We start from the raw sequence: 57,605 nt of genomic DNA, 5'->3' as shown, positions 1-57,605 counted from the left end.
GTGTGAGCGTAGGAACTGTCTCAATAGACAAGGCTGAGTCATGTTGGATGAAAAGTTGTAGAATGTACAATTGGTAAGGGCTGAAACTGTTAGCTATTTATTTTTTAGCTCTAAATTTTTAGGAGGGTTTAGATATGCATGACTTCAGCAGATGGAAGGAAGAGGGAAAGGAGAGAAATCTAGTTTGTGTTGTAAAACAAGCAGAGGAATAGAGGCAGCTATGAATAAAGAGGATACAAAGAGGAGAAACAAAATTACTTCTTTTTTTTTTGCCTGAGGTCAAAAGATCATTGATGATTTCCTTATGTTCCAGTGTCCTGCTGAAGGAGCTCAGAGAGGCTGCTCCCAGTGGTTGTGATCACTGAATAGTCCTTTGCATTTTTTTCTTCCAGAGACTCACATGTGACAGAAGAGAAATGCATCCTGACTTAGGATATGCATAAGAAGTCTGTTTTTGCTGACTGAAACCTCAGCTCAATGGTCTGAAAAAGAAGGGGTTAATATATTTCAAGCTTGCCTTTATAAGCTTGAACTTACACTGCAATAATTGGAAAATACTACCACCTTGTCCAGTGTGTCTTTTCCAACAGGAAGCAGTTCCTAATTCTTTAGATGTTTCACAGTTGTAAGGGAACCAAGAAGTTGAGAAGTGGAAAACATGCTGACTTTGAAAGAGAAATACTCAATTTCTTTGGATTTTCTTCTCACAGATTTTTTTTTTTTTCTCATGTTGCTTTTAATGCTTCAGACTAGCCTTGTCCTAGCTACTCTGTTCACCTGGTGTTCCCTTCCCACAGATGTACTTTGGAATCTGCTCATGATGCCTGCTCCTGTGTAGGATGCAGTGCTTCTGAGTCAAATGTTTGAAAAAGGCCAAGTAGTATTTTTTGAGGATTTTCAATTCCTAGGTGAAAATTGTAGGTCACTTGGGTAAATTTTCCACACTCTATAGAAGTGTACAATTCAATCAGCTCTCCAAATTATTTGGTGTCTGTGTCAGCTTTCTGCCTCAAGCTAAGGCTTGTATTTCCCTAGGTAGCCATTGGAGCTGCAAGTGTTTTGAAGGCTCTGCAGGACTATGTTCTTCCAGTCCCCTGTGAGAGGTATGTTAAAAGTCCATTTATTGATCCCCGGAGAACGGGTTACAGTTTTTCTTTAACTTTCTACTGGAGATAGTGGTCACAATTCCCTTGAGAGTTTTTTGGCACTTTTGTATTTCTTCAAATTTCCTTTTTGAAATGCAAAAGCACTGCAGCCTTAGCTGGCTCCCCAGCTTCTCTTGCATCCAGCTGTGGGGCTATCAGCTCTCTGCTGCCTGGTTTTCAATGGCTAGGTCTCAATTAGGCAGTTAGGAAAATGTAAATACAAATAAAGTGAAAGCACAGGCATTCACAGACATGTTTTGATTGCATGTAGAGCTGGACATCAGGGGTGCTTGGGAGACAGCTGGTAATTTTTCTGTTAGAACTGCAGGTCTTCAAATATATCTGTAGATCCTGTAAATTCTGTTGATTAAATCTTCATTTGCCTGTGAACTGTCTAAACATTTGCATAGCTATTACTTCTGTCAAATGAAGTAAATCAGATTCCTATTAAAATACTTTTTCTAATGTTACTTTACTTGCTGTTGTCCAAGTGTTTCTGTCTGTCATCAATTTCTTTAGGGGAATGGAAGTATTAAAAGTCATATTGCTGAACTGGAATAGTTACATATTTGGTCCACTGGGCTTACACTGCTGGAAATGTCCTTGACATGGATGCTTTCCCTTCGAGTAAGGAATGGAGTATCCCTATTCAATCCCTGCTGTAACAACCTGTAGAGAGTGGCACTGTTGACACTTATTCTGCTAAAGGTCAGGGAAGAAGATTACTGTAGGTTGCCCATGCTCCTTCTCTTCTAGAAGTGAAGCCTTTGCGTTATGTCCATAAATGCACCAGTTCCTCTTGGTTTAATTTATAATTTGCATGGTAGTCTGTGGTTCTGTGAGAAGGGATTCCCCATGAGTGCTACAATTTATACCCTGCAGTGGGTACCCTCAGCTTTTGAGAGTGGAAGGTTTGGGCTTGGAACTGAGATATTGACTTCTTATATATGATAAATGGGGATTTCTGTGTAGCGGTCAATTGAGTGCTGCTGCAGGCTTTCCTATTTATTTGATCTTCCTTTTATATCCAGTGTGGTGGTTAAGGTGTTCTCCTACTTTGTGAGAGATGTGGGGTGTTATAAGGCAATTGAAGAAGCCAGCAGAATTAGGGTGCTCCTTTAAGTATTATTTGAAGTATTAAATCCAGGTCACATATTAGTAACTTTTATTTTAAAATTAAGCACATGGCAATTCTGTGTATTATGGCCCCCACATCTTACTAAGTTAATGGGATTGTCTTGAGTGGTCTGGGTAAGTAGGCAAATATACTGGGGCTGTGTCAGTTTTCATGCTATTTTCCACACCCAAACTTGTCTATTACTTCGTAATTGCAATTTGTGACCAGAATCTTATTTTTTTGTGCCAAGTATTTGCATTTGTATGTGGTGCCAAGAGGGGGCAGCAGCTTCCTTCCAATTTTCAGCATTCACAAACCTTTGAGAAACAGAACCTATTGTTTCATGGGTTGGTTTTTTGTGGTTTGGTTGGTTGACTGTGGTTTTAAATTAAAAAAAAAATAGAAAAACTTTATTCATTAGAACTATTTGTAGAAACATGTAATCTTAAAATAATTAACATCCAGTCTAATTGACATCCTCTAGCAAATAGTTTGTAGATGGCACATAATACAGTTAAAAACTGTCCTCTCTACATATCAGCGAAGCATATGTCCAAACACACATAAACACAGACATGTATAATTGCATACAGCTCTGCATTCACAGCTTGCTAAAAACCACTTGATTGTGCCCATCAATTACTTTTAAAAAACGAGTGTTCTGCTCTCTTATAAGCTCAGAGACAAGCAATGAAATGTTTTCTCTTGTTTGTGGTTGGGTTAAGGCTTTCCAGTAGAAGGGGCAGAGTGCACCGATAAAACGTGAAGTGAGATGCCAGGTAGGTTCATAAATACTCCTGCCTTTCAACCATGATACGGAGCCAGCCTTGTCACATTCCTGGAATCTTTGCTGGAACAGAGACTGTCCATGGTCATGTCAGGTGAAGAGAAGTGGGAGAAAAAGGAGATGACAATTGTGTTTTGCTCTAGTCCAGGTTCATACAGAAACTTCTTGACTGGAGAAGGAGGAAGGTCAGTTCATGTTGACCCACCATTGTCTTTTCGCTACTGATGCTCCTTTCCAGAGGCCACCAAATAATAGTCCAGTCTACAGACCTTGTTTGTTGTCATTAACCAGGTGATCAATAGACCTGTCAGCAGAGACATATTTATGTCCTTGGTGCTGGTCCTTGTACAGTGATGCAGTTGTATTATAAAGGGGGGAGGATGGACCATGACTTAATATGTTAAAAAATCACCTATGTACATGAATACTTAGCTTAAAGGAGTGTGAATGTCATCTGCAAGGTCTTTGTAAGATAGTAGAAAACTTACTGCAGCATTGTTATCAAAAACATGACTCTCTTTGTGTTGTGGCATGTCAGAAAAGGCTTGTGTGGCCTTTTATGATGAAATGCTGAAAGCGCTTGATGTGTGAACCATCTACAACCTTTCCACATCCACGTATGACACTGGCATTTCCATGTAGCAGGCATGCTTTATCCAGGTCACCTTATTCAAATTTTATAAAACTGTCTGTCAGAACAGATGGTGTCACTTAAGGATAAAAAGCTTAGCCATACATGTGAAGAAAAGCTGCCTCTTCAAGTGAGGTCTGATAGCTTGTCTTAGTTTTTATTGCCCCTGTTTTCCCTGCTTGACAGAGGACTTTTCACAGGTTTGTAGTTGGTGTTTTCAGAGCCCTTTGCATTTTTGGATAGGTTTGGTTTGTTGCTACAGCTCTGGACAGGTGGCAGCATATCTGTCTATCTCAGTTCACCCATCTGTGAAATGGTGTTTGCTTGGGCCAGAGAAATTAAGATGCACAAAACACATTTGTAAAGACTGGTTTCTAGTATATGTTCAGGGGTGTTCAGACCAAGGGTGGTGGACATATTGCTATCTTTCTGGGTCTTTTCTCCCCCTATTTTATGACAAGCATCACCATCTTCTCTGCTATCTGCCACTCCTCACGAAGGAGGACTTCTGATAAGCTCCCTGTCATGGCTCAGACATCACCCATTGCTGTGTGTTTCTATGTTGTTTGTTTTAAATTTGTCTTGGTGTTTCTTTTAAGCCTAGAATTTTAGCTTACTTAATTTTAGCTTACTTACCTTTTTGCCTGCCTTCTAGTAGGCAGCATACATGTGTTTTCAAAGTCTATTATTTTCTGTTGTCATCTGATTTGGCTGAGAGAATGTTACAAACTTTGAGTAATTTGTTGTTTGCACAAATGTTTTCTCATTCTTTTTGGTAAATCAGATTTAGTAGGAGGAAATTCTGGGTATTCAGGGTATTGTTCCTCTTTGGGTTAGCCAATAATGAAGATTATTAATACATTAAGGGAGCTTTTCAAGTAAAGTCTGTTAAAAATTTTGTCTAGTCAAAATTATGGATTCCTGAGGTCTGTTCAAGGTGATTGTCCAGGACACAAATGCCTTAGTAACACTACTATGTCATATTTGTTGACTTTTATTTTTTTATTATGGTAAAAATTTATGTTGTACTTTAACTTGATGAAGTTGTCTCCTTCCTGGATTTGTCTTTTTTATACTTGTGATTATACAAAAAGAAACAAGATGATAATCTCTTGGATGTCACATGGCAGAGCAGTAGCTGTGTTGTGAGTGTCTAAATAATGAATTAACTCAGCCCAGGACAAGAGGTTACTGAATAACCTTTGCCTACTGTAGGTGGCAAAGGCTTTTCAGGACTTACAGCCACTTAATGCAAGGCAAAGCCTAAACAAATTGGTGACGTTTGAATGAAAAAGTCTCCAAATCCTCATGTCCAGACTATACAATGAGATAGCACAGAAAGTCAGATGAGAGGCATCCTCCTTATCACGGGTAGCATGAATTTTCTCCAACTAAGGATGTCTTCCCTCTTGTCTTTATCTAGTTCAGAAATACTTTATCTGACTCCTTGTCATGTGTCCTTAATGGATTGTAGGACTGTACCGGGGGGAGGAAGGGGGCTTCAAAAAAAGGAAACCCTCAGGAGAGACTTCTATTTTAAGTTTGAAACTGATTGTGCAGAAATGGCACCTTCCTTTTAAATAAGTGTGTTCTGTGAAACTCATTCTTTCTTCAATAATTCATAGGCATTGCAATGGTAGTCTTGTTAACCCCACACAGCTATGGCAGGGTAATTTTCAGTGTAGATATCAACAACACTGATGAATTTCAAATGAAATGGTAAATTCTGCTCTCACACTGTACTGATCACAGTGAAGGCTGGAGGTCAGTGCAAACTTGCATCATAGCTGGAAAGAAAAGGGCAGTACACAATTTTTTATTATGGAAAATAATAAGGAAAAAGGAATGCAACAACATAACCTTGTCATTCCTTTGGTCTGGCCTGATTACAGGCTGGGGGGCCCTTAAAAGGCTCACTTGCTGAGCAAAGCTGTCCTGATCTTGGAGAGAAACTGGACAGAAGAATACAGATGGCTTTCTGCAATGTTACTTTTCAGTGGGCATCTGATCCTGCAGGACTGCTGTGAGACCACAGACTCCCTTCTTAGAATGTATAATTTTTTCACTTTTTGTTTCAATGATAGTGATCTATCAAAGAGGTAAGCACAGTTTACCTGTGTTTATCTGTGCCTGTGAAGGGACCTATAGCCTGATATTTCCAAACTGTGTAGGGAATATTTTGTGCTTCAGACAGGGTTCCACTAAAATCTGCCCATGGAGTGAGGGACTGTCTGTTCTCTGGCAGTCAGTGGGAAAAATCTGAAGGAAGTCTGTATTAAACTCTTAATCTTCCCAGGTTTTAGCCATGCCAGTAATGCAGACCAGCCATTGGGTTCACAAGCTGCTTCTAGTGACTGGAATCCAACCTCCTATGTTTTTTCAAAACAAGGAGGTAGGGATCTGTCATTTACACACAGGTGCTAGAGATACTGATGTGACTGCTGCCATTTTAGCTCAGTGCTCACAATACTCCTGAGATGCCAGGGGTGCAGATGGGCCTCAGGGCTTTCCCTGCCTGCCCCCATCTCTGCAGACTGCTGTAATGAGAAGGCTACTGAGCTGGTTGAACCCATCTTGTGCATAGTGTCTGGAGAGGGAGGTGAGGCTGGGCTGTTGATCCAAAGATCATAAGAAGAGAGCAGGTGATGTTCTAACCAGGACATATCCTGAGTCAGGAAATCCTAATTCCAGTCTAGGGCTAATTTTGATCTATTGCCTGTTGGTTGTAAAGTTCATTATAGGTACTGAAGTAAGGTTTAATATCTGATGTTTAAGAACTAAAAGTAATAGAAAAATACTCTTTAGAATTACACTTCATAGGAAAAAGTGTTTTTGCATTGAGCATCGGAAAGGTACTTGATAGAAGAAATAAGAATTTGATCTATTTGCCAGTCTAAGGAGGTCAGGGCAAGGAAAATTTGTGGTTTTGCTGTGGTATTTTCCGAACTTTTGTTGCAATTGGGTTTTTTTGGGTTTTTTTTGGGTTTTTTTTGGGTTTTTTTTGGTTTTTTTTTAATTTTTTTTGTGTTTTAAATATAAGGCACCAGCTGGAAATGCATGCTGTCATTTTTTGGTTTGAGTTGTATGTAGCTGACACCATTTTTTACACTTTTGTACCTCAGGAGCCACCACCTTCGGCTCCTTTGGTCAGACATGCAGTTACAGAGCTGTTCCCCTGTTCCCAGGAAAGTCAGCAACTTGTTGTCAACAGCAATGGGACAGGCAGGTCCTAAGTGCCAGGAGCAGTTAATATTTAACCTTCTTGTGGACTCTGACTTGTCTTTACTGTTCCAACCCACTGGGAGTGCCTGCTGGGGGAAGAAGTTTGGTACCAAAACACCACTGAAAGTCTTTGTTGACCAGAGGACCAGACTCTGCTCTCACACAATCTCTGGAGATGCTGGAGAGACATCTAGAACTAACGAGCCTTCTGAGTGTGGAAATACCCAAAAATGGTGCATACTCTAACCTTCACTGTGGAACAAAGGTTTTTTAAACCTGTGATATTTTATAAGGCTGCCTATGTCATAGCTACATCTGGCTTTGGCAGTGAGGCCAGGCTGATGTAGACAAGCTAGAGTATGATGTATCAGGACGTAAAAAGCCATTCAGAGGATGGACATGAGGATAGTCATTGGCACTGGTAAGGTTCAGGCAATCCTCTTTCATTCCTAAACCAGGATTTTGTGTCTCTTCCACCATTAGGGTACAGAGATGTAGGGTAGGAAGTTCCTTGTGTATCTGTTGCTAGGGTTGCTAAAAACTTCCTAGGCCAAGGTGGAGAGGCTCGAGGCTTTTAGTGTTAACCATGCTCAGCAGTCACTCAGAAGTGAACTGTGAAGCACCATGGCAGTGACCCGGAGATGTGCTGCTTCTGTCCCTGTCAGCACTAAGCTGCTGTGAAGGGAGGCTGAAGATGTTCAAGGAACTATTTTAAACCACATTTGCAGGTTTGCTGGGTTTCTTTTGAGGGGGGTGGGGATGAAGGCGAGGTACAAATTCAGACCAAACTTTCCATTAGGCTAAATTAACTGTGTTAAGATGAGTTTGAATGACAGCAGAAATGGGCAGATGCTGCCAAGAATGTGGCAGAAATATGCAAAAAGTTCATTATAATACAAGTAGTGTCATCTGCTGCCTGGTCCTCTTGCATTGCTGTATTAGTTAGCTGCCTCATTATGTGGGGAGTAGGCCTGATTACTGACTTGTTTGTCAAGTGACAAGTCAGGCTAATTAGTTGTGTGGGCAGAGGATTGGTTTCAAGCTCATCAGGAGGGCATCCTCATCCTTGCCCCAATCATATGCATCCAGCAGCGGCGTTTGGCGCAGGAGGCTGTTTGTGGGTTCTTCTCTAGAGCTTATGGACAGAAAATGTGGGCTAAATGGGGCACTGAGAGAATCTTTTTTTAGCCTGTCACACTGGGGCCATGAATTGCAGCAGCGCAGCTGGCACTTTTGCAGGGCGTGAGGAACACTTCCTTCTCACCCTGCAGGGTATGTGGCAGGAGTGGGCGTGCAGCGATGATCGAGTCACCAAGTGAAGTGGCAGGCCTCTGTGGCTGATTTACAAATACCAGTGCTCTTTATTTACACAGACATGTAAACAACAGAAGGTAAACAACACCGCCCTGCTCGGTCTAACAAACAGGCTGCTGCTGTTTCACTTCAGGACCTGAGGTGTTTTAGACATTTCACAGAAACTGTATTGACAGAAAACACAGGAAGGCTACGAGGTTACCTTGACTCTTTCTTCTTTGCACGGGAATCACAAGCACGGTGCGGCAGCGCGGGGGAATGGCACTACCTGAGGCTACAAAACAAGGGTATGCAAAGAACCCACTCAGAGCTCGCCTTAAGTTCGGGTCTGGCTGGAGTCAGCAGTATTTGTGAGCAGTACCACTGCAACCAGTCTGTCTTCTGACAGCACTTTCCACCCAGAAAGCTGAAAGCACTCTGACCAATCTTCATTGCATCCTTTGCAAATCATCCCGTTTATATACAAGGAAATAAAGGGAGGGCCTTCAAAGGGTGACTTTCCCAGAGCTCAGGTTTTACTGGTCTCGTTTCCCAACCTTGTGCTTTGAGTATAGCACCATTCTTTCTTCACAGAAGTATATAGCTTCTTGACATTTTAGGGCAAGCTTTTGACCTCAAATAAATGCCCCAAGCACTGGAGGTAGAAGGGCAGTGGACGGTCCCAGTCATGGCCAGAAGCTGTTCTGCTCCAAAGCTGCCCCTGCTGAACGAGGAGCCAGCTACTGTGCGATACATTGCACGCAATCCCAAGCTTTTTCAAGTTTGTCTGAAAACGGAACTGAGGGAGATATTAGCTGAAAAATAAAAACTGCTGGAAAACAATAGTGCTCATCTGTTGTCTTGCAAATTTAACTGCAACAGTAACCCATACACACACTGTGTTTTAGTTAGTTGAAATACTTCTAACAGAAATGTTACACTAAATTTCTAAGACAGAAAAATACTTAGTGGAGAAATGAGAAGTTCAGGAAGTTTGCTGCTTTGTGCCAAGGAACAAATTTCCTTATAGTTTAGCAGCAAAAGAATCAGCTAGGGCTTGAACAGCATTGAATTCTCAGCTGTAAATTCACATTTTCGTTGCACGCATTTCCTATATAAAAAAATTAAAATAACTTCCCCAGATTAACTGGTTTTGGATATGTTATTTGGTTTGGGGTTTTTTTTGTGGGCTTTTTTTTGTTTTGGTTTGGGGTTTTGTTGTTTTTTTTTTTCCTGTTGTGGAGTGATAACCATGGCTTGAACCCCAAACCAGTTTCAGCCTTTCTACCTGTTTTCTAACATGAATTTCGAGTTAGATGGGCTCAGCTTGCATGATAGATCATATTCAAGCATGTGAGAATTGCTGCTAAAAAAGCAGCTGGGAAGTTGTGTTTGAGCACAGTATTTAAATACTCAGCTGCCTTCTCTCATGTACATTATGCAGAAAGTAATTTAACTTCTATCCTCCCAGTTAAAACTACAGCTCTGTCTTCAGTTATCATTGGAAAGGAGATGAATCAACACAACCATAAGTACACCATTTACAGCTGCCAGTACGGCAGCAGGTAAGATAAAGACAGAAAAAGAGGACTGTTTTTCTTAAATAGACATTCCTGCAATCCTTTCAAAACCCCAGGTGAAAAGGAAACCTAAGAAATTCTCCTTAAATAAAAGCTATGTACAAATTGCACACATTGCAAATGGAGCACTGAGATCAGTTACAGAAAATAAGATGTACAGTCTTCACTGATAACATCTCTCTTGCTATAAACAGTGATAAACAGCATATGCTTTCTTCAGATGTCAGAACCCAGCAAGACAGCAATATTATGTACACAGGGCTTGTTTGCCTTCTGCCTCCCACAGCAGAGTCCCTCCAAACTCTGTTTTCACTTCAGAAAGCTGTGCAGCGACGTTCCTGCGCACCGTGCCACTCCTGCTCGGCAGATCACAAGAGAGCTGTCATTGCTGTCTGGCTTATGGGCTTTAGGCAGTCCCTGGGCGTGGAGTAACCCTCGCCCCCCAGAGCAGTTTGCTGGGGTTTCTGGTAGTCTGTGCTGTAGCTCACGGAGGTCAGAACACCATTAACTTTGGGTTTGTCGTAGTTTATGACACTCTGGGGTGTCTGATAGTCTCCGTTCCTGGTGTTGGTTTTACATGAACTGGAGAAGCTGCCAGCAGTAAGGGAATGTATCTGAGATGAGGCGACAGGAACGTTGTAGCCGTTCTCAGAGGGGAAATTATTTTCTCTTGCTATGTGCCGCTCTATGATGGGGGTGGCATACTCGGGCTCTTGGCTGGTCAGGGGCAGAGCATATTCGTGCCTGTTAGCTCTGTGAGGGCAGTGATAGTGATTTTCAAACTCAGAGCTGCCCCTTCTTCCGTCCTCTTTGGTGTCCATGGGGCGAAAAGTAGATCCTTTACGTGTTACCGTCCCAGTTCCAATCATGAGAGGCTGCTGATAATCTAAAAGGAAGCATGAAATGTTCAATAAGCCATAGATTGGTTATCTTATGTATATAATACTTATGCATAGATAGGTATTTTATGTTGAAAAACTGTTCTGTTATTGTATCAAATGTGTGGTTATTGGGAATGTGAAGAAACCTTTACCCAACACTGATCCTGTAACCTTCAGCGAGCAAGAGTTGCAGAACATGGCGGCTCTTCCACAGAGAAGCTTCAATCTGCCACCTCTTTTTCTGCTCCCTCCCTCCCTTTCCCTACCTACCCTCCCAAATAAATTAACATTTCTGGAGAATACTTGAAAGCCCCAAAAATGACCGAGGTCAACAAAATATTAGGAACGAACTGGACAAAGGACATTGCATGAAGATCCACAAGTGAGTTCTCCAAAATGAGTGTTCCAGTTTTGGAATAATTAAAATGCCCAGAGGATTCTTAACGAGCCAGCTTGATTTAAAAGGCATCTCACAGTAGCTGACTGACAAGAAGGATGAAGTTAGGCAAAACGACAGCCAAGAGAGTCAATGGAAGTGTGAAATGTGCTAAGCCAGCTCAGCAGGGCTGCAGGCTTGCCAGGGGGAATGAGCTTGGGGGAAGAAGAGGGAATGGTGCTGCTGGAGGCAGTGGGCAGCCACCCGGTCAAGGGGGATGGCAGGGATAGAGCTGGCCTAAGGCAAATGGCCTGAGCAGGAGCAAGGAGTGAGATGGGAGAAGCAGGACCTCAAAAAGTGTGTGTTTGCACCTCTAGTTAAGGTAGGTGCCAGGCTGCCGTGTAAGGAGATCTGAACAAGAAGGTTTTCTGAAAAAACCAGTCACACTATTATGAGAAAAGTGAACGCTCTGACTTTCTCGCTTTGGTGCTGGTGACAATCTCTTACAGATACATACGGTGGCCTGAACAGCTCTAGTAAATGACACTGCTAAAGTATCGTGTTTTCATGCAGGCGTGAAGAAGTTAGCTCAGTTTCTGTTCTGGCATCACGGTTCATCTGACACGAGCGTCGAATTCGATCCCATATGTCCTGTGAATCTTTCTGGCAGTTTCTGGCTGTGTCCCAAACTTCGGCATGTAGGGTGAAGGTGTTATGATATTTCACTAAGTAAGTAGTGCAGCTCTCCCCAGCACTGCTGCTGCCTTCCCCAGAAATCTCTCTCGCCCGGGATGAAGCATCTCGACTTCCTCCTGGCTGCCTTTAGGAACCAGCAGGCAGCTGGGAGTCTGAAGTGAGGGAATTCCATGTAGCATGATAACCTATATGCAAATCGTGTGATCCCTGCAATTAAATTATAAATTGGAACATTTCTAGGTTGCATTCATGTTCTTATTTCATGGTTTTTGCTCCTAAGGAGTCTGCAGGTGAAATGCTAACGCTGGGAATATGCCTGAGCCAGGCTGAGAGTTCAGACTTCCCACAAACACAGCACAAGGGGATGGTGGAAAGAGAAAAGACTTCCCAGACATGGCCAGGGAACCAAATAGCCAACCATACTTTGTGAACAACCTGTATTCATTCTCTTTCCTTAAAACTGCTTTATAGGTCTCTGCGTATTTATATTAAAAGTTTCTATAAAGGATTGAAACTGTCTTTGAAAGATATTGCGAACAGCACCATATGGAATTACAGTAACCATCCATTTGTTTTTTAAATGTATTTCTCTGCCAAACACAAAGAAGAAATTCTAAGGAATTTCTAAGATATGGAAGCTGGAAACAGCAAACTAATCTTTCTTCAAGAGTTCTGATACCACTGATCCCATGAAATGGCTGGTCTCACTAGTCTTACCAGACAGAATAAACTAGGTGGGGATAAGATGTGCTAAGAGGATGAATTAAAAAATCATCCTTATGGGATGCAAATAGTACTGATGCTCTTTCATTGTTATTTTCTCTATCCAAACAGTGACCTGGAGCCAAAGTAGCACAGGAGAGAAGTGCTGTGGTTAGCTTTCCTCTTCTCTCTCATCTACCTGCCTCCTTCCTCTTCAGGAGGCCTTATCTCCCAGACAGTTCAAGAAGGCTGCACAGGGATTTCAGCACAACTTCCAGCTAGGCATGAAATCCCACCATAAACCAACTTTATCTATTTGATCAAATATTCAAATTTTTCTATTTGATCAGCAGCAAGGGACATGGCATCATATTTTGTTTCATTTCCAGAGCCACTTAAGATAAATAGAAACACAAAAATTAGTCAGCAAAGGGAACCAATCCTATCCTAGGCACATTCTTGCATTTCATCCATGCCTGAGTCCCTTCCATCATTACCTTCAGCTGTTGCTATTTCAGAGTCAGAAAATTTTTCCAACAACTCCAAGAAAACAAAATTCCAAAAAGGTGTGTCTTTCTTTCTCTAATATATTAAGCTTCTTCACTATACATTTGGGATGAACATGAATAAATCTATTCCTGGTCCTCAGTTTGCATAAAAGCTGAAGCTTGTAACATTGTTGGACCACCCCTCTCCCTGGTACTGGCTCTGCACACAGAGCAAAAGGGATGCATCTGAGGGGGAGCAGCTGTTACCTGCCATGTCACTGGTGACCAGATCCAGCTTTTGTGGTGTCTCCTTCTCGTTGTTATAACTGATGGTAAATTCAGTTGACTGATGTCTGGTAAAGGGCTGCTTGATTTGTTTCCAACAACCTATGAAAAAGAAAAAAACGAAGGCTTATCAGCAAGTTAAATGCTTAGAATCATAAGACTTACCAGAGAGTTTTATTTTTGGTATACTCATTGCTGTCAATATATTAAAATAGTTAAAAAACCATGACTAAAATGGGCTGTTTGTTTAAAAAAAGCCCCCTAAATATGGAGGGTGATGGAAGAAATGAATCATCAACTGGGATTTCCAAGTTTATATAAGATTTTTTGGCAAGAAGGGCTCAAGCTCTGTAGGTGACTACAGAGATGCCTTAACAAAGTATATACATAAAATACCAACTTTAAGTCAGTTATGTTTTGGCATTGAATATATGGCAAAAATGCTTAAAATTTCTCCTTTTCTCAGTAGATTAATGTGGCTTCCATTTCACTGGTATCTGAGCACCTGTACTCATGAATTGACTTGTTCTCAAAACATCCTTGTAAGACAGAAAGAAAGAAATGCACAGTGTTAGGGACTTGCTGGAACCTGTGCCAGGAGGTCTGTGGAGAGGTGAGTTTGACTCACAGCATTCTAAGCCCCAAGCCTGGTTCACAAGGACTTAGGAACTTGTTTTATGAAGCAGACATACAACAAATGAACTGACTGGGTAAGAGGCTATCTCCAGTTTCTTGGGATTTGCCCTCATTAACAAGTGAGAAAGGATTATGACGTGACCTTGAAAAATCATATTAGCAAATATGATGTTAAGTACAAATTAATTTTCTAATGAGGACAAGCTGCAGTGGGTAGCAGCATTCCTTTCACTGACGTCAGCACCTGCTGAGGGATGAAATTTTGGAGCTGAGCTATTGCAAGAGACTTGTCAAGAGACATATGAAGTGCTTAGTGGTTTGGGTTTTTTATGGAAAGAGGAGTTTCAGAAGGATATTCCTCTACAGAATTGGTTGGCCAGGAAAAACACCCCAACTGCCAAGCTGATGGGAACCCCACTCTAGAAAATGTTATTGAGCAAGACAAAGAAAATACTTCATCGAGATTTCGCAGTCATCTCCTAAAGCAGTGTGCTCAAGCCAATCCCTCATTCAGTACAGTTCACTGTTGTTAGGTTTTATAAATACAGTTTCAACCAGGGAGGGCAGTGAGAAAAAAATATTAAAGCCATAAAAAATGATTATCCCTTGCTCTCTTAGAGAAAAGCAATCCCCTCTGCTGTAGGGAAAAGAAAAGCAAAGCAGCAATTTTCTGCAAAATAGGTATTTTGGAAGTGGGAAGGAGAAGGAGGGCACCTGGGAGCACTCTTACATGCTAATTTATGCACTCTGTATAATAGATCTTTTGTTAATTGCCTTTCTGTCATAGAAACCAAATTATATTGTTTCTCAGGGCACTATGCTAAGATGACACAAGTGGGACTATCATTTGCTGTTTCCCTTGTATGAAGAGGTGAATTTGAATGAGAAAACGTGGATGCTATTTCACAAGCATTAAATGCTTAGTTGCACAAACTCCTTCCTGCTGGCCCAGCGGACAGGACAGGACAAAGTGCATGATTCTCCACTAACCTGATTTCTGAGTACTGGATAATCCATAGGAAAGTCCTTTGGCTTCTCGCCTACAAGGAGAGGAAAGGATTTATAAACATCAGTACTTACAACATTTCAGCTTCATGCCTTAGCTCCAGCAGAGCCTTTTTACTTAGGGGCTGAGGATAAGGCTTCACTTCGAGTTCCTGAAAGTTGCTGTTTACTGGAACATCAGGCATGCAAAACAGCACTTGGACATTTTCTTTTTGTCCATCTATGTGCAAGCTGTGAGTGCTGGTGTTCAAATTTCTGGAGCTGGCACACATCAGTTTGATGTGTCTGTGTGCCTCTCTGGGCTATGTTTGGGTCTGCTCTTCTGAATTCTTTGGATATTTTACAGATTTACTGGGAATCCAGGGCAGAGCTGAGCATCACTGGTGATGAAACAGCATCACCAGAGCATTATTTACACTCCCAAATCCCCATCTGCTGACAGAAGCATTTCCTGGCTCAACATGCAAGTGCAGGTTCTTAGGAATGGGCATCTTGCAGGAAGCACAGTTAGCAGTGCTTCTTCCAGTTCTCAGTCTTGTGAGCTGAAATCACTTTGTTTTAGCTGCTTACACCAATGTATGTGTGTGACTCCACAGAGCCAAGCTCTGCTTTCAGCCTGCTAGATTAAGTGCTCTAACTTAAGGGACTGGGAAACAGAAACACAACAGGAGGGAAATAAAAGAAAATTATCCAGATAGATGGCTCAAATCTTCCCTTCACTGAATAAATATTTGGCTTTGGTGTAGAAAGTATCCTGTCTTTGACTGCTTTACACCTCAATGCTTGTGGGTATGTGTAGGGTGAAGAGAACAGCTATTTATGCATAGTTCTGACCTGCTTTACCTTTATTTTTCTTTGACTAGGGGAGGCATACAGTAAGAAATAAAATTTACAGGGACAGGTGAGTTCTACTTAAAAGAAAGACTGACAAACAGGATCAATTCCCAGCTCCCTAGTAAGGAGGCTCAGAGGAAAGAGGGCACAGAGTTGGACATTCTAACTAGGTGTTGGAACCCAGAAGTTTTGAGCTTTCTGTGCTTTCTGACACTCACCCCCAGGATAACACTGCTTTTGACTAGAGGCCTTGGAGAAGACTTCCAAATTTGAGTGATGGAGTTAAGAGTCATGGGTATGTAGTTAAAACAGAAGTGTGTGATTTCACATGGTGAAGGGTTTAGAATTTGGGGTTTTTAGAATATGGTAATGAGTATGGGACAAGATGGAGGTTCTTGGGCATTGTCTCTTGCTGACTTCTTCTTCCTCCTTCTTCATGATTTCAGGTAGTAGTTTTTGGTTGGATAGTTGGTGCTGCACTGCAGGTCATGGAGGTTTGGTTATTGGGTCAAAAGTATAAATAATATAGGTGTTAGCTCTTTATTGGACTGTTTAGCTTTAAAAGACCTTGTAACTAGCTAGATTCACTCTCCATTTCACTCGCTTTTAGCTGGTAGCTAGAAGCGTTGCAGAACTCTCTGTACTAGATAAGATTCAATAAAAAAACCATTTCTGAACATGAGAAATTCATCTCCTCCATGTTGTTAATCCTGACTCTGAGTGAAGGCAGAAGAAAATGAAGAAAAGCCACTAATTAGGTAGTGCAGCTAACCCATTTACACTTAATACCCACAAATACCTCCTCTGACAAAACCCAGTATCTTACCTTCGTAGGGCTGTGCAGATACAAATTCCAGAGAACACGAACAGAAACAGCACGATGAGGATGGGGACAATTATAGCTGTAAGCTTTAAACCTGCATGAGAAAAAAAAAAGGGACAAAATTTAAAAGGTAAGTTACTATAAAGTTGGTAATTTTTACTACAGCAAAAGGTAGATAATGTTGCAGGAATGCTTCTTGAAGAGAGCATGAAAATACACAACTGTAAAACTAAAAGACCACCCCTCAGCCATGGTTGGATGGCATGCACCTGTGTGGAACAATGTTGAAACAAAACAGTTGAATAGACTGTCTCAAAGATTACACTTGGCATCTATATGCATCCTTACAAAGAACAGTTCTTTCTTAATACACACCAGATGACTTTAAAAAGCCACTCATACACACTGTTTGCAGTTGCTTATAAATCTACCAAAGGAGACTGCAATTTTACACGCCAAGTATCTTGCTCATGCTGAACTGGCTGAAACATTTCAGTCAAAATAGTTCAAAGATTTCCATGAGGGAAACTAGGAAAAAACCTGTTCAGCCACAGTTAAATTCTAAACACAACATGCTTTAGAGTGGGGATTTGAAAATTAGCAGTGGGGTGGCTCTTGTGTCAGGAGTGTGCTGTTCCCTGTTTCCACAGATACTTGCCAGCTGTGAAAATGAGGCAGTAGAAGTGTCGACAGGGTATTTTCAATTTAGCAGATGAAATCTCTGTAGATTTCATTTTCATTGAACCTGGACATGGTTTACTCATACCACTGCACAGATGAACTGCTCTAGGCAAGTAGATTCAGGATTTTTTTCTTTCACTGATTGCTTCTTACAACCAATTTTTTCACAGAGGCATTTCTACAACTATCAGCTACCTAATGGGTAGTAGCATTTGATACAGTGGGGCTGGCAATTCCTACCTGGCTATGAGCCCACCAAACAGCATAAGCACCAAATTTTGTTTGTTTGCTTTTTAAGAAGTTAGGTCTACAACATTAAAGAATGAAGACTGCAAATTCAGGGAGAATTACACAAATTAAGGTTGTCTGAGCCCCCATGAACACAGGCATTATGGAAGACTGTTTAATTACACAATCAGGCACTAGTGTATGCTGCTTTCAGCTGGGAACTTGCTCTGGAAGGAGTCATGGTTGTGTGGAGAGAAGATAACACTTTTGTGAGACGACTACTTCACATACTAAAAAATTCTAAAATACAGGATAATAGTGAGGAAGAACTCTCCCAAAAATTGCTGCTGAGTGCTCACTGTATTCCCTTGAGCCACCCACCAAGCATGGCAAATCATCCAGTATGACAGAGAAACCAAAGCCCAAAATTTAACACATCAAGGAAAATTAAGGCTTTCAATCTCTTTCTGTGCCTTAAGACAAAAACACTCCTATTGCTCCTCCCTTTTCTCTCTGTCATAAATAAAGTCTGAAAGGAAAATAAAAGTTCTGATTTGTGAGAAAATTTAAAGTTCACTCAGGCTGAGCTAAAGACATGGTGCATCCTAGAGAAAATGCAGCACTAGGTAGTGTTACCCAGGTTAGTTTCTTCAGAGGGGATGGGCTCTGTAACAGTCCTGTCTTCTTTTCCAAGGGATGTTTCTGTGCTCTGGCTGGGTTTCTGCCACATTGAATGTGTAAACGAGCTGTTAGCTGCAAGAGAGAAGTGGCATCAGTGGCACTGGGGCAGCACAGTGGGCTTTAGTGGCACCGTGCACAGCTTACCCCATACCTGGCATTATTCGACAGCCCATCAACTCCAGCTTTAGTGCTATTCTTTGGTTCCAAGTCTGAGGGATAATCCGCACGTACCGGGCCACTATTGGAGGGATGAAGTTATTGCGCACTATGTCAGCAGAGTTGGAGTTGCCTTGGAATACCTGCAATGAAAGGAGCACACGTTATTTGCCCCATTCTAAAAGTCTCTTTCTTCAAAGTGCTCCTGACATCCAACTTCAAAGACTTTCATCCTAAGACTGACACACTGATAACCTGGGATTCAGCGGCAAGATCTTAGGATTTGAGAGTTCTGGAAAGAGATAATCATTTTAGTTGTGCCAGATGATCACATTTTCCTCTTATCTTGAAGGAGAAATAATATCACTGTTTCAAAACTGTGTAATTTCCAGTTAAAGTATGCTGGTATAACACTCTAATTTTTGTTTAAGAGCACGGTAGCACCCTTTCTTGCAAATAGGGTATAGAAAAATAAAAAGGAAAAAACTGAGGTGAATAATTTCTAGACATTTTAGTAAAATGGTCAGTTTTCTATGTCAAGCTTGAAGAATGACTATTAACTACACAGTTGTTACTGCACTTACATAGAATTTCCCAGAATCAGCTCAGCCCCTTGTGCACAACTGTTGTCCTTGCAATATTAACTCTTGGAGATGCTTCAGCATGATCTGGGAAATCTTAAAAGCTTGATGAGATAGAGAAGTGAGTTCCACATATCTTAGATAAAATGCCAGGCTACATGGGGTTCTGATAGGACAGGTTCTGTCATGCACCTTAGTTGACATAAACTAAGATCGTATATAATACTTTCAAAGGATATTTGTATATAACAAATCACTGTGGGAAACTGCAAGCCTGCAAATTTTAAATAGTTAGCCTTAGCAGTTTACCCAATACTAGGCTGATTTGTCACTCTTTGGGACAGCATCCCCTCATCTTATTATTTGAAAAAATATTAAACCCATTAATGTTGGGCAGTGAAATTCCTTGCCATGCAAGCTAAGAAAATCAGAGCTAGCAGGAAATCTTTCTTCAGCTCTGCCAAATTTTCAAAAACTGCCATCAGGCCTGAGGACCAGGCAGAGCCTTCTCCTGAGGCAAGATGAGATCCCTCAGGAATGATGAGTGGACGTCTGACTTTGACCACTGTGGGGACAAGGAGGAAGGCTTTTGTGGTTTCTTTTGTTTGAAAGGAAATGTGTGTTTTTCAGGGGAAAATGTTTTCAGACAAACTCCACCAGTGGCTTTGCCCTTCACCCGAGGCGTTGTTTCACTTGGCAGAGGGAGGTGGATTGACCATCCTGATGTATTTGGAGTTGACCTTCAGCTTTGCTGGTGCCATACCTACAGCATCCCTGGCACGGGCAAACACTGAGCTGAGCTAAGGACTTGCCCCAACAGCTGCTGTACAGCTCCAATTACACAGCTTTCTTGAAAGAAAGGTGCAGACATACACATACCTCCCTGTGTGTGTCCCACAGCTTCACCAATCCCTGGATAACTTCCTTGTTTCGACAAGCTCACTATCTACTCTGTAGCCATAAATTACACTGGTGAGGACAGCCCAAGTCTAGACAGGTTTGAAACTCCTAATCTTTCTTGACACTGAAAGCCTGCCCTTCAATGTCAAGACAGCATACGCATTATTTTGTGTTTTCCTACCCTTCCCACTTTCCCTTACCTTTTCTTCATTGCTCAGAATCCCTTTGTAAGTTCTCCATTTTGAGTTGTTATTTTTATAGTTCATTGTAAATGTCTTCACGTAAAAGTTGAAATTCATGGATCCAGAACCAGTAGTCTTAATCCCTTTTAAGAAAATGCAAGAAACATTTTCATTTGCTATGTGCCTGTTTTAAGGGAGCATTTTCAAATGCAAACACAGAAGCCAAAACAATTCGGAAAACTTGGTCTTCAAGATGTTACTTTATTTTTCAAACTGTGTTGAAATTGAGTTTAAAAGTTGGGTGAAGAATGGAAATCTGTTTTAAATTGTGAACTTAGAGCAATGGTCATTTTTAGCAGAGCATAAAAGGCTGAGGGAGCTGGGTCTGTTCAGCCTTGAGGAGAGATGACTGAGGGAACCTCATCAATGTTCATCAGTACCTAAAAGGGGGATGTCAAGAGGATGGAGCCAGGCTCTGCTCAGTGGTGCCAAGCAGCAGGACAAGAGGCAATGGGCAGAAATGGATGCACAGGAAGTTCCACCTGAACATGAGGAAGAACTTCTTTATTCTGCAGGTGTCCAAGTACTGGAACAGGTTGCCTAGAGAGGCTGTAGAGTCTCCCCCACTGGAGATACCCAAGAACTACCTGGACACAATCCCATGCTGTGTGCTCTAGGATGACCCTGCTTGAGGTTGGACCATATGACCCACTGTGGTGCCTTCCAATTTTACTCATTCTGTGATTCTGTGACTCCAAAATGGAAATTGCTTTTTGGTGTTATGTCTGTTATCAGCCATTATTACATCTTTAGCAGCAACTGTAATTTACATTTTTACAACTAAACCAGGAGATGGAAAGAGGAATTTCTTTCACCTAGGCCTTGTTTCAAAGGCTGTGACTTTCATGTTTCTTATTGATTCCTGATCATCCACCCAGACTCTACTGCTCCCCGTGTAAGTATTTTGTTCTGTCAGCATGTTTAGAGATCAGATACGCATGGCAGTTGAATTAAATCCTATATCCCCATAGGAAGACCTGTCTTGTAAATATCCATGATGTTTTAAATAGGAAAATAATATTCCTGAGTGCAGAACATTTCATTACATTTAACAAAAGAAATGTTGCATTAGTGCACTGTCAGCTTTTCAGCTGCATTCAGATTCTTCTCCAGCTGAAGCACCCATTTCTAATAACCAGAGAGCAACCTACCTGTTATTCTCTTCTTCTCTCCCAAGTCTATCTCCAGCCATTCACGGTTGCTGCTGTGATTAGAGGCCCAAGACCATCCTGGGACATGTAGCCAAGCCTTGTCTGGAGACCACAGAAGCAGCTGCCCAAACTCGTTGATCTCCTCCCAGTAGGAAGATGCAGTAACCTGGCTCTTGGAGAGGAATCCCTCTTCCAGACTAAGAGATTTGTTGCAGCCTAGGAGTCCCCACACAGACAGGCAGAAGGAGTTATTTTGCATTTTCACAGGATATTTTTATATTAGGCTAGCAACATTTGAAGACCACCCACAACAGCAGAGTCAGACGTTGCTGAATCTAGTGCTAGCCTGATGCTCTCCATTAGCCGTGGTGTTTACCAGTCAATTTGTAGTGTATGATCCAGTACCAGAGTGCTGCAGTACCAATCCTTTACCAGTCTAACTCCTACATACATGACACCTTCTGACTACATCTGCTATTTTTGCCATTTAGTTTTTTAATTTCTGCACTTTTGTCTCATTCCTGTGAAGACATTTTTTATTTTTAAATTTTGCCTTCTGAAACATAATATTTATGTTTCAAGATTGGCATTAACTAATTCTGCTGTACAAAACATTTCACAGATGAAGGCACTGTACTGAGAGGAATGCTTTACTGTCAATATTTCATGATCCCCACCTGCAATTAGGGCTAGGAAAGTTACTCATTAGAGAAGCTCCTTGATACTGCTGCCAAGATGTGATATCATGAAGATAATATCTGTGGGTAAGTACTACAAACTCCACCAAAGTCTCTGCACATCAAGGTTTTTCAGAGAAAACAGGCCAGTGGAATATGGTTCAATGAAGTTAAAAATAATTCCTTGGCAGATTCAAAGGCCTATACATGCTCTACAGTTTTCAGTAGAATAGTAAATGATTTTATCTCAAATGAGTGAAATATAATTCAAATGAATGGGTGTGAACTTTTCCCCCCTCTTTGCTGTGTTTTATGCAAATGAACGGCTTGACAGATTAAGAGGGTTTTGCATCTTGAAAAGCCATAAACAAAAACTCCTTCTGTATCAGTGCAATATAAATATATTTTCATTTCTCTTATGTTTTCTTTCTCTGCTTGTATGATGAAGATGGAAATTACAAATGTCTGAAGAAAAACTACTTTCATTTTCTGCAGCCTAAAGTACATAAAAATGGGATTATCTGATTGTCATTTTTCATATGCTGGCACCAGAAATGTAACAGCAGAATACTATTTCTGTTTCTCATCTATGTGCGTGTGACCGCACATATTCTGTGTTTTTTTTTCTAGCTCACTTCACATCTCTTCAATTTTTTTATTCACTTGCCAATTTAAAAAAAAAAAAAAACTGCTGTCCTAAAATATCCTTCCTAGACACAGCCTGACATTCTCCTGATTATTTTTTGAAACTTTTACAGAAAATATTTAAATAGCTAAAAACAAAGCGATCATTCTTACCATTTGAAGTAAATGTAAACCGCTTATCTGACAGAGAACCACTGTAAGAAAAGAAAAAGGTAATTCAGCCTTTCATGAGGTGGTCACAGGAGCACTGAGACAGAGCTTCAAAATCTCTGTTAATGCAGCAAAATATCTCTGGCCAGACAACGACTTTCTCTGGTGGCTGGATACTGACTCTTTTAAGAGCACTCTTACTGTGATTGAATTCAGATAATTTTTTAATGGTTTTGAGCATTCTTTAAAGCTTTGATGTTACTCCTGTTGCATCACCCTGTTACTCTTGATGGAGACTAAACCACACCAGCTCTGGCCATTCCTACTTGTGCTACAGGTGTTGCCATAGGATGAAAAAGTGATGAAAACTAAGCTTTGTTTTAACCATGGCCAACCTCTTCCATCAGGAATGGCTCTTTATGCTCCATTAACCACATCTATGGCTCCCTTTCTCTTCCTCCTTCTGACATGGACTGTTTTGCTTCAGGGGAAAAGCCATTTCTTGGGCTACTCCATACAGCCCCGCACAATGCAGGACAAGATAAAATCACCACTCTAAGGGAAAGCTGAGTTTTCCTTGGCCTCTCAGGGAGCTGCCCCTGAGGTTTCATTCCAGAAGCAATGACTCCAACTGGCTGCCTAATAAAAAGCCAAGCCAGGGTTTTAACATGAAATTAGTTTGGGTTTCTTGAAAATCTGCCCCCTCTGCTGTCACTTCTATTAGCTGCACGCATCACTGGCCCCTTTTGAAAAGCCTTGGCCAGCATGACTAAGCAGTAAAACAACTTCTGGACTAAACATGCAGACAATTCCCTTTCAGGCTGCCCTTTCTTTGTTTTTCAGCCAGGAAAATTTCCCCCAAGGTACTGTCTGTGGCCTTACCGTGGTGTGCAGGGCTATATGTTTTGAGAGCACTGCAAATGAAAAACAGGAAAGTAGTCCCATGTCAAGGTCCATGAAAACACAGCCTTTTTTTGTCACTGAGGGAAAACTAATGACTACAGGCAAACGAAGCCCTTCAGAGCTCTGGGTGGGAGCTGATTTATTTGGGCATGTAGGCGGCTGAGTGGCTAGAAGGGGAAACACAAGCCCTCCCTCCCACATCTTCCCCACAGGCAATCCTCAGGGGCAATCAGATGCATTCTGCTCACTTCATACCAGTTTGACATCACACCCAAAACAGTTATTGATATTTTAGTGAATGCAAAGCAAAAGAGAAAAGAAGAAAATAAATACCTATGTAATCAGTAAAACCACCAAAAACAGCAATCTTAATACTTAAAATGCAAAAAAGTCAAGCAGAACCCATTCAAATAGTGGGCTGCAAATTTAGCATATAGAGGAGGTTAGCATTTCTATGGTCTACAAAGCTATGAAATCAAGCTGATAAATTTTTACTGTAATTCACTAAAGAGAACAAGCCAATTCAGTAAGTGGTAATTCATCAGTTTCCTAATGTCACTGCTGGAATTTGTCACACAGGCTCCACTTTGTCCTTTAAGGGAGGGTATCACCCCATGTTCCTCATTTGCCTGAAAACCTTCAGGATCCTGCCTCTTTTTCTTTTTCTTTTTTTTTTTTTTTTTTTTTTGCCAGAACTGATCCCAAGCAAGCTTTTTCTAAGCAGTTCAGGTTAACCCAGAATCTCATCTTTCACTGTTGACAAGCACTCCGTCTCTTGCATTTTAAAAAGCAAATGATTCCACGAGTGCAGATGTAAAGTCACAGACCAGGCCACGTTACAACACCCTGTGTATTTGCACTGGGGTATCAGAACTGCCCAATAAATCCACCCAATAAATTCAGTCTTCATTACATCATCTGGGGGTGCAAGTCTACACATGGATCATGGGAAGTGAAAATCTCCCAGATGCTGAAGTGTAACAAACACACTGAGAAGTGGAGTGGGGAGGCCAAGGTCAGCTCCTGCAGGGTGGAGGGTGAGCGAGACATAACTCCATGTTAACAGCACAGATACTTAACAGCTCGATGCACTCCAGCAGCAGCTTTTGATGAGGTCAATTTCAACTAAAGTCGCTAAATAATTTAAACCTTTAATACTGAAATCCACTATAAATGAGATTTTAAAAGCTTGAGCAAGCTCTTATTTCAGGGCATCTAAGAAGCTCTTATGGCACTGCTGCTCAAACACCAATTTTTTCTTGCAAGGGCTGGCTCCTCTGCAGAATTTTCTTTCAGCATGTAGCTACCGCAGAACAGGGAAGCCATACAGCTTTGTAGATACCTCTTATAAAAGATTTTTTAAAGCACAAAATGCATTGGTATATTTTCTTAGTAAATAGGCCTACTGTTTCTAGGAGCACTTTCTCGTGTTTTGCAACAAAAGCATTTCCCTACGTGTTCCAATTTCCCTCTCCTGGGCTCACACCAACAGTTCATCTGTTCTAGAAACTGTCCCAGCTGCCAGGTGTGGCAGACACATCCTAGGAAGTGCTGTGCTGATGCTCCCATTTTTTTCAAACTCTGTGCCATCAAGTTTGTAGGCATACAGCCCAGTGTGAGCCTGTGGCTTCCTGTGTAACCTGTAGAAAGCCACAGTTGTCTCCTCAGGGCAATTCTGTCCCTTGGAGATGCTCGAGGAGTGCCTCTGTCTGCCCCTACAGGCAGGAGAGCCACAGGGGCTCTGCTCCTCCTTAGGGTCCTCTCTCACATTAAATGGGCTAAGCCCCCCAGCACACTTGCAGTCTTATACACCTCATTCTCTGCCCACTGGCTCTTATGCTAGGGGAAAAATATACAAATGGGAATCACAACTCCCTTTCACTATTTAATTTTATGTGCTACTGTCCAAGTTACTCCACAGGGATTATCAAGGCTCACAAGTATACAAATGTATGCGAACAGTTCTGTAACATCTTTAGATAAGGTACAAAATATTTAATTTAGGGTTTCACTCAGCTTGCATGTGTGATGGAAAGAATCTGTATTACTTATTTTATGAAGGGGCTTGGTGCCTGACCTGAGTTCTCAGTCCTACTTTGCTTTGGACAAGTTTATATGAATTTTTTTTGGCAACTAACTTTCAAGAAAAATAGAAAATATTTAGGCTGTGCAGCTTTTGGCTATGATTTGCATACTACCCAGCTTTGTATACTCCAGTGCCATTGTATATAAAGCATTTCAGTCTGTGCTGAAGTTTAAGCACAGCAACAGAGCACATGAATGCCTTTTTTCTTTATGAATTAAACCATGATTGTAAAATTGTCAGGAGGGTGTGAAAAATCATGGAGAAAACAGGAAAATAGTATAATAAATACATATTGCCTTAGCTCTCATAGGCTATGGGATGGAAATTTCCCTTCGTAAAAAAAAGAAAAAAAAAGGCCTCATGTAAAATCCAGATAACATTTGAAAATTAAAAACTATAAACCAACAAGAATAACAGAAGCAGTTGCTGGAAGGCCTTACTGTGCTGGACAGAGATTAGAGGAATTATTTCTACTTCAACAGCAGTACAATTAAAAGTCAGAAGATAAGCAGTAAATATAACACCCTTGCTCTAAATATTCTAAAAGAGAAAAACTCTGAACATGTCAAAAGCACAATGTTTAAGAAGTTGTTCATTAAATCCCCTATGGCTCAATGGCACTTTTTATTTACACATTTTCCTAGCTTTTTTTAAACTTCAACATGAATTTCTTATGATTTATTAGCACATCGATTAAAGTTGTTTGTTGCAGAACATCGTACTCTCATGTATCTGTTAACAGAGTAATTTGCAAATATGTTTTGGAAGGAACAGAAGGAAACAACAACAAAAAAAAAAAAGAAATAAAAAAGAAAGTACCACCCTACACAGTATAGAGGCACTGAAAACCTGGAACCTCTTCCTATCTCTGTTGCCGACATCAATTTAATGAAGCCCTAGAAACCCACCTAACATATTTTTTCTCCCCAAAACGGTGTCCCCACCTGCTTGTGCGGACGGTGGGCAGCGCCCCAGTGCCAGCCCCACCCGTGGTACTCACTCGAGTGAGGGGACACCGTTGGCAATGACGCCCTCGTAGCGGCTGATGCCCTTGTGCTGGGTGACGCTGATCTGGCCGCCCAGCTCGTCCGCCACCACGCCGGCGTGGATCGCAGATTTGCACAGCAGAGATGTCTGAAAGGCAGGAGCCAAGGCTCAGGAAATCAATCTGACAAACTGCTAATGCCTTTCCTTCTAAGCCACCGGTATACAGGTGCTACAGCTCATAAAATCCAGCAAAAGCTCAAGAGGAAAAAGAGGCAGGGGAGGGAGAAAGAGCAAGTAATTTTTCTTTTCAAATGAGAAAACAAATAATCTGCTTCTGAGAAGGTGCTGTAAGATTGTCATTCCTCAGGGAAAAAAAAGTCAAAGGCAAGGCAACACTTCCTTGGGAAGATAAATCAGTAATTCCTTGGTGTTCTTGCCTGAAGGCAGACATATCTATTACTGCACCTTAGGATTTGAGTTATGGTGTACATTAGAGGATTTGGCTATGTGCTGAGTAGCTGCTGCTGGGTTTTAAGTGCAGCCCATTTCCCGGTATCTCCGGTGGGATAGTGCTGAAAAATACACTCACGTGCCAGCTAGGTGGCAATAACAGGGCCAGGGCAAAGCAGGAAAGGGACAGAGAAAGGTACAAAGGAGACTTTCCTAAGGGCTGCAGGCAGGGGTTGGTCGGGTTCACACTGGCCCAATTTGGGCTGTGCTCCTGGACAAGCTGGGGTGCTCCCTCCAGGGAGGGGTGGAGAAAGTGGAGGCACAAAGGCATCACATCTCCAGAAGAGCCCTGCAGGTTCCTCCCATCAGAAAATCCTCCTTAATGGTGGAGGGAAAATTTCTTTTGCAAATTCCTCAGCGCAGATAAAATCTGCATGAGGTCATGCCATGTGCTGCTTTTCTGCCCTAATCATTGGAACCAAGGGCAGAAAAATTCTAGCTAATGAGAATGTAATGTGGCTTTTCTTTGTTTCTTCGGCTTTGCCACTTTCCAGGCTGGAGCCAGCATGCTTGAATAACTGGATAAACAGGTTAAACGTGAGCAATGACTTTTTGGAAACTCAGTGACTGTGATAGGGTGGGATTTTTCTTCAGTGGTATGATTAGGTTTACTCCTCTGTGAGAGAGGTAATGATCTCACACATATGACAGAAGTGGGGAACAGAGAGGGCAGAGTTCTAAGTGATATGAACTGTGGAGAAATGCAACCACTTCAACTTCTTCACTTTAAGGAACAAGAAGCTAAAACAATCCAAGAGGTTGGTAGTTACCAGTGGGATGTGGTTAGGCAGTGTGCAATATTTGTCTCAGAGCATATTCTAGGATAGTGCAGGCATAATCTTAAAGAAAACCCATGTGTTAATGAAATGTATCTTTTTCAAATGTGGACACCAAACAAGTAAAAGCTAAAATCATAGAAATATTTCGTACATGGATGAGCACTGCCTCAAGAAGGACAAACACTAGGCAGGCTTTTTCTGGAAAGACAGAAACCACAAGTCAGTAGGTATATTTGACAATCAGTGGACTTTGTTCCCACACAATTGATTTGTTTGTTTGAAAAGTGTCTCTGTGTGCTTATATACTGATAATTTACTTATATACTGATAATAAAAGGTATAGCAAAACAGCTCAGAAGAAATACTAAGAAAAGTCAAACAGCAAAAGTTGAAACCAAGAGGTTCTATTCTTGTTTCTTTCCTCCTTATAAATTTCCCCCCATTATCCAGTGTACTTACATCTCTGTATCCTTCTCCAACATTCCCAGAAATGTCACCTGCTATGTCTCTGCAGCCAGCAGGACAGTATCTGCTGTAGTGAGAGAAGAAAGGCTCGTTTAAGGCATGAACCGTAGTGGCAATACACACAAACAAACTCATACAAAAATAGTGCTCTCAAACCAATAAATATTTTAGCAGTAATTTCTGGCTGATGCTCTGTTAGTGAGCATCATCTAGGAGCTAAATAAATGGGCCCTTGAGTTCATAGGTGGACTGAACAAAGTAGCACACAAAGAACCAAAAAAGCAGTTTAACAAGGGCATTTATTTTTGTTTAATTCTCTTGTTCTAGAAATGCTACCACAGAAGTTTTCAGAGTAAGATAAGAAACCCATATGCACATCCAGAAGAGCACAATTTATTACCATTTCAAACCTATCACAAAGTTCAAGGAACTGAGAAATTATAGCTTGTCCTCAGATAATCTTGTATCAGCTGGGACATGATCTGCTCCCAGAGGAAGCACTGGAATTTGAGGCTACTTTGAATTTCAAAGTGGAAAGTCTTTTTACATATACCATGTATATGTAAGCACTTAATGAGAACTGCTGAGAGCTCTGCAACTTCATTCCATCATTTTTCTGGGCCACAGTCTTCCATTCTGCATCACTGCTTCTCACAACCAGGCGTTAGACCATTACAGCACTGGGGCTCAAAAAACTTCACTCTTCCAGAAAACCAAGACTGCTTAACATTTTCTAACAACTGAATCAGTTGACAGATACTGTAAAGCAAGACAGAATGCAAAGCTGAAATCAGTCTTTACCTGAATTCAGCCTTTGTGTAGTGGTTTGCTCGTTCCAAACAGGTGATTAGATCTGTGAAAAGTTTACAAATGTCAATTCCCATTGTAGGATGTAAAAGTACAGACAAATATTTGCCAGAACATGAAATTACATTTAAAGACCTCTATGTATAATACTTAAACAATTTTATTAGACTGGAAGCAACAGCAATGGTTTTCTTTCATTCTTTTCAACTCCCTCTTCTACTCTCCTTATGCTTTACAGCTTCTTCAAAGTTGAACAGACCTCCAGAACATTAAATGTGGGAATGAAAACTTTAATCCCTCCTACCCCCTCCATCCTATCACAGTGTGATGGATGCTGGAGCTCAAAACACAGCAGAGCTTCAAGGAGAAGGTGCTATTTTCCTCTCCACTGGCTCTGTATTGCAAATGGTCAAGGTAGGATTTCAGCAGCAATTCTATCTGGTTAATGTTACAACTGTTTCTTGCAAGCATGCTATTAAAAATACCATGGCTCATGCTAATCTGGAAATATTTAGGAAGAAACATTTAGGCTAAAGCTCTACGTGTGTAGAGACGATAATTAAATGGGGGGAGCTATGCAACTAATCATATACTATTTTTGGATATCACCTTACCAGGATGATCACTGCTGGCATAGGACAACAGAAAACCTCGTCCTGACACGTGGGATCCACTCTCAAAGTGAATAGTTGCCTCATTGCTATCTAGAATGATTTCTTTGGGGACAGGCATCACATTACCACAGTACGGCCCTACAGACAGAACAAAGAAGATTTCAAAAGTTTAGATGACAAAATTAGGCTGGAAAAGTCTCATGATTAGCAAAGAATTTCGTAACACACTCAATTCTCTTTCAGTATCAACCCAAATGTTGACAAAAGGGTTTTGGCTTCAGTCCTTTACGGGTACGAGCTCTAAAGCTACCCTGACAAGCAGTGGCCAGGATCCAGTTGTCTCTGCATGGCAGCAATTCCAGCATCCACACTTCTCATCGCATAAGCCTTAAGAGAAAAATTAATGCCTTTTGACCTTTGAAGTACAGCATGCTTGCAGCCAGCAGTAACTCATTAGAGAAAATGACACTACATTCAAAAGCAAGCCAAGGGATCTAGGCAGGGTCCCCAAGATAAACCCTCCAAACACACACAGCTCATGCCATTGTGGCACAGCGGCCAGTCAAAAGGGATTAAGATCAAAAACAGAGCACCTGGTTTTCAAGGACCTGCATGCCACAAACTGAATTGTACTACAAGGCAGTAACCCTTCCCTCAGAACATTTCCTAATCATTTTCCATTTTAAAACACCATTAGGCCACAAAAATATACAGTTCAAGTCTCTAGAGTTTAACACAAAAAAAAAAAAAAAAAGAGAGGGAAAGGGGAAGACAAAGGGAGTGGGAAAGGGAGACAACAGCCTTGCACTTACAGTGAATTAGATAAGGGTTTTATAGCTACCGACTGCAGTATCTAGGAACAGCCTTTGGGACACTCCTTTCTTATGACTGCAGGTGTGCCCAGGACTCCTAGTTGTTTCCTCAGAAAGTCAGTTCCTAAGGGGAGTGTTGCTTTGAGACTGCCACAGTCTTTGTGCTTGCCTTCTGTCACTGGACCTGGGTGGAAGCACTCACCCTTAGCTGCCCTCAGGCACAGAAAATAAAGAAAATTCAAAGCAGTTTAGAAATACTTACTCAAACTTTTGAGTCTATTAGCAACATAAACTACAGAAGAGGTTTTCATAAGATGGCAAACAGACATTTTTCCCCAGAAGAAAAAAAATCCAAATGACCCTTTACAAGCCCTCAGCTCATTTGTTCTGTTAAGGTGAATGACAGCTTTTATGTCCTAAAGCAAGTGTTTGGGATGAAAAAAGATCACTTTGATTTTTCCTAGACAACCTGATCTTGGTGGTGGTGGCAGCTACTTTAGGGCAACTTGGAACTGACTTCTGAGACACAAGAAATTACATTCACATCATGACACAAATTTGATGAGTGATACCCATTGTAACAGGCTTCTAAGAGCTTCTTCATTTTGCTTGATGCTCTAAGGGAAGGAAAGCTCTTTTCCAAAGGTTAGGGAAGAGGCTCTTTTCCAAATACTTCATTTGCCTTACAACAACTATAAGGTCAGCCTATAGAGTAGCCCAATCAGAGCCAACAACAGCCAGCTGTGAGCAGAAGGGGACAAACAAAAGGAGGAATTCTTGTCCTTTTGGCTTATAAAAATCATATGGTGAAGCCAGGCAGGCAGAGAAACAAGCAACGAGTGTGACATTTCCCTAGAGTACTCATGTGTTGAGAAATGACTCACGACTTCGTCAGAGAAAACAATGTCTATAAAAAGGGTTAAACAAATTGCTTAGGAAATGAACTTATCAAAAAGACAGCATCTGACACTGTGTCATACCAGAATAACTGCACGAGTGATTTATTTGAGAAGGTCTTTTGTGTCAGGTTGCAGTGGGAGAAGTAAAGTGCTAACTTAGATATTTTTTTGAGAAAGAGAGAGAGAGAGAGAGAGAGAGAAATGGGGAAAAGACAGGCAGCATTGCACATCTTCAAAATAAAACACCTGAGAAAGCTTTAGTCCTTTTTTTCTCTCAAGGACTGTCTCTACACATTTTCTCACAAGTGTTCTTTGGCTTTCTCCCTCGCAGCGACTGGCAGTGACCTATCTGCTCTGGAGGTATAATTTAGAAGGCTGATTCATGCAGCCACACATCAGCTGGACCAGGGATGAGTGTCTCCTCCAGTAGCAAGTCTACACACATTCCAGATAATTATACAAACAAATCATACATTGTGAGCAAAACCAATAATATAAAACACAAAATAGCCTAGACACACAGAGCTGTATAGTCCAAGCTATAAAGCAAGAAATTCAGAAGGAATCAGCTTAAGAAACCAACGTTCAGTGTCTAAAAACAAGTTTTTACTATTAAGTAATAAATCCAAAAAGCCACCAGGCTATGGTTATATCCTGCCAAGAGCAGTTCTGGCATACCAAGAGATTCCTATGGGTAGCTCTAAATAAAGGGAGCCGAGGATTAATTCCTTGAAGGATATAGAAGCAAGAAAGATATATGCTCAAGGAAAGAATATTTTCCAAAGGTTTATAAATTTTTTGCAAAGATTTGTAGGAAAAAAATAGGGGAGGAGGCAGGTAGAATTTAATACTACTACAAATCATTCACTTGTTTTTTGTTACAAACTGAGGAAGCCTTACAGAACACTTCAACATATTTCTTCTCAATAATTCAGGTAATACCATATCAGCACTAGACTGTCAGGTCGTCAGACTTGCCTGGGATCTACAGTTTATTTCCATGTTATCAAATACAGAAATAAGTGCTGAGAGGGAGGGTTCAGGAAAAAGTGTAAGCATTATCTCACCCTTAAACTGCAGCTCTTAGAGAAATCTATTACACACCTGTTTGAGTTCGAGGTTCTTTACCACTTTATGTCCCTGAAAGAACTAGAGATGTGTACAGTCTGGTTTCTAGAAAAACAAAGGTGTTGATCCACCCTTTTTGGCACTTACTGTGTTTAAAATGACCAGTGTAAAAGCAACCCTCTGATTTGATTTACCTAATACTGGGTTTGCTTAAGCAGCATCTCTCTCCATTCTGCCAAGTCTTTGCAGAGTAGCCTTTTTAACTTCAAATTCCCATTTTTCCCTTAATCAGTTTATTTTACATTGATGGCCTTCCAGAAAGCTCACTAAGGGGAAAACTAGCAATGCTTAGCAAATAAAATGGATTCAGAGACAAAAAAAATCTTTGGGTTCAGTTTTGACTGATAAGAGATACACTTTCATCTGTTTTTGAATTTACTTTAGAGAAGTAACATCTTTGTTTTCATGCATTCTTTTCCCATGCACTTCCATACCTCAGTCCTTTTATTTCCTTTCATGTTGTAAAGCCAGAGACAGGACAGTCTCCTCATTTTGGCTTGTGGTGTGCCTGGTCAGATGCACTTGCTATAGACACAGTAGTGCCTAGAAGGTTTGCTCTCCATTGACTCACTATTACCTCAAATACATATATTATGAGAATTTATAGAAATTAGATGACTACACTCAGCCAGCATCTGTACACATTACACTTCATCTGAAAACTGTATTTAATCGTCTCAGTATTCTCCATTTGCAATTAAGGTGACAAAAATACTTTCACTGTTTACTTTTAAAACTCATTCATATGTGCCTCTTGTCTGTCCATTCCCTCTGAGATTCATTGATTTCCCCGAGCTGTCTATACAAATACTGTACAACCATAGCAAAGATGAGAGATGATAGAAAAAGCCCTAGTATGAAAATGAGAAACTTGCTTATAGGGCCCTGTTAATTTTTACTGCAGCATTTGGACTTGACTCTGGATAAATATTTAATTCCTAAACCTGGGACTTAGCCAGAAGTTTTTTAAGATCCCTTTTGAGAACTGCCAGATCACGTTATCAGTTTTTCATCTTCTAGCATTAGTTGTGAGGTGGGTTGTTTTGCATATTCGCCTTGAAAAACGAGTCATGAATGCTGATCGCTCTCAGCTTCCTGTTAAAGTGACTTGGCTGGAGCTCTTCTGGGGTAAGTAGGCAGGAGTATTTGGTTTGTTTATAAGAACAAAGGAAAGAGTTTGATTTAATAAACAGATGTGTTACATGCGATGAAGCTGAGTAGGTGTTCTCCATATTTCAATACTACTATATCTAGATGCCAGGGCCTGTTCTTCTTCCTGGGTCTCATTAAGAAGTTGACCCAAGTGTGGTTCCATCCGTTCACTCCAGATTCCTTTTATACTTATTTATATAAATGCAATAATAAAATATAAATTTATAATATAAATATATATACATAAAGAAATATAAACTGCTGCAAGAGAGCTATTAGAGGTCTACGGATTTCAAGCATACCAATTTTAATATTCTCCATAATTAAACTAACTTTTAATGCCTTTTATGCAGAGCATTTGATCAGTTGGTATGGTTTAGGTGGCTTAAATTAAACAACTTTGTCTCCAAGTAGTATTAACATCCTGCAAGATAACATGGTAAATTGTCTAGTGGATATCCTTTGGCTGGCCCCTCTGGAGACTGAAGAGATTATTTTACATGTTGTTTATTTTTTAAATGTTAGCAATAGCCTACTGCTTTTGTCTTTTTCATAATAAGTGTTGTCTTGCAAATCTGATGATCTTTACAGCATTGTCTGGTTTTATGAGGTCTAGTTTACTTCTATGTCAACCAGGCTCTGGCACAGCTCCTGAGCTTTGTTTGTTGAGTTATGTGCCTTTATTTTTTCTACTGCCCTTAAGGAGTACTGTGCCCAGAGGACACTCTTCTTTCACACCAGCTGGCAATGCTTGCATGCTGTTTATTTCTCTCATTCTTAATACTTTCTACCTCTTCTGTAAGGCTTTTACTTCCTTTCAGAAGCAACCATTTCCCTCTTCAGCTATAGAATGGCTGGTTCACTATGCTCATTCTGCTTTCAAATTCCTCAACTTCATTTGAAATCTGCAGACTGACAGTTGCAGAGGTCTTTAAGAAACTTGGTTTGGATATTAAAAAATTATGTCCTCTGTTCAACAGAGAATCTTCTCCCTTTTTTCAGCCTTTACTTGCAGAGTAAGCCATGCTAGCAGGCAAGATGCAGCAACAATCCATGGATGTGCCTCTAAAGGATTATCATGCCTTAATGCATTTGTTTGGGGAAAACAAAGTTTTAAATTGTAGCCTTTTCTCAAATAAATCAGTTTGGAATTACCTCAGTAGCTGGGGAAGGACAGGGGATAAAATGAGCACGGATTACACTTGTTTCATTTCAGAGCTAAAAGCTCATCCAGAGTGCACGTCTTTCACAAACAGCCCACAAAACAAGCAAGGATCTGTTGAATGAAAATACCATCAGTCTCAAAATTCATCTCCATCCCACATTCACACAAATACTTTGATAAGCAGTAATTGCCTCTCCCCCTTACCAAGGGAGACACTCTTTGCTCCAACCCTGACACATACATGTGCAGTGGGAGCCAGCAGGACCCTGCTAGGACACAAAGTACTGCTTTATGTCCTTCCTTGCAGGATGAAGGGAAGGTGGTGTTTAGCATGCTGCAGATACAAGATGACAGAGTAGGTAGTCGGGTTGGGACAGCCTGGTTATTTTTCAACATTTAACTCTGTGCAACACAGTCTGACCTCAGGCTGAGTGGTAAGCATTTCTTGTTTTAGGAAAAACAAATATAACTTTGGCAACCCTTTGGAAATGTTAACTGAAAGACTGGGATAAATGAAAGAAAAAGGCATCTGGGTTAGGCTGGGGAACTAATCACAACTTTAAAATAGAGCGTCTGGGCACAGGCTGATCTGCCTGCTTGACCTCAGGTGAGATTCCCCCCTTTTAATATGGCTGTGGTTTTAGACAAATCTAAACACAGCAACAACTAGGAATCATGAGTGAAGACCTGTAGTTTAACAAAAAAAACCAGAGACTAATACACTGTATGCAGCCAACAGGAAAAAAGGTTTGACATTCTTTGTTGCATCAATCCTTCCAAAGCTGAAGACTCAGGGTACTGCAACAACTCAGGTGAAACCCAACTGTTGAATGTGTTTTGACTGTTAAGAAACTGCTCAACTTGATCTTCAGCAAGAACTTGTCTGGGCATTTCTCTGGGTTTCCTGAAATACCAGAAACAATACAGTAATAACAAGTTTCCTTTGAGGGATGAAAAAGAAACCTGGACACACCCTTTATTAAAAAAAAGATATTTATTTCAATACATAATAAGGAGTGACTGGTTTGTTGAATCCCATCAAGTAATAATGACAGGTAGGAGGCATCTGAAGGCACTCTGTACCTTTAGTGATGGGGTGTGGGGAGAAGAAAGTATTTTCAGTAAATTCTCTATTTCATGTTAGTTACCAGCTGTAAATTATGCAAGAACAAGTCAACTGCACTAACTCTCCAAATTATTACTAGTCACTCAGCAGCTCTGACATCCACCCCAGAGGAACACATCAACCTCCTACTGACTGCAAGTGAATGAGGAAGTAAGTAGGCACTTATCTCTTCTTTTGGCTTTCTCTCCAGTCAAGACTGATGATCATCTCACAAAATTAAGGGAAAAAATACCAAGCCATTAGATGGGGAAGAGATAGAAAAAAAGAAAAAAAAAAATGGGTCAAAAGAGGTACAGAAATCTGATAGACATAAAAAGAAGCAGACTAAAAGCAGCTCCTGTCAAACTTTTAAAACATTTATGATCCACCTTCATAAGTGTGCAAATTTTGTTCTTGAGAACTACAGGGTTGACATGGTTAATCTTGTTTTCACATATCCCTTTAACTAATTAAAAAATCAGAAGCCCTACTTCAGAGCTCAGTATTTTTAATATGCTCAGATAATGCAATTAACTCGAGAAGAAAAGCATTTTAGTAAAAGCTGCACCTTGTCTGCACTGAGATTATGCTCATGTTAATTTTCCGTGGGACAAAAAACACCACATTTTAATCCAGTCAAAAACCATGCCTTTGAAATAGAACACTATCATATATTTATTTCTCCTAGAGACAACATGTGCAAAGCTGTGCTAATATTTAAATGTTTGTCAGACAAAGGTGACTCAGTTTCACCAAAACGGGTGTTAGACTCCCTTTGCTGACTGATGATTAATATTTTCACAGCTATGTCTGGATACAGAACTAACAGCTTGAAAGAAAAGGCTTGCTACAGGTTCCTTTCTCCGGTGAACACTAAATAAAATAATTTGAAGAGTAATAACTCAGAGATACAGTGTTCAGACACCCTATGACTCCAGTTTTAGAGCTTGGTTAAGTTTATTTAATTATCATATTTTACTTGCAATATTGGATAAATATAAATTCAGTAGCTGCCTTCACAGGTCCATCAAAACTGATAAGTACCAAAGGTGAGAAGACCTGTAGTGTCACATTTGTGTCTTAGCTGAGACTGAGAAAGGCTTCAGTAGATCAGCATACACGACAACACTACATGCTTTTCTAGGAATGAATCATAGTCTTCTATCCGTCCACAGAATTCAAGGAATATCCTGAACTTTTACAAAATTTGCATGTAAGTACTCTAATCTGTAGTCACCAACTTAAAAAAAGTAGCATCAATGTCCCCACTAGCATAAATCAATTAATCCCTTGATTTGTATTTAACAGATTCCCTATACTGCATGGAACATAAATACTCCAAAGACAAATTGAGTTGCTCCTTGCTGTACTGCAAGAATCCCTGCAGATGGTTATAATGATGAATGAATCACAGTTAAATGTAAAGATTGGAAGATATCTGAAAGGACAACAATACTTTATCATCTGGAGTCTTCTTCCCACTAATTTTATATTTGTACATATAATCTAGTATTTTGCCACTGACCAATTTTCTAAGCTTCATATATATTCAACAAATGTTTGTACTCATACTCACATTGATAATGTTGTCTTCTGCAGAGCTGAAGAAATCAGCATGATGTTTAAAACCTATTTCCCTTTGGACCTTATTGTCTTGTAATTGCAAACCTCCTAAATAGAGAGCAAAGGCTGCTCAGACTAATTTGAAACATGAGCAATATCCACACTGCCAGCTTTAATACTTTGCTATTTATGTTTTCCTTTCTAAACCCAGGTCAAATACAGAAAACATACAAAGTTTAGTTTTTAATTGCTCAGATGTTTTCAGTGCTTGCAAAAATATTCAACTCTCCATCATCCCATGAAAGAATTTCAATGTCTAAGGTCAGTATCTCCTCACCCAGAGGGAAGATGTTGACCTGCCTATAGATGTTCATGAAGGGAAGCGTTGCAAAGAAGAGATCTGAGTTCAAAAACAGCTGTCTAAAAGGAGACTTAACAGACTGAATGGATATAGCAGAGCTTATTCACAAGGCTCCTTTCGCTGGCACAAATGCATATTGAAACCCAAAGCTATAGCAAGGCTGTTGAAAAAAATGACTTAGAGAAGCTCTAATCTCATCTAAGAATTCATGTGTCTTTTAAAACATGAGCAACATCATGAATTTATGGCTATAGAACTATTTCCATATCCATTCTGCATGGATTTGCCTGAATGTAGAATAGACACTGTAGGTATGCTGGTGGGAAAGTCTACAGTGAACTGCAGACCACAAAAACCATTACAGAAGGTATGTCTGCCTGAACTACAAAACTGGTTTAATCAGATATCAAAATCTGCTAATTGTGCAGTTCACTACCAAGAATGCAAATTACAGTCCACATGCATCAGACATTACCAATCAGATCTGAAAATGGGCGTGGGAATACTTTATAAAAATTAATTATGTGGACTTGATTGCATAATACACAGCTATTCTGTGCTTATAGGGTGAATGACTGCAGTATAAATGATGTGAAGATGCCTTCAGGCTGATCTGTAAGGAGCCAGAATTTCAATCAACATCCAAGTTTAATTTTTCACTCCAAAAAACAATACATTGATTTGTTCCTGTTTCTGAGAAAATCCTTAGATTAGAAGTGTCAAGACAGTATCAATAAAAATTATTCGAAGATACGCTAGTGCAGTAATAACCACTTATTTCTTACTGCCAAGTACAGACAGACTGCTTCAGCTAACACAGCTCATTACTTAGTTATGAAATGAATCGCAGAACAATAGAATGGCTTGGGTTCTAAGGGATCTTAAAGGGCATCTAATTCCAACCCTCCCTAGCATAGGCAGTGACCTTCCACTAGATTAGGTTGGTCAGGTCCCCATCCAACCTGACCTTGCACGCTTCCAGGGATGAGGCATCCACAACTTCTCTGAGCAACCTGTTCCAGTGCCTCACCACTCCCACAGTGAAGAAAGAAATAAATAACACTAAAAAATCGCAGCACACATGAACAGAGATGTTCCTTATGCCTCAAATCAAGCTCTGTGCAGGCTTAGATATCAGCATGTCACTGCCCACTCTTAGTGAAGGTTGTTTCAAAAGGTAATACCTCCCCCACGAGAACAATAATTACCTTTACTTCCCTTTGTGAGCAAGCCTTCAATACCTCACTTGATCTTCTCTTACCAGATGAGTGATAAGCCTATCATGCTGATAAATGAAAGGCAATCAACCCTCCTTACTACTAAGATATCCTATGAGATCTCAGGTTTGGAGAACCACATACTTTTCTGAGCCAAGCAGTGAGATGGAAAACCTGCAAAGGCTCTGTGCAGCTCATATCTTCATCACATTTTTTTCCCCTTGAATCTATTCTGCTTGTTAAGTCCAGCACAGCACATTTAGACTCAGCTGACTCAAGGGCTACACAGCCCACTCCCAGCAGGCAAAATTTTATGAACTGTCAATTCAGGAGTTTATTCCTACATTGCAGGACTCCTTGCAGCTTTGAATTTAAATTGGATTTCCAAAAAAGGGTGCATGACTTGAAAAATCAGTTTGACTCTTCTAGAAAGATCAAAAGTTTCAGTGAAAACTGGTTGGGAAAATCATTTTGAAGAAGGCCTCAGGTTCTCCCTGGGGAAAATGCTGTTGCTGTTATGATTAAGTGCACAGCTGTAACAGATTATTTGCTTATCTTCCTGTGCAAATCTCCTACAAGAGTGCAGTCTGGCTGTGTGCATTTAATATCTGCAAGTTTTAAAGCCTGTACATGAGTCAGGTGGCTAACAGCTAGCAACAGTAAAGATTATCTCCTCTTTGAGCCATGGACTGCCTAGGAAGAGACATTCACAGGGTGACTGACTCCAATTTCTCATCTTTGCCTAGTTTGCGAGGAAGCTCTTCCTCCACACAAGAAGGGAGTGGTGCTGATATAGATCTAGGGATTTGCTGTACCAAAACTGTGACGGCCCAGCTCTGCAGGTCTGAAGGCAGAGCCCTGGCAGCCCCTCTGCAGCACAGCAAGGCAGCATCCTCAGCCTTGGCAGAACTACACCCAGTGGGACAATGACTTCCCACACAGAGAACTAAACCCTTGACTACAAAAAGGAGGAGGAGAGGACAAAGGCTGACATTTCTTGCATTTTCTAAGCTGCCTTTCACTCTCACTAGTTCATGCACTAGACCATGGCCTTGTCTCTTACATACCATGCAGTGTTGAAGAGCTCTGGATGGTAAGGTAGCTGGATTCGCATTTCTGTGATTCAATATCCAGGTCTCCGATTTTCAAGATCAGGCGTTTTCCTGGAGGCACTTGGATTTTCTTTTCACAAAGAGTGTAGTTTGGGTACGTCCCAGGATAGTTCTTGGATGCCAGTGTCCCACTGTCTTGATACATCACTGTGTGCCCACATCCATCACCTGCAGTAGGAGAACAGAAAGGAAGAGAAACAGAATGTATTCCTCAATAAAATAAATGTGAGATAACACTGGCTACATAATTATGTCTCGTGCACTTTTCCCTTTCAAGTAAGTATTTTGTAATACTCCACCTCAGTTCTGCTGCTGTTGGAACATGAGTAACTGAAATAAATATAGTCATATTTCTCTTGTAAAGCAGTAGAAAGGAGGCTTGGAAACACTCATGAACTAGGGTGTATTTGACAGTAATGTACAGAGACAGTGTCTCTCTGGTTTTCTGCTTTATAGCCAAACCCTACAAAATCCATGAAGATGCAATTCCACACGTAAGAAGTGGGATCCTTCCTAATTTTCTCCCAGTTATCAGTCAGCATTTTATTACCATAGCAATAGCCACCACAGAGAGGATAAGTGAGTCATACATGAAAGCACAGACATGATTTAACTGCGTACTATCACAGACCAAACACATCTTATTTTCCTGTTGGATTTTCTTGTGCTGCTTGCACAGTAGTAACAGCACAGGGGACCAGGTGAAGACAGACTCAAGACTGACTTCCAGAGTGGGGTGTGCACTGTTAATGGTACACAGGATACTTTGCAGCAGCATGCCCAGAAATGCACGTGCTGCTGCCTCTTTGCTCAAGGGGTGAGGGTAGGGGTCCTCCAAGTGTGTCTTCATGGCATTGTATAGGAGCCAGCTTGGCTTTGGAACCCTTCCTTGGTGGAGAGGTGTCTGAGGAGCAGCTGCAGCAGATCAGAGGACAACAGGAAAAGGCACATGGAGATACATGGGGGGATGTGTGGACTGACATGGAAAACAGGAAGCATCCACAGAGGGGGAAGGAAGCAGGTATCAGATAAGAGACCTTGACTACTAAAGGAAGCAATTTTTACTGAACTATTCAAAAGCATACTAGTAGCTTAAAATTTGTATACTAAAGCTTAAGCAATTTTGTTCTGCTCAGTCTTCCAACTAATGAAAACATTTGTGACAATGGACTAGTGTCATATACACATGCATCTAAGAGGCAGCCCTCAGTCTCAGGTCACTTAGGGCATAGGCACACTTTCCATATGAAGTCTTGCATACTGTTATCCTTTATCTTGAAAAACTGAAGCTAATCCAAGAAAAAAATCCTTCAGAGCTGGGAACTCACAGTGTTCACTTTAACTACCCACAATATTCCTTTTGGGGATATTTTGGTTAAACTGTTGATTTTTATTGTTGTTGTTTTTGGGTTTTTTCCATTTAAATTACTATCTGAATTTCCTTCCAAAATCATTAGGAAAAACAAACTTAAGGTTTGATAGGATTATTTTAAAAGTAACAACTAGGAACGAAGAGTTGAAAAAGAAACACGCCATACCAAGGGGGGGTGGGGGGGGGAAGTGGCATGCTGTGCTAAGATAAGCTCCAAGCTATCAAACTTTGACTTGCTACTGTATAATTACACTGCCATTTCATCCAACTCACTCATCTGCTTTTTCACAAGTAACCACATTTATTTTGAAGCTTTGGCATTACTACTAGCTTTGTTGCCTGCTATTTATTTTTGTCATAGGTTCATGCTGGGAAAAGAGGTGAATAGGAGATATAGATCCAAAATCATATCACCATAAAACATACTCAATATGTTTTTTTCAGATCTCTTTTTTCACATGCTTTGAAAACATCTGTTGCTCAGGTTTTTCTAACCAAACACTATTGATTTTAGGATGGCAGGTAAAATACTCAGGATCAAAGGCAAGTTGGCCTCATAAGCAAATCACCTTTGAATTGAAATTTTGGCAATAGGAATGAAGAGTTAAAGAATATTATGGTAGTGGTAGATGAGCTGTCAGCCTTCTGAACAGAAAGAGAGGGGTCCATAGAGGTCTGGGCAGTGTAAAACCAGATAATTTCCAGCAGGACATAGGACAAACCTTGATGCCCATGTTGCCAACTGCTATGCAGTAAAAAAAGAACTGCCCATGGCCTTAATTTAAACTGCATGTTTCTAACTGTGAGAATTTATTTTAACTGGAATAAAGGAACTACAATATTAAGCTTCATTTAAGCAACTTATCAGGGAAGAAAAAGAGAAACAAAGGGAAAGTTACAGAACCACATGGGGATGTATTCCTTAACATTGAAAGTCCAGTGTTCACAGAGATTTCATCTTACTGGGCTATGTTCTGGCCTGTGCCACCTTTGTACAATGCCAAGGATCTTTTGTGGTGCAAAATGCTGCTCAAAAAAACTGTAAAGATCCTGCTATCATGATAAGACCCTGATGGCTGTTCAGGTCACAGAGCCTTATATTTCTGCAGAACATGTACAGGCAAAACTGTGCATGAGAGACCTCAGCCTGCCATCCTCCTCTGTAAGGTTATACAAGGTCTTGTTCCCAGGGAATTTTTTTTTTTTTTTAAAAAATCTGTGTTTGAGCAAGAGCATTAACACCAGAACATCTTTTGAGCTAAGAAAGCATAAATGCTATTTTCTGACTTTCCACTGGTGGAGAATAGCCATTCAAACACCCCAGGTGAGGAGAGGAAGCCTCAGCATCAGCCTGCACCTATAACATCCCTTGCTGCCTGAGTTCTGCCTGCCAGCCATAAAGCAAAAGTTAATAATAAAATCTTGTTTGCCACAAGAACCAAAGTAATGTCCAAAAAGTCAGACAAAGTCCTAGTAACTATTGCTTCTTACAGAGAAGGCTGGCTGCAGCTCTGAATTCTGAGTTTCTCAGCAAGATTAAAGATTTTTCTTTTTTCTGGTACACTGAAATCTACTGGAAAACACACCCTAAAGAAAGAGCCAGAAGGTATAGAGGGAAGGTAGAATAAAGCTCAGTATCTGACAACTCAAAGAGCAAATTAATGATTAAACGTCAGTAAAAAAACTCACAAATATCACTATATAACTAGGACTCAGAAATGGAGGCAAGATGTAAGGGATTCAAGTATATCCCTAGTCACATTATCAAATGTAAAATGTGAGCAATACCGCCATTAGTTTTGCTCTTATTTTCCACAGGAAATCTTGATTTTCTGTAGAAATGTGTTAGCCAAACTTAAAATACACTGAATTGAAAACACAACTCCTCATCCCTATGAAAACTATGGTTTAAACACCTGACGTCTCACTCTTTTCTATAGGCACAGCTTTTCTGGATGTAAATACAGTTATTTAACCAGTCATTCTGACAGACTTTCTTGCTGACACTAGATTTTCACTTATTACTTCTGAGAACTGTTTTCTATTACCCATTTGGCAAGAAGCTAGCAGCCTTGCCTCAGACATCCAGGTTTCATCACTTCTCACCGGACAGGAGCAAAGCAGCATATTTGAGCACAAGATACTAAATAAACAACCAACCAGAGAATCTAAACCTACTCAGATTTTATTAAATCTCTCCTCAGCACCAGGAGTGAAAACACATCAAGCATGCTTTGTAGAACAAGTTCCCACGGGCATTTGAATCGAGACCAAGATCATGATCTCTGAATCGTGGGCACCCACCTGTTGGTCTACATGCAGACTGTACCAAAGATCACACAGCACTGGAACTAAAGCTGTTTACCAGAGACAAAAATAATCTCCCATGGCAGATGATGGAAACAACTCCCCAAGAAGAAAGAACCACACTTGGCACCTTCTGTCACAGCAGTAGGCACACCTTGCCCTCTCTCACACCAAGAGGTGCTCACCAAGAACAGTTCATGTTTGTAAACCCAAACCTGGGACCCCACCAGGACACACACGTGGCTGTGGAGATGGCAAGAGGAAATACCAAGGGGCTGGCAAGTATCCCCACCCTCAGACACATATGTAATTGATGCATGTGGGACAAGGTGGAGAAGTGTCTCCAAGCAGCTGTGTCTGGGCTGGGTCTGACAATGGCCACTGGCACACAGGCAGGAGGGGTCACCTCCAGATCTAACCTGCCCAGGAACGACAGAGATGATTAAAACAAACAAGCTCTGACTCCATCCTCCGAGCTGCCTGGGATACAGCCCCGGACAGATACTGGGGCTTTAGCACTATGGTGGTGGTGCCAGAAGCAACACAGAGATCCCTGAAGGTGATGATGGTTCCTCCTGTCACTCAGAACCACCTGACTGGACTGACTCTCTCCTTATCCCTTCCAAGGCCCAGCACACAAGCTGAGCCATGGTGTCTCACTCCTCTGCTCGCTCCCCAGCCTTTTCCACTCCTTGGCTGTACACACATGTGGATGTGCACAGCGCCTTCATCCAACCGTTCCCTTCTGAGACAGGGAAAAGGCTGCAGTTTTTCAAAAAGTGCTATGAAAGTTTCCATGTGCTGCACCTTTCAGAAACATGTTGATTTGGCCAACTACAAAACAGTTAGAGCAGGATATCAAAGCATTTTCAAAAGCATTGCTACGATATCCTGGCAGCAAACAGCTGTCTTTTTCATCCTTCTGATTCACCCTCACAAAGCAATTCATAACAGCCTTGGACCCATTCCAGTGCTAAATACATGTTATACCTAGGCGTGATCAGGCACTCAGCCTGCGGCTCCCTGCCCTCTTCCATTCCATGGGGTGAGCCCTGGGAGGCCCCAGCATTTCCCACTTGGTCTCCCTGATTACAGACTACTGCTACCTGATGTCCCTTGGCTGCCACTCTTTCCACCAGGATAAAGTCCCCCCAAAGCAACTTCATTTCCCTCCCTGCTTCCTCTCTCCCTCTTTGACATCCTTTTGGAGGTCACCTTCATGGTGGTGCTTAGGAGAAGGCAAGCTTCCCCTACTCCACATGGAGGACAGGGAACAGAGCTGTTGGGAGCTCATGGCCTGTACTTCTTCCTTTCCACTTTGAGGGGAGAGCAGACAATTAGGTTTGAATACCTAAACTCTGAATTCAGCCCAAAAAACCCAGCATTTTCTGAAGAGCCACTGCAGCCAATGGGCACAGTCAAAGCAAACAGAATGCCACTGAGTCACAGCTATGGATCTGAGAGCTCTGATAAGAAGCCCCACAAGGAGAAAAAAGATTTGTCTCATCTTCCACATTGCTTTCACTGAAGTAATAACTCCAGCTTATTAAGAGCTACAATAATAATTGAGTCAAGGAATTTTGCATCTGTGTTTGAAATAAAATTTGAGTTATGCATAAAAACAGATAAGTATCTTTAAAAAAAAATCAACTCCTTCCAGTCAAATCTGTGCCCTCTGCTCACATGGGATAGGAGAAAAGAGAGAAAAATCCAACTTTTCTTGCCAGATGCCAGCCAAATCCACTGATGTAGTTTGAAAACACTTCCAGTGTTGATACAGCTACTGTAACCTTCATCACCAACAGAACCATGCATGATGCAAACACAAATGGGTTCACATCTTCACTGCATTCTGAGGTGATGGAGTAAAAGAGTTAAGTACTTCATCTCTAACCTCTCTGCTGCCAAACCTGGGTCAAGAGCATCAGCTCTTTACTGTGCCATTGTAACAGAAGAGGATCCTCCAGTAACCAGGACCTAAACCCACGCCTTCCCCAGAGAATGGTGAGATGCCAGAGTTTCATGCTTTTCCTGGCATTGAGCTCAAACAAAGGGCAAACACCACAGCCCTGAGGCATTGCTGGGCAGGTGAGAACACCCAGTCCTCCCCAGCAGTGCTAGGGCCCAGAGCCACAGGCACCATAGGGCAGGTAGGGGGAGAAATGGCCACTCATTTGAGGATTTCACAAGCCGCTGGCTTCAGGGCAGATGCCATTTACACTAACCAAGCAACTGTCTGAGCCCTACTACAAAAATATATAAATCCACAGCAGGATTTTTTGAAAGTCCAGCTCTATGTTCTTCACAATACTTTGTGGATAGAGAAAAAAAACCCCTATTTTCAAATAATGAAAGAAACCATTAAAAATTAAAGCAAGTCTATAACGAAAAAGACAAAAAAGGTGACTGTCGTCCTCCGTGGCCTTCAAATTAGTATTAATATCTTTTTAAGGGAAAAGTTTCCCACATCACAGTATGCCCTATTGCAAAAGGAAAAACAAATAGCACGTAAATATTCGGTTTGAGTTGCATTTTAATTTAACTCCATTAGAAAGTCAGGAAATATTTTATCCTCTGTGCTGCAGCAATTCCTAAGGACACTTATTCTGCAACCCTAGCTAACCAAGCTGTCAGGAGAGCCAAGAGCAGGAAGGGAAGGTAGAGCAGCAGAAGAAAAACAGGAACACTGAGGAGTGCTTGTTTTGTTGCCCAAATTATTTACTTACCAACTTCAAAGGGATGCAAAAGGAGAAGGAGGTCAAACAAACCACGGCATGTTTTCCCCTCCTCTTCACAGACATTATTTAGTATAATGTCCCTCTTAAAGTAGAAATGAGAAAGAAGCAAATGACTGCCAATTGGTTCCCGGGTGGTTCAATAAACCACAAATTCCCACCACGTGCCCAGCTGCAATCAACTCCACAGCCATTCAGACTGTGGCTGGGAACTGGCTTTCCTTAGGATGTCCCTGCAGCCAGCCTCAGGAGATGCTCAGCCTCAAACATATGAAAAGTTATTTTGGTAGCTAGCTAGATTGCCACCATCAGGTGAAGATAAAAAAAACCCTGACACCTCTTCTGAATGTCTTATCTAGCAATATAGCTTACATCCATACTGCCATTTCTTAATGTCTGAGTTTTTTTAGCCATTGCAGCACTGCCACCTGGGACTAGCCAGGGAAATCCTTCCAGCTACTTGGCAGTGACTTCACATGATTTCTACAACTGACCTGGGCAGCCTTTAGTACCCCAGGAACTTCCCACCTTTGCAGAAGTTCACAAAGACAAATACATACCAAGATCTGAGATTTTATTTATTTAGGTGCTAAAAGGTCAAAAGGCAGATATCTCCTTATAAGTAACTTCTTCTATCAGCAGGAAGCCATGTCCACCAAGAGAGAACTTTCTACTCATCATGCAGGTTTGAAACCTGAACAAGTAGTAAAGGCTTTCTTACACTAACACAAATGTGAATCACAATCTAGTTCCACTGCAATCTGTGAAAGACAGACAGTACCAGAGTACATGTCAAAAATAAGCATGTTTTAGTCACTGCTTCCAGGACTTAGGCACTACACCCAAATGTAGCCCGCCAGAGAAGAGAGCTTCAGTACTGGAATTTGCTTTTCAGCACTCTAAATACAGCACTCTTGAGCTTGTGGGTGTGAGAAAAAGTCTATGCCTTTTTAACTGCTGAAACAAAAGATTTGTAATTTATTTATTTACTTCACAGCTTCATTTAAGTATTTTCCAATGCTTTCCTTTTATGAAGGTGGCATATTGCTGCAACTGACCACATCAACATCTTATTGTTAGCATATCAACAGATATGAGAATGGAGTTACAAAGGTATGGAAATTTCAGAGGAATCTTAGAGCCCTGTTTTTGAAAAAAGGGGGAACTAATGTTTTGTTTTCTAAATAAATAAATTATTACTACGAGATACATGTCCGTATTACACACTTCAAGTGCAGAGAAGGCACCGAGTCTGTTGCCAAGCACTTCTTGTACCTGCATGCTCAGAAAGAACCATGAAGGGCTATAAATAAATGGGAAAATGGTCAATATTCCTCCATCAGGCACCCATTCAGAGTAACTCAGGACCCTGCTGATGGTTCAGAGCTATGAAGGCTATGAGGAGCAAATATCCCACGGAGAGCAGTTTCTTCCCTGCCCCATGCCTACAGCATCCCAGAAATGTTGTCATCAACACAGGGCTGGAGAAGGAGATGGAGCTCCCTCCCACCCTGTGTGAGGGGGACATTTTGCCATTAGGGCATCTCCTCTAGTTCTGCTGACTTGAGGCAAACATGAAGTAGGATTTTTATTAAGGGCTTTTCAGGCAAAGTGGGAAATGCTAATCTTAACTAAGAGTCATATCATATATATGCAAATTGTTTGCTCTACTTTCTCCATCTGTTTTCTTCCCAGGTTTTTCTCTGCACTATGCTTTACTGGAGATTAACTTACAGTATATTGCACCAAATTTGGACTGTGTGGGAAACATATGCTGCAAGCTCAAGGCCAGACTCGAATATTGGGTTGCACAGGAATAGGAATATTCACAGCAGTGCTAAGGACTGACAAACCCACAGGGACAGGAAATTCAGAGACACCAGGGTAAAGAAGGGCTGAAGCAGAGCTGTTCCAGTTACAGTAGCAGGTGGGAAGGCAAGACTTCAAAACAGTTTTAATTTGGGCAAGAGGAAATGGTTGAACATGATAGAATGAAACCACACACACCCCTCATTTTAATATGCAATTACTTCATTAGTGTGATACACTAATCAAGTAAGATAGACAGGCATCAATGATGGAGGATGGTCTTTTTTTCTAAAAATCAAACTTGTCCTGACTTGAAAAATCACACATCCACCTTTTATGCCTGTACACCTAGGTAGAATATGCAATTTGTTAATAAGAAAGGATGCTGCTTCTCTCAAAGTGAATTATATAAACACCACATTATGCCCAAGGTGTAAATCAACAAATATCTCAAGAGAAAACAAATTGATCTGTGATGGAAACAATAATTGTCATTTATCAGTGCAACAAGTTTTTTTATGTCTTTTGACTTAGTTTCTTAGACACTGGGTGCACTATTTCCTCCATGGTTACTGCAAACTAACAACAAATGCAACTCCAGTAGAAATGGAGGCAAAATTTAACTGAACGAAGATGAAGAAACAATCAAAGAACTACTCTGACTTGATGCACCGAAAGCAAGAAATGTCTTTTATCAGTATTGTCACACAACCAGCCTGCTTAATACTCATCCTCAAGGTAAAAGCTAAACAAAATGGTACATGCAGAAACTCCACAAACTTCTGTGTTCTTCCCAGTTCATTGTGGTTACATACAGTTGCTGTGAAAGATGCTCTTAATTTAAAAAACAAGCAAAGAAAAAAACAACAGCTACATAATTTCTTCAGTACTACAGTGGTGGTTGTGGCACCGCTTGTGACCAACACCATCATTTCTGTGCCTCCTGTGACACATTAATGAGACTGTATTTACTTATAGATATGAAAAACAGCAGAAAGAAGTCTATTTTATGCCACCCTGTGTGAACTTATACTGGAACTCAATAATTCTATTTTGACCAGATTTTTTTGATTAGCAGTAGTATTAAACAATCACACTCCCAGCTTTTGAAACAGGATACGGCAGAAAGGTCTGAAAAGTTTTTTTCACTCCACCCAAGAGTGAACCTCTCAGTGTAACTGTTCAATTTATTTTGATACAGTTTTATTTTACTTTCCACCTACAAAACACAGCAACTAAGTATCATCAAAAAAATACTACTAGGTCAGTAAGTGCTGATTCCTTGGGTTTGAAAATGTCAACACATCCACCCAAAAAGCCTTCTGTAGCACAGAGGCATTTGAACTTCAGTTCCCCTGTAGCATGCTGACACAACAAATATGGGCTAATACAAACCCCTGCCTTTGGGAGAAATCTGACACAATAGGGAAGGCAAAAGCTCAAATGCGAGCCACGGACCTCACTGCTAAAGCATCCCAGCAGAGGGAGACCCACAAGATAACTGAATTTATTTTACAAGTTAAAATATATTTTTGCAGACCTGGAGGACAAACTGTGGACTTTTATTGTTGTTATGAGTTCATTTTACAAGTGAGACATTACTGACTAATAACACACCAACACAGAACTGGTGTAACACCAGAGCAAAACACGAGTAATTTCAGGCAGAAGCCACACATCTCCTTTCTGCACAGTTAGTGCAGCTGCAACAACAAGGCTCAGGCACTTAACAAAGCCATTTTGTTCGGGTGGGTGAAGAAATCCACCTATGTTTCCAGAGCCTTTTGAAGTCTCTGCTGCTACTCCATGAAGAAAAGTTTTGTTTGATTTCTGACAGGACACACACAGGCCTTTGTATAGCATGAGGGATCACGTCCAGAATTCCTCATGTGTTTTTGTAATTTGAAATAAAACAAACAAACAAAATTTTTATTCAGTAGACATGAACATCTGGAAGATGACATCAACATGACTTCAACTTTAATGTCAAAGCATTATACTGAAATCCAATATTGTTAAACAATTTGTGGTGGAAATGCCAGAAACTTGAACATCATGGAACAAAACTGTGATGGGTATGAGGTTTCTGCAGCAACTGAAGGAAGAAACAATGTTTCAGAGCTTAACTAAATGCCTGATGAACACCAATGTAATTACAGATGTAGCTTGGGCTGAAACGCATCATACTAAATATAAAAATGAACACCCTGGTCCTGTAGGAGGCCTGGGGACTGGGATTCTAGCCTTGCTCTGCTCTCCTTTCCCTATTTATTCTCCTGTCCCTCATCATAGTTGGCTGAAGCTCTTTAGAGATGGGCAAATACTGCACAGCATGGATGCACTCATCCTCCTCTGTGCCTGTGTTGGGGAGCAGAATGGACCTGCCACCAGACAGCAATCCCATCCCATTAGGGAAATGGAAATAACAAATACGGTCACATGGGAACTGGAAATCTTGCTCAAAGAGTATGAGAAAGTACCACCACTACCAAAATAAGCCTTCATGTCTTGGAAGGAAGCTCCTGAGAGGCAAGTCCTGAGCAACGAAAGACCAAAATGCTTCCTCTCCTCAAAACACTCAGCTCCCAGGCCTAATTATATAGGATCAACAATCCTAACCAAAACTACTAGCAGCCTCACCCTATGTACAAGCATACAGCCAACCTCAAAAATGTGGCTTTAGCACTCACACAGTTTTCACAGATGAGAATCAGTTTAATTAGATAGTTTGCAATTTCTTTTGAAAGCAAAAAAGAAGGTATCTGTAGACTGTTAAAACTAGTCAAACCACTATTCTTTTTTTAATCAAGCATCACTATTAGCTTGTCCCAATTTGAAGTTTCCCACTCCCAGCTGTAACACTAATTAAACCTTTTGGGGAAGTTGTGTGCTCATTCTTATGCATTGCTATTAATATTTTTTTATTGCAGTTAGTTGGGATCCAACACCATTCCACTGAATCCAGTCAGAAGGATTTTATTTTGATTTTGTCTGGCTTGTTTTATTCTTAGCAGATGGTGCAAACCCATATGTTGATGAGTACATGCCACAGGAGAGCATCTGATCTGATACAGCCAGCCCCAAACTACAGCGATGTCTATGCTAAGGACTTCAGTGCCTGCCACCACACAGGACCACACTTCTTGGCATGGTGTGAGAACTCAGATGGGCTTTCAAAACCACACTACTCCTGGTACCTAAGACACTTTTGAAAAGGTACCTTAGGCATCCCTACAGAGTAGCATGACTGTCCTCAAAACTGGCATTTTTTTCAAACGATTTTTACTGTGTTACCCATGCACCTCAGTTGGACTAAAGATGGCACAGTTTTGATAAATGTAAACAAATATATTTTTTCAATCAACAAATAATTTCATTTTTTCAAATCAACAAATAATTTTCATGAAATATGAGTCAACAGTCATGCAGATAACAACTTTCCCAAAGCATTTTTTCTCCCTGCATTGTCAGAGAGACTCTTGCTGCCCTCCCTGTCTTTGATTTTGTTTGAAATACATCCCCTAATAACCTAAAGAGAAGTATTTACAAAGAGCTGAGAGCTATTTATAGCAAAGTCTGTGTGACTGAAAACATTGCAGTTTTCTTGTGGTGGGTACACGCATTGCTTATGAACTGCAACTGGAAAACTGTTGCCTCCCTCTTTAGCAATTCTAGTCAGCATTCCCAAGGCAAGAGAGAGGGAGCCAGGGAAGGAAACAGACATAAGGACAAAATGCAAACAAACTGAAAATTTACCAATCACTTATATTCAGAAACTGAAGCAGGGGGTTTGGGTACAAGAAAGACTCATCTCAATCTGCATTTCAAACTGCTGGAAATGGGCATACAAAGTGGATTAGCATGATCACACCAGTATTCTTCAGCAAGGGTTTTGTGCAAGCCCCTGAGAACAGGCATAATCTCTTGTAATTACTGGATACACTGTTGTCACATTGAATAACAGCCTTTCCTCAAAACATGTAAAAGTCTACTCCCCATCGATTCTTCCAACTGGGCACTGGGTGCAACTGTCAACAGATCCAGGAATACAGCAAGCAAAGCTCACTCCTGGAAGCTGATCTGCAAATCCCACATGAACTAGTTTCATAGCTGTGTTTTATTTTAAGTGAAAATAAATGAGGTACAGCAAGAGCAGTGGCTTAAATCTTGTACTTAATAGATTAAAATCCCCATTCCTCTTATGCTTTCCTACAACCAACCAACCTTTGGATCAGTTTTAAGTCCTACTGGTCAGAAATGCAATAGAAAATGAGTCAAAACTCTGAAAGATTCAGATTCAACTCTGACTACTGCTGCCCACAATTACATGGGTCAAGGTCTTGCTCAGCACCACCAGAAGAAAAAACAGGGAATGGTGAAAGGCAAAGATAATATGTTCAGGTTTGCCTCCCTTCCACCTTGGGTTCTAACCACTGGAGGAGATTTTTAGAGGAGATACCAGGATATGGGATGGCTGTGTGGGGTCGGCAGAAGGGGAGGAAGGTATATTTTGTAGTTGTCAGAATAGAACTTTCAGCAACTGAAACCCCAAGAGAAGATCTGTGTACAACAGAAAAAAAGGAGAAAAGAACTGCCTTTTATTATAAATCCCAAAGCTATTATTTATTATAAATCCCAAAGACAGTCACAGATGTATTATTTGTTCCCAGGTGAGAGTTACTAAGCCTACAAATATTTTTTAAATTAAAATAGTTTTCCTTGATGCTCAGCCTCTCTTATTATCATTTTATGGACAACAAAATTCCACATTCACAGATTCTTCAGACAGCACGCAAATTTAACATATTTTCAAGAACAGAAAAGGTGCTGACACCCGGACTCTACACAATCACACTCAGATACAAGCCATTCTCTGAAATAACCAGGCCACAGGGGAAAAAAAAAAAAAGGGTTCTTTCCTTAATTTGAAACAGAACTAAAAGAACAGAAGCCGTAACAGCCACTTCATCCTTGTTCTGTACCACCCCTCAAGAAAAAGTTGAGATGAAGGTAAAGGCTGCATGTTGCGCAGTTAGCTCATGAAGAGTCAGGAAAATGTAATGTTTCATTCTTTATAAACGGATATTTTAAAATCAATATACTCAAACCAGTGCATCTGTCTTCGAATCGGCTAGTGGGAAACACCAGTGGTGACGAGATACAGAATTATCTGAAACTCAAGCCTGATTCACTCTGGCACTTCTCCTGCTCCATTACAACTTTTAAATCAAGTCAAGAAGCTTGTGTAACAGGAAGTTTGTATCCACTTATCCTTATCTCCTTTCTCCACTGGTGTGACTTCAGAACACTTAGCCCCTAATTTATAGGGTAATAGTAATAAATAAACACAGATCTCCCCCCGTGGAAAAATGAAGGGGGGGGGGGGGGGTGGGAAATCAATATCTTTTCTGCTTTCTAGACACTAGATTACCTTGTAAATCCGAGTTTGGTCCAAAGAGAACCAGGCAAAATAATACTTGTGTTTCCATACCATTGATTTGATAGTAGAAATATTTTTAGCATGGATAAAACAAAAGTGCTTTTACCAATTATTTGGGAATGTGGACAAGAAGGGACATTCATACTTATTACTGTATGCACCAAAACCCCCTGAAATCCCAGCAGATTTACTATATTACTCTCTTGCTCCCCAAATGACTTTCTTCTACCTTATGCCATTGAGTGAGAGACAAGCAAGGGTGAAAGAGGAAAACAAACAAACCCCCCCCCCCCCAAAACACTGATGAAAAGAGGGAATTAAGGGAACGTTTTTTCTTCACTACATATGTTTCCTGGACCATATCAAATTGGAATCCCAGCACATCGAGGACAGAACAGCAAAGCTACCAAGAAACTGGCAAGTGGCAAGACGACTCATACCAACTTCTCCCTTTTGTGGAGATGCATTTCAGAAACCTCTGTTAATAGGAGGTTATGGGAAGAGCAGGAATAAATCAGCCGAAGTACTTTCTGCCAACGCCTGTATACAATGCCAATGCCTGTATACAGCTAATGCACGGCGCTGTGTTCTGGAATGTGCAGCCAAGCCGGAACATTAATACAGGACTTCTAAGTTATCTGAACGCATTGTCAAGCTCATTATGATGCTTAGTTTCCAGTATTAGCTATTTTACCGGTAGCTGCCAGTGAAGTCTTCCAAGACGGATGCATCAGGCCACGCAATGCAACAGCCAAGAGGTTGCAATTCCGCGGTCGGAGATGTCAGCTGTACTGGTAATTTACACAGGAAGTTTAAAAACACAGGGTAAAGAGAACTGCACCCGCACTCTATTTGCAACAAACTGCACTACCACAAAAAGGTTCGTAACGTCTCCTTGAGATGCCTACGAAACTTCGTCCCGGAACGAGTATGGGCATTTCACTTTTCTCCCCGAGGCAGCGGGAGAGCAGAGCTGCCGTACGCGGCTGTGGGACAGGGGCTGCCGGCCCCGGCCCAGCCCCAGCCCAGCCCAGCCCAGCCCAGCCCCAGCCCCAGCCCGGAGCAGACTCGCCGCTGCCGCGGACCGAGCGCCGCCCGGGGCTCCCGCCGGGGCTGGCGAGGCGCGGTCACAGCGGGCGCCCAGGTGGCCTCCGCCTGCCTCCCGCACGAAACTTGCCGGAGACTTTTTCGCCGCCTATCTGACTTGTTATAAAAAACAATTAAAAAAAATAAAAAGTCCTAATTAACAAACATCAAGAAAGTCGTAGTATATACATTTACCGTAAGGCTGGTTACCGCTTTAATCTCGCAGCTACTCAGACACGGGGATAAACCCGGCGAGGATTAACCAGGTCAGCTATATACAGCTCCGAGAGCAGCTCAGGCTACGCTCCCGCAGAGCAGCGAGGCGAGGGCGGCGGGAGAAGCCCGCAGCACCCCTCCGCTCGCCCCCGGCGCCGCGCCCGCCGACCGTCCCCGCCCGGCCCTGAACTCACCCAGCGTCTCCGCCCGCAGCCAGAGCGGGGCCGAGGCTCCGAGCAGCAGCGAAAGCAGCAGCGAGGGGGCGGCCCGCGCCCCCCCGGCCGAGCCCATGGCTCCGGCTCTCGGCGGGGCGGGCAAGGCACAACTTCCCCACTTCCCTCCTGATCCTTTCTCTTCGTCTTCTCCTCCTTCTGGTTGGGGCGGCTCCGGAGCCAACCCGCGCTCCCGCGGGGGAGGGCGACCACCTCCCGGCATCCTTCCTTCCCCCCGCAGGTGTTTCTGCGGAGGCGGAGAAGGGGCCGTGCGGGGCTGCCTCTGGCCCCGTGCCCCTCCGGTGGCCGGGCTGCGGCGCTGCCGCCTCCCGCCTCCCCGGCCTGGGGCTGGGGGTGGAGAGAGGAAACGGGAGAAGGGGAAGCGCCACTATTCCCATTGGGCTGCCGCTCGGGGTATCTCCTCCTCCTGCCGTGGACCGAGGGGCCGGCGCGGCCCCGCAGCCCCCTCCCCTCGCCGAGTGCTGCTTCTCCCGCCCGCCGCCGCTCTGGGGTGCTGCACCGGGGTTGCGGCGTTTCCCCAAACTCGTGCAGCCCCCAGCATCGCCTGCAAGCCCCCGAAGTTGACAAGCCACGTACATATCCACATTTATACATACATACACGTATATGGATATATATATATATGTGCACACGCAGAAACTCGTATATACGTGTATGTTCTCGAGGAAACAGGATTATTTTGCCGCTTGCAGGCTAATTCCCAGGCGTCGCTGCCGCTGCCCGGCGGGAAGGGGCGCGGGGATGCCGCAGGGTGTGTGCGCGGGGCCGGACAAGAGTGGGGCCGGACACGAGTGGGACCTGCAGGGAGCGCAGCCGGACGGGGCGAGCGGGAGCGTCCGGCCCCTTCAGCACAGCTGGGGTCGTGATCGGTCCTGAGGAAGTGTCTACACGCAGAGAGATACCATACAAACCGTATGGTTAACCTGTGCCTGCGCTGTTTGTTACAATTATGGGCTGAATTAAATAGGAGTTTTCTAAAGTATGGTGTGGGCATCTCTCTGTCTGGGTGGGACCTTGACTGTCCGGCTCTGAAGAAACCTGTGGCACAGGAAGGGTTGCGGATGCACGGTAAGAAGCACAGTGCAGGCAGCCGCAGGAGACCCGAATGTTAAGCAGGCCCCAGTGGTTTCCCTTTCAAAAGTACGCTGGAGAATGGAAGCTAGCTGTCTGATTCTGTAGTCTTTTTGGGGATGGGTTGCTGTGAGGCAGGTGGATTCACATTGCTGGCAGGTCAGGAGCACTGTGCTGCTATGCTAGAATGAAGTACAGAATTAACTTGTATGTCAGAGACAACATAGCTAGGTTTTATATTACGTTAGAAAAAGTCGAGTTTGGTAAACCTTTATTCTAATTGAGCTCTTGTTTTGTAAGTGTTAATGTCTGTTTTTTAACTTTTCAGACACCATATGTGATCAGGCATATTTTTTGCCATGTACCCAGTACATTATATTCTTGGTATATGTATTTAACACACATTGTTAGTATCTGAGACTTACCCTTCATTTCAAAGGAGAGTTTGAAATCTAGACTAAAATGCTAGAGATAGTATAAGGCAGAGAGAGTGTTTGTTAGTGCAGCACTTTGGTGGTCAGACTAATCCTCAATGGATTTTGCCAACAAATGCCAGCATCCTTCTGGTTGAAGGAGGTTGGGATGGGTGTCACTCTCTTCAAGATTCTGAAGGCTGAGGGGCTTTTAAAGAAGAGTGTGTCCATGTGCATAAAAGTGGCCTGCTCTTGTACTTGTCAGGAGCAGATCCATACAAATTAGGGTGATTATGGAGACAAAGAAAGAAAGTCATACTCTGCAAGACCCTCAAGACTGGATTTAAAGACCCCACAGGAGTGGTGAAAACATTGTGGTCACAGAAAATAGTTTTTCCAATACAAAATTCTGGTTCAAAACCTACAAATGAGACTCAGCATAAATGGAAACATGAGGGAGAGAGATGGATAGGATAATACATATGTTGCAAAATATATATTATCTTTGACAAGGTGGTAGCTATTGAAAATCAATATAACAACGTGTGAGTGGGCATTGTCTTGTATTAATCTCAGCAGGCAATCAAAACCAGACAGTTCTACACGGGCTGGTACTGGGAATTATAATAATTTGCATTCCATCAACTGAGATCTCTAATATATTC

The 57,605-nt window shown here is 41.6% G+C and overlaps 1 protein-coding gene across 1 annotated transcript; it reads right to left on the bottom strand.

Annotated features, from left to right (window-relative positions):
• Positions 1-8,278: 8,278 nt before the first annotated feature.
• On the bottom strand, positions 8,279-55,833 carry DCBLD1 (discoidin, CUB and LCCL domain containing 1). Its single transcript, XM_062489969.1, is given in 16 exon segments — positions 8,279-10,661; positions 13,186-13,305; positions 14,830-14,879; positions 16,505-16,595; positions 18,047-18,163; positions 18,243-18,390; positions 19,929-20,053; positions 21,122-21,337; positions 22,597-22,637; positions 26,583-26,716; positions 28,318-28,390; positions 29,125-29,176; positions 29,745-29,882; positions 40,214-40,426; positions 55,418-55,667; positions 55,669-55,833. Coding segments are annotated over 16 exon segments (2,451 nt in total). The 3' UTR covers positions 8,279-10,143.
• Between the last annotated feature and the right edge of the window lie 1,772 nt (positions 55,834-57,605).

Source organism: Cinclus cinclus, chromosome 3, assembly GCF_963662255.1.
Source record: "Cinclus cinclus chromosome 3, bCinCin1.1, whole genome shotgun sequence".
In the NCBI taxonomy this organism is placed as follows: domain Eukaryota; kingdom Metazoa; phylum Chordata; class Aves; order Passeriformes; family Cinclidae; genus Cinclus; species Cinclus cinclus.
The sequence above is the reverse complement of the archived record's forward strand: the minus strand, read 5'-3'. Positions and strand labels throughout refer to the sequence as shown.